The 72,089-nt window shown below is 33.8% G+C and overlaps 6 protein-coding genes across 6 annotated transcripts; 3 read left to right on the forward strand and 3 right to left on the reverse strand.

Moving 5' to 3' along the window:
* Nucleotides 1-20,609: 20,609 nt before the first annotated feature.
* Nucleotides 20,610-21,599, reverse strand: LOC139432089 (uncharacterized). The gene has a single exon (XM_071200428.1). It carries the CDS (start codon nt 21,597-21,599, stop codon nt 20,610-20,612), a length of 990 nt encoding a protein of 329 aa, XP_071056529.1.
* A 10,633-nt stretch (nt 21,600-32,232) lies between these two features.
* On the forward strand, nt 32,233-33,465 carry LOC139432090 (uncharacterized). The gene has a single exon (XM_071200429.1). It carries the CDS (start codon nt 32,233-32,235, stop codon nt 33,463-33,465), a length of 1,233 nt encoding a protein of 410 aa, XP_071056530.1.
* Nucleotides 33,466-34,323: 858 nt separating this feature from the next.
* On the forward strand, nt 34,324-36,385 carry LOC111422198 (macrophage metalloelastase-like). Its single transcript, XM_071200430.1, has one exon. The coding sequence runs from the start codon at nt 34,324-34,326 to the stop codon at nt 35,800-35,802; it is 1,479 nt and encodes a 492-aa protein (XP_071056531.1). The 3' UTR covers nt 35,803-36,385.
* Nucleotides 36,386-40,559: 4,174 nt separating this feature from the next.
* On the reverse strand, nt 40,560-44,531 carry LOC139432091 (uncharacterized). The gene has a single exon (XM_071200431.1). It carries the CDS (start codon nt 44,529-44,531, stop codon nt 40,560-40,562), a length of 3,972 nt encoding a protein of 1,323 aa, XP_071056532.1.
* Nucleotides 44,532-44,946: 415 nt separating this feature from the next.
* Nucleotides 44,947-46,554, reverse strand: LOC139432092 (matrix metalloproteinase-16-like). The gene has a single exon (XM_071200432.1). The coding sequence runs from the start codon at nt 46,552-46,554 to the stop codon at nt 44,947-44,949; it is 1,608 nt and encodes a 535-aa protein (XP_071056533.1).
* Nucleotides 46,555-50,046: 3,492 nt separating this feature from the next.
* On the forward strand, nt 50,047-56,331 carry LOC111419130 (uncharacterized). Its single transcript, XM_071200433.1, has 2 exons — nt 50,047-50,274; nt 52,558-56,331. The coding sequence occupies exons 1-2, from the start codon at nt 50,047-50,049 to the stop codon at nt 56,329-56,331; spliced, it is 4,002 nt and encodes a 1,333-aa protein (XP_071056534.1).
* Nucleotides 56,332-72,089: the final 15,758 nt, after the last annotated feature.

A 72,089-nucleotide genomic window follows, 5' to 3' on the forward strand; every position in this document is an offset into this window, starting at 1 on the left:
GCAAACTTTTCCAACTCGACGTTAGTTAACGCACGACGAGGTATTCGAACTAGTTTTTTGAACTAGTGGTTACAACATCGCAACCTTTTTTATAGGGTTTATTGAAGTAACCTGTGCCGGCAACATTATTCCCCTTTCCTTCAATAAACAAACCGCAACCTTTCTTATATGGTTTTATATAAAATCCGCTACCTACGACCTTTGCTTCCATAGCCTTGTTATGTCTTCGTTCTTCATCTAATTGCTCTCTAGCTGTTTTGGCGTTGTTTATAGTTCTTGCAATAGCGGCAGCACCACCGCCGATACTACCTAGGGCACCTAAAGCTGCAAACAGGGGAATTAAAGGTAAAAAACCTCCGGTTTTCGGAATTCGAATAATTCGACCTCTAGGTCCGGAAATTCTTTTTCTTATCTTTTTCAAAGCTCCGTACGCCGCTTTAACGTTTGTCAACAAATTCTTAGTACCTGATCTCGATATTGCGTTGCGAGCGAACCGAAGTGCATCTACAAAAGATATAGCTCCACCACGCTTCACACGCATTCGAACTTTTTTTAAAGGTCGTCGACCCGTACGATTTCTTTTTCTACCTACGCCCATACTGACCGCTACTTTTGCTTTCATTAAGGCGGCAACTGCGGACGATGCCACTTTTTCTCCAAGAGTAGACTCCTTATTTCGTATTCGTTCTTTCGCTGCTTTATATAATGCTCTATCTGCGTCGTGTCTAAATTTTAAATCTGAACTGACCGTGTATGCTATGTCGTGTTTCTTACACGCTTCGTCTAATGGATTCACGCCTCGATCTCCTCTCGATAATCTCTTTTCCAACTTGGTACCCGGTCCACGAAAATTATATCCTGGCAAATGAAGTTCTATCGGAAGTTTATCTATCAACTTGTTAAAAAATCCGTGACCAATTCGTTTGCCTGTCAAACGATAACTGTTACGATTAGGTTCTAACAAATTCATTTTATAATTACACTCCTTCTTCCTTTTCTTCACAGTTAAAAACTAGAAATGAAGCTCTGCTGTTGTGCTTTAAGCTTTTATTCTTTTTAAATAGTTTACAAAAAACAGTTCTGCTCTTAATTTATACTTAAATCTATTATTATTATTATTATTCAGCTACACTTAAATCTACTAATATCTTAAAAATTAATTGTTACTCAGTTAAAAACATTTCGATTACTCTACAATGCTAAAACGTTCTTGATATATATTTAATCTATAATCTACGTCTAAATATTTCTATAATAACTTATTTACGTTTCTTATTCTAGTCTTAAATCTAATTGCGTCCAACATCTTTTCTTCCCAGTCACTTATCCTTGATTGTCTGTAAGCAAACGTCCAAGTGTGCATTCGGTACACTCTATTTTTCGATTCGCAAAACGTCACTTTTCTTTCCATTTTGTTCACGTCACATCTTCATTAATGCGTGCAAATCTAAATCCAGTAATACCTTATCCATACCGTATACGAGCAGTTCTTTAGTTACGCACAAATGTTCACTTGGTGCACCGTTTGAAGCAACCAATATATTCGATTTTATATCACCTTGCATTGTTGATACCCAATCGATCACGCTATCGTAATAATTTTTATATTCCATACACTTTAATACTTCCACCCTACTCGCAACTAAATCGCTCCACAATCCACAATTCGTGTAACGAGTCGTAAGCCAAGTAAAATATTTCTGAGCCCCTTTCCATTTTCAACACTTTTCGTACATTTTCTATCCATTGGCTGCTGCAGGTCATGCCGCTTACAACGAAATGTGGTGGTGTTGATAAATCACCAATAAAACTATTCATAATCAATTGTTTGCTATTAATCACATTTTTCCATTCGTCTTCGGTAAAAGTTATGCATTGCCCTTTTCCCATTAATCTTATAACCGGATCAAAATATAGACTGGCAGACATGCCAACCGATATCCATTTCGTTCGACTTTTATTTAAATAATACGTACTCTCTGAGTATAATGGCGCTTGATTACCTTTTTGGAGATTATTTTTCACTGCTTCATTTAATACTACGTTACTTGTGAAAGGTAACTTTCCACAATTTTCTACATAATGTTGTTGATTGCTAGGAAATACGTACTCCGCTAAGTCGGAAGCCAACAAATTGATTCCATCGAATACCACATCCTTTTTTCTTTGATTATCACTTCCTAGCGACACATTTGAAGCTGATGTTTCATTACAATTACCTTCCATTTTGATGTTTCGGGCAGGTTTTTTATTTTCACCCTTTTCAAATGAATTTACAGCAGCTCTCTTAGTTGGACATTTGGGGTTCGGTCTGGTTGCCACTAAACATCAATATTATTGTTTACATTAGTACATTATCTACTTATATTACATTTGAATTACTTACTCGTTACGTTAAAAATCCTCTGTACTAAATGCACCAAAAATCTACACGATATTTTTAATATGTACACAAAAACCTTACTCTGAAGCACAACACTCTGCGGTACAACTTCGACCAACGTTTGTATTTATAGCAATACATAAGGTTGTTGGTGGGGGGAGTGATGTTTCACATCATTACCAAATATATCTATTATACATGTTCTAACACGACATTATATCGTGAGACATCAGACAGAACGCATGACAAATTTATTAAGAAGCTCTTAAAAAAATATCTCGCAGGTAGATCATGCCTCTACTAACAAGTTAGTCGACCTCCTCCTCAGAGAGTTGATCTCCTCCTCGAACCTATCTCCCCAAAAAAATTGCCGATTCAAGAACCTCCTCGCATATTTTTAAATACCCGTATACCTTTACATAACAAATTTAAAAAAAAAATATCTCGCAGGTAAGTCATGACTCCCTTATTTGTATACCTACATGTCTCAAAACCGTATACCTTTGTGTATAATAAATTAAGAGGTATATCGAAGACATTAACAGTTCATTGAGAAGCGTCGAAGGATAAACATAGTAATTTTCATCTAGGTAAGCAGGTTGAAATTTTTAATAACTTTCTCAAAATAACATGACTTAAATAAATAAATAAAGATAAATTTTTAATAATTTCGTCAAAATAACATGACCTTCTCAAGTTAATGACCTCCTCCTCTCCTCATCGAATCTCCTCCGACCCCTAAAAGAATCGCCGATTCAAGAACCTCCTCTTCTCATCGAACCTCCTATGACCCCCAAAAAATTTGCCGATTCAAGAACCTCCTCCTAGAACGCAGGTTCGAGGAGGAGGTTCTAGAATCGGCGAATCTATACTACTTTGGATCCTAACTTTAACTATTCATTGGGGTTGATTGGACTGTACACATATAACAGCATACCCAACGTTGAAGAGGGAGTTATAAATTTCACTTTACCATAGTAAATCCCATCAATAAATAGCGGGGCCTAAGAAAATTTCAAAAGAGGTACTTGGGATTCCTACGGGCGCATACGAAATTTCAGACATTGAAAAATATTTGCAAAAGGAGATTCTACGGCTGGCCGGATTGGATAAGATAGATAGACCTGAGGGTCTATTGTCGCTCGAGGCCTATAAGTAGATTAATAGTGACTACTTGGAGATTGATTTCATAGGATCCGATTCGATTGCTTCGATTTTAGGATTCTCCCAACGTACACTGAAACCCGGACAATTACACCGATCCGATCTCCCAGTAAATATAATACGCGTGACGTCAGTTCGTGTGGAGTGCAATATAATTTCGGGGTCATATTACAACAATAAGCTGTCACATACGTTATATGGATTTGCACCGGCCGGTCGATCCTGGCTTCAGTATAAATATAGAACCTAGGAACCCAATTTATTTTTCAGTCGACACCGATCGACCGATAACGAACATTACACTTAGACTTCTGGATCAGCGCGGTAGATTAGTAAACTTTCGAGGAGAGAAAATTGTAATTAGGTAAGAGCTGAAACGTGTGGCATAGTGGGATTTATGTTTGAAACACCTGTTGGTGGAACCTATCGCACACCGCCGCCTACCTTGAAAAAGGGTAAACGATATAAATGTAAACCTAAGAGAACGTCTAGATCAGTCTGCGGAAAGACTTTATTGCGACCGGACAACGTTCGTTTCCTTCAAGATTTGGGGTACCATGTCAACAAAAAAATTAAACATATATTGAGATCCTATCGTCAATAATTTTATCGCTAGGGAAGAGGTGCGTAGTCGGTGTGTTCACTATTGAACTGAACCAAGAAGATGTTTTATTTTCCTTTTTCGGGAGCTATATACGAATTGAGAGTAACTATGTTAAAAGTTTAAAGGATGCTGCAGATAGCGTAAGTTTAACACAGAATTTACCGGCATTTCTATTTGAATACAACGCATTCGAACATAATGGTGTTGAAATAGAGCGATTTCGCGAACCAGGGCTCACATCGCTAATTAGAACCCTTCTACATCATAACGATGTGGAGTGCAAATCATTGGAAATTGCCGGGTTAAAATGGCCTCCAGAAGGAGCCTTACCCACTGTGGACGGCGCAAACGATAACTTTGTATTTCAAATTCCACTTGTGCACATCTTTGGACTATTTAGAGACTACAATCAGGTTATGAGAAGCCGTTTCAAGTTTAGGTTTGTTAGAAACCGTACAGATTCAAACTGTTTTAAATCTATATCGATAAAGATTAAGCTTTTGGATGGGTTAAATAAAAATTCGAATATAGCTGTACCATTTCTTAAATGGACGTTTTATGAATTGCCATCTATGAGGCGGGGTACTAAAGAGATTTGGCCTGTCACATCAACCACTAACAGAGGTAGACCACAATATGTTATACTGGCATTCCAAACCAATCGAAAGGATCAGCCGAATTCTGATTGTACACTGTTTGACCATTATTAATTTAATCAATTTCGATTACACGTCATAGTCTGAGTTATGGAGTTACGTAGAGCGGTAGTTGATATTCAAGGGTTTTATATTGACTCTGAATTAATAATTAAAGAATTCACACTTCTGGACCTGATAACCGACTATGCCGTACATCTCCACTTCAAGGCTGACAGTCCCTTTCGATGCTTATCGGTTCAAGATCAACGTTCCGCCAGGTATTTAGAGCGAAATCGCCACAAACTGTCGTACAGTGGAGGATGGATGGATCTGTCGATGGGGTTAAATTTACCGGACGATACAGTATCGTTCTATGATGAGGTATATGTGAAGGGTAGCCAGAAGAAAGAGTTTTTGGAAAGCAGACCCTGTTATCGGTACCGGTGTCATCGGAATTTAATGGTTAGGGACATTACCTCGGAGTTTTCTGAGAAGGAGGTTGAAGATGAGACTAAATTGTCGGCAACTTCCAATCCATGTTGGTTCCACAACGACGCTCCCGCGGTTTGCTCGCAAAATAACGCCATAATTTTAAAGAATTTTTTATGTAATTTGTATAGACGTGCTATATAAGAAGTTGTTACATTTTTTAATATATCTATATTTAGAATTTTTTGTATTTATTTTTGAATCCTTATACATCCTTCGAATGCTTGAAGTGCCTAACCTCCGTCACGCAAACATGTACATTGCGAGAGTTATTTTAACATATACGCTCTGGATGTTTCCAACCCAAATCATAATGGAAGTTTATGAATGGACGTTCATAAAGAACGTAGGGCAATGTGCGGTAGTACATTCAAAAATGGAATTTTAGCTCATGCTTACTACCCCTATATTAATGGACGTACAGTTGAAATCCACATATATGCAGATTTGGAGTTTGATTTATCCAACTCTACAGTAGAAGGGAAATATAACCTATTTTTGGTAATGGTGCATGAAATTTGGCATTCCTTGGGTTTAACGCATCGAGTAGAACTCGATTCAATCATGCATCCCAACAATGGTCACATGAGAATTGAGGATTTCAAGTTGAATAGCAGAGATATTGCGGCAATTCAAGGTATATATGGTAGACCCAAACTGTATACATCATCCACGATTTCAACAGTTACGTCGTACAGGAGCACGACGAGTCGGCCTACGACAAAACCTGCTGTTCAACCCTCAATATTTAGAGACGTTTGTGATGTGGAAAGAAGTTTTCGGGTTTTTTGATTCACTATCAAACCATGTACGTGTTTTACAAACAATGGGTTTGGCTAATGGATTTAAAGTCTAAACGACCTAAACAACCCAATCCTATAGACATAAATAATTGGCTGCCGACTTTGAGGAATGTTTTTCGTGTTGTAGACTATAGCTATAAGGGGTCTATCTCACCTAATATTCGAACTTAAGTCTAAGTATTCGCCGAACATGTCATTTAGATGGACATCGACTTTCAGGCTGTATATGTAACTTGAAAAATTTAGTTGCCATTTAATAGCGGTACTCATGAGCACATCTTTTCTACTTGTACAAATATTTAGATACGATTTCGCTTGTTTATGTTTTGCTTCATTGTGCATAGTCCACGGTCCTTTTAGTGCTCCTAGTTTTCGAATTACATTAGAGTAATGAATAATAAAATGATGTTTTGGAGTCAAATCTTTTTCAAATAGTCTGATATAGGTTTCATGGTGTTGTTTCATCTTATCTTGTAAGTCATTTAACGTTGCCTCATTATGTGAAGGCTGTAAACAGAAATTTGTCATTTTGATAAGTAAAATCAAAAATTTCCAAATTATATTATCATCTGGAATGAAATCTCTAATTAACAATGGTAGGTAATGCAAAAAACTCTGAATTTCACTAGCCGACATTTGCAATTTCATATTATTTAAATTCTTTTCGTTTGTTGCAAATGAACGTGCATATCCTAACATAGTACCGTCGTTTGGGGTGAGATTGATCATAAACAAAGGTTTTTTTACGTGAATTTTCTCTCTGTGTAAAAAATATTTTTTGTTGATAAGTTGTTTCAATAAATGTTAATGTCAGGAACAATATCCAATGATCTAAAATATAAAACAAATTAATTAAAGGTTGTAAAGGGGAAACAAGTCGTGAACAATCTCAGACTATAAGTGAAGTGTGATTGATCACAAGAAATTTAATCCATAGAATAAGCAGGGAGTTCCATACAAATTGATCAATCTGGCCCTAGTCTGTTTCGAAATTACTGTTTAAAAGTTATACAAGATTTCATTGTTTGGGGTGAGATTGTTGACTGCGGGTGAGATTGATCCAGGGCAAATTAATGATGCAACAACAAAATACTAGTAGTATAGACTTTCAAAATAAACCGTTATTTTCTGGTTCAAGTACAAAAAACGAAATGAAATATTGTATTCTAAAATATTACAGTAAGCGGAGGATTGTTACATTTCGTAAACATCGATTTCCTTTTCGAATAAATAAGTAACTTTATCGTTATTGTTATTAATAGTAGGAGTTGGTAAAATGGCTATCACGTCTTCTATATCTGCTAGAAATTCATCATCGGGTTGTGGAACAAATAATTTTCGTGTCCTATCAGAAGATTTCATCCCTAAGAGTTGAATCTCTTGGTTTCCTTCCTCAGAAACTACTCCCTATATTATTGCCGTGTTGCGGTAAGCCATCTTCTTTCTAGATTCTCCACGGACCTTTACTAGTATAAATTTTCCAGCTTCAATATCTCCAAATCGTGGTTCAAAGTATTCGCTTTCTTCTCGCACAACCTCTTGAACGTCTTGAAAAGGTTCATCATCTGAATTGTCGTTAATTAGTTGTTCATGGACGTCTGAATCGCTAGAAGTATCATTGTTTGCAGTAACACTTTGCCAGGCTGCACAATAAGTTTCTTGCGTTTGACATTTCTTCTTGTTGGTGCTGCTGAGAATCGTTGTTGTTGTAAATAGTTTAATAGTGTATCGTTAACATCGGCAACAGTATATACCACTATCATTAACTGAAATTTTCGTGGCATAATTTATTTACTAAAAAAATTTACCCTTTAGTACCGAGTATAGATCCAATACCGTTGAGCCAATAATCCATGAAGGGTGCGGTGTTCACCGGGATGTAAATACTCACGATGAATTGAAGACGTTAGAGTAACAACGGTACATGCCACACAACTAACTTTTTGAGAAAATCAACATTTTAATTTGTAATTAAATCGTGAAATAATAAGAAGTAAGATAAAAATTCTATAACATTTACTATTTGAAGCTTGCTTATTTCTCTTCGATGAAAACTGAAGATTTTTTTTGAAAAACAGCGCTTTCAATGACAAAATTTAATTTATGTCAAAATAGTGTGGCTTAGACCCTTATTACACGAAAATGTATTCAAAAATGATAAGTCGAGAAGGTAGTCCAGTAGCTATTACCTAAGACATCAAATTCATAATGGCAACACTAAAGAGTCTGAAATAAGTGAAAATTTGAAATAAAAATAACTAGATAAGAACAAAAACACATTTAATTCATGAAATAGTCACAACAAACAAAAAAACAAAAAATAACACACAATAAACATTATTAAATTTTCTAATAAATTAAGATGAATTTTATTTTACTTTTCGTCGTCAATGTCGCTGAAGTTGTCTAAATGTTCTATGTCATCATCTATAGTCGGTGCACTATTTACATTATTATTTTCACCAACACCAATCTCCCTATAAAAATTTTGATAAATCGGAGGTATATACATTAGAAGTGCGAAAAGATTGGATAGTTTCTTTTGGTTTAATTGAATGGGAGCATCATATTTTTTTTTAAATCTTTTATTAACATATTTACAGATCTTCTTATACCTCTTTTACCTATATTTACTGTTTTATATTCTTCGTTCCAAATGTGTTTAAAGAACATTACATTTGGATTGTCTTGTACAAATTTAAAAGCACAGATTTTACTGAAATTCAGCTTATCCTTATTATCAGCCGCAGTTTTTTTTGTTATTTTCATCTGTAGGTCTTTAAAAGATAAAATGTCTTCTTGTTCAAGTATAATAACATTGAAAGGATTCTTCCTTTTTGCTTTTAAAACAGCTTGGTACCAGTCCGCAGGACAATATACTTGTTTTAAATAGTTGCGCTTGTATTTTTCTATAACTGCAAAATCACGATCAGATGGAAGATGCGTGTGACCGACTACTAAAAATCTGTGCTCTATGCTCTTAAAAAAATTTTCTCGTATTAGTTGTTGCCATAAACAAACAATGGTCCAATTTTTATTTTGACCTGCGCAATTATCGCTATATACAATAAGCTTTGTATACTGATCATTGCAATTTTTCTTAAAATGTTTGTATAAAATGCTAGCAATTTCATCGCTGCCTCGCTTGGCTACATTTTCAGGCCACATGTACATATATCCTCTATCCTCTATACAGTCATGTATTCCTAAGTTGTAAGTCCACGCTTTTCTTAGATAAAAAGCAGGTCCAACCGTTAAATTTGGTACTGGTAGAGCCTGCTGTAAATCGAAACTTAAGACGAGGGTATCTCGTGTGTTTTTAGCTTTTTCTATTTCTTCTTTGAGACTTGTTTGTAGCTCTTCTGCCCTACAATGATGTAGTTCAAGTTCAGTCTTAAAGATGTCTGCTAATTCGCCTTTACTCAAAGCGTGTTTTATTTGTATGTTGAGAAAGTCACACGTTTTGCAAGTGTCGGTTTTAGGGAGTTTGAATCCAATATTGAACTCATTACAAAACACGTTTCTGTAGTAACTTTCTTTTACGGCATGTAAACCTTTGTCTTCACACCATTCAAGGTACTAATCATGGTACAGAGCAGAAATGGATAAGTCTTGATCTATGTACCCCTTATCAGGATTTTTTTGTCTACTGTAGTGACTGGTGTATTTAGGAATTGAATTGATGTGTGCCTTCACATTATCACGATCAGCATCACTAATCTTATTTGCCCTGTTCTGGTGTTTACCACGTTGGTCACTTTTTGGGGTAGTAGCTCCTTTGCTAATTTGTTCATACAAAAGCTGAATTCTTTTTTTTGATTTTTGTAAGCCATGCACTGCAAGAAATTCTTGCTTGCACACCTTGACATCAACGCCATTAACTTTTACAAAGTATTGTATAGTAACTTTGCGTGACGATACTTCTTTTTTTGTTTTCTTAGGGTATAACCTTTTTTTCGGTACAGATTTCATTTGCGAAAAAAGGTAAATATTTTGTTTGTTGTAATCCGCTAAGTCCCAAAAAGTGTTGAAAATGTGCATCTCTTTTCCTTCTAAAGCATTTCGACATTTTCGGCGACAGTCGCACGAAGGTCCAAGTTCTCGTTCAGCTACTTGCTTTTGTCGTTTATTCACATATTTGTGACCCAAATTTCGTTTAATCTTTCTTTTATTTCTAACCTGCCTTGCAAAGTTTGCCTTGCGCTTTCTTGAAGGAATAGCTTTAGGTGGCGTGTGAAAACAAATTCTTTTATTTAAAGAACGCGGACCTTCAAGATTAGTAAAACCATTTTCCTAAAAATGTACGTAAAAATGTAAGTACTAAGTAGTTTCAGATATTTTCGAAGGCATAAAGGGATAAGTCACAATATTATTACTAAATTATTATTCTTAAAATTTCTTAAAATTATTACTAATATATTATGTATCTATAGGGTGATTCTCTATCGATGCGACAAACTTCAGCAGATGATTCTCTGTCGAAAATTAAGGCCAGTTTTTATTATGAACCATAAGCGCCTTCTGCTCCTCTGAGGACCTACGGTCCCCCAAAGAAAATTTGGTTTTTAGATTTTCTCGGAAACCATAAGCATCTAAGAATGATTTTTTTGTACCAGTTCAGCTTCTAGTAGGCCGCGTTTTGACCCATTTTCTGCTTTTGATCTGGTCCTCAAGTTACCAAACGTAACTACAACCGCCGAAGTTAAGTGAAGGTGGTAGTCAAGTTTGGTAACTTGAGGGCAAGATTAAAAGCTAAAAATGGCTCAAAACGTGGCCTATTAGGAGCTGAACTTCTACCCCAAATTTCAGTCCTAAGGTACTTATGGTTTCCGAGCAAAAATTAAAACCAAATTAGAGGGGCGTAGCTCCTCAGGGGTGCCGAAGGCGCATATGGTTCATAATAGAAACTGACATTAATTTTCGCCAGAGAATCATCTGCCGAACTTTGTCGCATCGGTAGGGAATCACCCTGTATAATTTTTAAAGCATTTTGAACCAAAGAATAGGAAAATGTAACATTTTTGCATTATGAAAATATAACATCGTAATTTAAATATAAAAAAAAATAAAATAAAATAAGTCACATTAATTTAACTGAAGAAGGGAATAAGCCACATATTTTAAAACTTACCTGTCTATATTCGTCTGAAGAGGTTTCATTTGCACTATCGTCAGACCCAAGGTCTAAGTCACTATCACTTTCTGAGTTTTCGTTGTGAAACGTTTTTTTTTTGAGTCGGAAAACTGTTTGACGCCGCCATAATTTAATTTAATAACGCTTAATACGGCTTGTACCCTTTTTACATTAAAAAAACTGTATTTTAAGTTTAATGTAAAAACGATTTTCTCTATTTACGAACCTGTCAACGTATTTTTATCGGAAGTTTTAGTTTTTTAAGTAAAAGTCATAGCCTACTGATATAAAAAAATTAAATAACTCACTTTTTTTAAAAATGTGGCTTGTTGTTGCCGTAAGGTCTTCAATTGTTTCAATTATTAATTCACTTAGTCTTGAATCACACGGCATTAATAAAGGATGTTAGTAGGGGAAGAATGAGGGTTCTGCAGCGGAAGTATTCCATCATTCCATCGTGATGTCACATGCGCATGAATTATTGGTTGCCTACCTCCTGCGACGCCACCTAGCGGTGGGTGGTGGAACTAAAAGGGTGTAGTTTGCCTGATAAACGATATATGGCGGTCGTGACGTCTTCTGGTGTCGGATAGTGAAATTGTGAAACGGAATCTACGAGCTGAGCTATTAAAATGGCCACGTATAAACTTTTGAAAGCTGGAGGGCGTGTTGAAATTATAAAATTTAAATTGAAAAAAAATGAAAAATTAAGTGAAGGGGTAAATTATTGAATTGAATAATTAAGAAATAAAAAATTTTTAGAAGGGTGGGAGTTGAACTCTAAGATGAATAAACCATACACTGAGCTACTGAAACACTTTGCTAATTTTACCGTTAAAGTTAGTATAATAAGGGAAAAAAATAATAAAAAACAATGCAAGTTATTTTACTTTTTTATTATTTTAATATATTAATACATATATTAAAATAATAATAATATAAAGGACTTAATAGGATATAAATTCGAAATTCATCATTGGATTAGCCTTTCCAATGTCCATATAACCGTTCAATCTTAACCCAACGCCATGCAATCGTTAGCCCAATTTACAAGTTCAATAAATTCATCATCCACCATGTTAAGGTAGCGTTTCGGTAGAAATACAATATTTTCTTCCAGCTCTACCAGCAGTGCAAGAAATTTCGCATTTTCTAATTTACTTAAAGAAACTATCGAATAAAATTTTCCTACCTCCAATTCACTACACGGAAATTTGGGCTTATTAACGAAGTTACACTTAAATCCCTTCGTTTGCACTGACTTCTTTTCAATAGCCGATAACGAAGCCGAAGAGCTTGTTGTTGTTGTAGAATTACCATCATCGACTACTTCTCCTTCTTCTTCTTCTCGTTTTTTTAGAGGTTTTACATTGAAAAGGTTTCTTGTGGTTGGTTCACGTCTTTTTTTAGGGGTTAAAGAGTGGTGTGATGATGATGATGTTAAAATTTTCTTGTATTGCACTAGGCATGATGAATATTATTATTTTATATGTGTTCCTACCGGAATAGAAAATGAAATTAGTTAAATTTATTTTTATTGTATTTTCAATCTTATTATAATTGTTAATATTTTTAATGAAAAATCAAAATAACCTCTTACTTGCTTTTATTAATATGCTTCGATACTAGCTTCGAGGTATTACCTCATCTTCAGTTGAAACTACAAACTTATTTAATTAGAAAAAACAATTTAAAAGAAAAATAAAACTTACTGTCAAAGTTAAAGATGCTCACAAGCGAGAAAATTAATAAAAAATATGTTAAATTTGAACATGTTGAAATAAAATGTTTTAGATGCGCAGTAAAATTATTTGAAGGTCAAAAGGGTTACAATGGTTGAAGACCAAAAAAGTTTCTAGAGGTTAAATCTAAAATAAAACTAATTAATATTAAATAACAAAACTAGATAAAAACATACAAATAAGTTGAAGACAAGGTGTTAAAAATTTCATTTTTATTTTTATTATGTTTGTAATTTTCGTTTATGTTTTTTGGTTTTTCGTCTTCGTTGTCGACCGTCTCGATCCTTAAACTTGTATGTATGTGTGTGTGACACTTCACCTTGTCTTCTTGTAGAAATAAATTCATTCGTGTACCAGTTTTCGTATTGTTTCATTGAGCTGTGCCAAAAGTTTCTATTGTCAAAAGTTTTTACTTAATTTATAAAGATAAGTGCAAGTGCTTTTCCGAAAGAAAAACGTAAGACAGTTTAAGTGTCGTTTTCTTTATTTTTCTTTAATTTCTTTATTTTTTTTTAATAATTCGAACATTTGGTCCTTCGAGCCGGATCTACGGCCGGTTTTTTCTATCCACGCGCGGAATTTACGCCGGGTTCTTACGCACGTACGAATAGTTACGCGCTGATTCTATTTTCGATTTTTTTTGATTTGATTAACTCTCAGTAGTATTCTCTTTTTTCTTTCGTTTATTATTTCGTTCGCGGTACGAAGTGACTTTTTCGTTACGTTTATTCTTAATAAAAACTTTCATGACGTTCAAAATGGCTACGAGCAAAGAAAATCTCGATTTAAATCCACTTTTCGAACAACACAACGATCTTTATAGTATAATTTCTCGTGTTGTGGACAATATTAAAAAAGTTGGTAAAGCTAACTGGACAACTAGTAACCTTAAAAGTCGTCTAGAGCGACTAGAAATGAGTTGGAACGAATTTTATGCCATTCATAAAAAGTTAATTTCATTTAAAGGCGTGTACTCTGATACGGTTTATTTTTCGGATGATTTATTTGCTGCTTGCGAAGAAACTTACATTACTGCAAAAATTTTTCTTCTTGAATCCTTGCGCCCGTTAAAAGGATCAACTTCATCAGGTTCGGTGCGCAGCAAGACGTTTCTTGCGTTTGACATTTCTTCTTGTTGGTGCTGCTGAGAATCGTTGTTGTTGTAAATAGTTTAAACTTCCTTAAACTTCCGACCTTTGATGGCAATTATGGCAACTGGCATTTCGCGATTTATTCTACTCAATGGTCACCTCTAACGAGGAAATTTCAAATGTTGAAAAGTTTCAATATTTAAAGTTAAGTGTCATTAACGAGCCTGCTCAACTTATTAAAAAAGTAGGTATAAAACAAGGCTATCTCTGACGTCAGAGGTTGCATAATAAGGAACTGTTGCGGTTACGCCAATGATAATAATAATCTACAAAGAATTTCCGATCGTTTGTTCGGATGCGACGTCATTAAACGAGTAAGTGAGAACCCAAAATTCATTGGAGAGTAATATGCGCATGCTTGAACAAGGAGAAGGATTTTTGTTTGCAGGATATTCATTAAATAAAGAAAGAAAGAATTAGTTTTAATTAATATAATATACTGATAAAATGAAAAACAAATTACGAGTTAAAATACATATTCTCATTATTTTTAAAATGTTCCCATGGTCGCGTAACTATGGAGGAATCGGGGGATATGTAGCGCTTATCATCATTACTGTTTAATGCAATTTTATTCACATTAATAGAATATAATTTATGATTTTTAGTTCGAATTGTATTAAAATTAGCTAATTTTACTTTATCATTAAAAAGTACATCTACAAAATCATTAAAAGTCAAAGTATTCGAATTAATTGCTCTGGTTTGAGATTGGATACAAGCTCATTTAATGAGGCTGCCATAAATCTATAACTATCTAGAAATATAAATTTAATTTGATTGATTTTAACCGATAAAGAAATGTATGTCTCATGATTGATCGGAATGATGCTGACATCATACTTTTCAACAAGATCTAAAACGAAGAGATGTATATCGTAACCACTAAAATTATGAAAAAAAGTCGGTATACTATAATCCAGTTTAATTTGTAAGTTGCAGTTCATATAAAGAGGACAAATAAAATTTCCTGTGAAATGATCATGATGTCGAACTTTAGGATTTGCAACGGAAAATTCGCAATGGCATACAGGACAGTTATATGTGGAATGATATATAGATATTTAAGTTGGAGTCAGTTCCTTTATGATATTTGTAGTACTAGCTTTTAAAATTAAATGAAGTTCTCGGCTAAGTTGCTCTAATTGATTTAATAACCATGTTTGAGGATTTTTTCCCCGATACAATTTAAAGCTATTGTAGCTATTATTATATGAACAAACGATATTAAATGCTACACTGCAAGCTTCATGTAATTGATAATTCAACGTATATGATTTTGTATCTGTATTAGGACAACCATCAATTTTTTGAGTAATGATTCAAAATCTGCGTATATTACGAATGGCTTTCTGATTAGTGCCTTAAAATTTTGAAATTGTAAAATACGTTTCTCAGGGAGAGTAATCTTGACAGCTTTATGATTCATACAATTTAAGGAATGTTTTTCCAATAGAATTTGTTTATTAAAATGATTAAGACAACGATCACATATATATAGTTTAGTCTTATCTTTAGTAATTTTTTTATATAATAGAGCAGATAAATCATGTATTAAACAATAATGATGTAAGCTGTTACTTTCTAGAATTAATAAATTAAAATGATTTTCTTTTACCTGTTTTGTATGAAAATAGGGGCCTATTAAATCTAGTTCATCATTGAATCCAAAAACGTTAACAGAAATTGTTGGATTTAGTTTTTCGAACTTAGAAATATCTGTTAATGTAATCGGAAATTCAATTCCGTTTAGATTAAACATTTTTTTGATATTAAAATTCGAATAAGAATTCATTTCGCATGAATACATTTTATACAAACCCGCCAGTATACAATATATGAAGCATAGATTATCATTATTACGTATATTGAGAATGACGCCTTTTTTCCGTGTTGATAATTTCGGAGGTAGTGGAATATAGGTTCCTGCTAGTAACGGAGAATATTTATTGATGCATACCAATAAATAGTTAATTGAAACGAATGACCATCCGGAATTGCGTTCAGCGAACTCCCTCATCTAAATAATTACAAAAAAGAAATAAATAAAAAATAAATAGATGAATGTTTAGAAATGTAAAAAGTACTTGCCTGATTACATATTTCCTCATTAAAACCCTTCAATATAGTAGTAATGGAAGAAGACTGCAATACTACAGCGTTGGATGTATTAAAATATTTAACATCTTCTTCTCCGCTTGTAGGAATGATGAAATTAGCGGAAAGTTCTAAGTTCATCTTTATCCCGGACATTTCACGTTTTAATACATTTTGCACTCTCGATTTTATAAGAAATATGCAATCATCTAAAAATGTTTTGGGCTCTTTGTGCACTAAATTGATGATAGCTCCAGTTCGAACACGAGATTGAAAAGCGGAAGTTATGTCTTACCATCTAATCCGATCGCTGCGTTTCTTATGTAATCCTTTCCCATATTTAACCCCTTTCACTACTTTTAAACTATTTACAATTTTTAAGTGTATTTGTTGTAGATCGCATAAGATTGATTGATAATGCCTCTTAATTTATTTAATTTTTGTAATCTTTTAAATTCATCCTCAGATCTACAGAGATTCAATAACTTTCTAGTTGTTTTAACAGTTTCAATTGTTACAATTTCCATTATAATCTAACTATATCTAAGTGTAAACTCTATTAATCTATTCTAATTTAAGCATCTAAATATACCTAATTAAAAAACAAAATTTTTAACTTTTATGAATTCAAATTCATGTAAAAGCATGTCTTTACCTACAAATTTATGATTGCCTAACGTCAAACCAATTTGAGGATGTTCCCCCGAATTAACCATCTCAACAAACTGATTGCTGACTTGATATAAATACCTTTCCGGAAGAAAGACAATGTTCTCGTTCAGCTCCGCCAATAGAATCGGATATTTTGCATTAAACAATTACTTTAAAGTAACTATTAGATGTATTTCCCCAATCTTGAATTCCATACACGATATTTTCGGCTTCCTTTCGTAAACTGATACGTTAGCAGCTTTTAATTCTGCATCAAATATGTTATCTCTAGTTGAAGAGGAGCTTGAACTGCTGTCGCAGATAGCCAATTCTTGTTCGGCTTCCTTATCGCTTCCCGAAAGGGGATGCCCGGTTTTACACTTTTTAACTGTTTTAGTAGGAAAAGATGTAGGAACTAACGAAGTTTTTTTTTTTTAATTTAGGCATTGTGAATAATATTTGTAATGTGAACTCGTGTAGTGATATTCGACAAATGATAAATCCTCTAGGCTGCAGCGTTTATATAGGAAATTATTTGGATTAGATAGTTCTAATTTAAAAAAATTCATTTTGCGACTCAAAATCCGTTGGACCGCACACGCAAAAAAAAATTTGCTGGGATAATTAAATTAAAACGGAAGAGTGTGGCAAGAAAAAATGATAGCAACTATCAAAGATTTTGTAAACTTGCATGACACCGCAGAAGAGGAAGTTTGTATTGTTTTAAAAAAATCCGTTGGACCACATATAACAAAATTTTCTCGAATTAATTAGAAATTAATCTTTTTGTAAAATAGGAAATTTCTATCGTTTTAAAAATCTGTTGAACCGCACGGTTGTTGGAAAAAAACATTTTTCGTTTGTGTAATTATGTTAAAGCGGAAAACCGTGGCGAGGAAAAACGATTGCACCTATCTAAGATTTTGTAAACATGCAAGACACCACAAAAGTGGAAGTTTCAATCGTTTTTAAAAAAATCGTTGAACCACATATGCGATAGATACGTAAGAAATATTTTCCTCTTACGTAATGCCAGCAACTATCAAGGATTTTGTGAACCTACATGACACCGCAGAAGAGGAAATGTCTATCGTTTTGCTAAAAAAATATGTTGAACCACAGACGCGATGGTTGCAAATTTTCCTCATGCGGTGAAGAAAAAAATTATTTGAAAAAAACCGTTGCACCTCAAATGATATGAACTTCATATAAATACGCCTGATCGTTTACCGTTTCTCATAGTTTGTTCTCTTACCGTGTTGTGCTACCGTAACGATTCAAAATGCCAAAATATATTCTTTATATTAATGAACGCGATGATGGAGCAACGGAAATCGAAATTTTCGGTTCCGATTGCAAGGTGGTGGACGGTAAGTAGTACACATGTAAATTTTTATTTATTTTTAAAATTTCATATGAGTTTATTATTGTTTTACTATTACTGTCTCATAATTAGATGCGAAATGCGATGTTAAGTGGTGTGAGATCATAGAAATGGTACGGAGACGGGAGAAATCCCGTTCTCCTACGGAAGAACATGTTGGGGATGTGAAGAAAGAAGTCGGCGATGGCTTTGAAAGTAATTAATTTATTCTTATTTAATTCCTTCCTTTTTACTTATTTTTTGTGGTGGAAAACGAGAACCTCAAGTCGCTCTCACCTCACTCGAAAGATGTAGCGAAAGAATCCAGCGATGCTTTTGAAAGTAAGTACTTAATTTTTTCTTTTTTAATTCTTATCTCTTTAATACATTATATTTTCTGCTTTTTGCTCATAGCAGCTTGGCAGGAGAGTGATAGTCCTAGGTCACCCTCACCTCGCTCGAAAGGTGAGGTAATGGATGATGAGGAGCTCTTCGCAATTAATGGTCATGATGAGGACTATGCGCGGGGCATATCGGATTTACAACAAGCATGGGAACATTCCCATCGATACGAAAGAGTGGCATCGCCTCCAACACTAATCCCGTTGGAAACACCTAGATCTACCCGACAAGCATGGGGACATTCCCATCGATACGAAAGAGTGGCACCCCCTCCAACACTAATCCCGTTGGAAACACCCAGATCTTCCCGTTATTATGCCCCTAGAGGATTGGAAAAAGCCCCCCAAAAATCGTTATCGGAAAATAAGACGATAATCAATATTTTAAAAAAAATCGTTGATTTAAACGAAAAAATGTATAGAATTTTAGAGAAAAAATAAAAAAAAGTTAATTTTTATTGTTTTTTATTATATTTACTTACATGTACACTTTAACATTTCTTCTTAGTTTAATTTATTCAAACCTAATTTTAAACATTTTGAAATTAACTTTACATTTTCAATTGCGCAATTACTAAATGAATTATTATGATATATACAACTATTTTGCGATGTTGAAAGTAATGGACAATTTAAATTATCCTGTAAATTAATAATTACAGTTTTTGTCTCTGGTAGTAAATCCCGTAACACCGTTTCCTTTTGCGAACCCTTTACAAATATCACCTCCGCTTCACATGTATGCTCGAGCAGAATTTGTCTAAGTCGATTGTAGGCTACATATCCATCGTCATAGTTTAAATGATGTAAGTTGTTTTGTTTCCAAGCAATCTGTCGTCGTTCGCGTTTATTAAGCTTTTCATGAGCTACGTCGGCTTGAAAAAGGAAACGGGAAATCGAGTAACCATCACTTATAGCTAATTCTTTTACCCGAAACCCCGATAATAGAGTAAAGCCCTGCATATCAATGATTTTTATTGGATTTCGTGATGCCATAATTTTCAAACGATGTGAATGTTTTAGAATTGGAGATATCAATTCCTCTCTTTCTTTAATTCGCTTCAAAAATCTTGCTCTATCTCTGGCTGCTTGTTCCCAGCTAGGAATCTCGATATCAACTAATTCGATTTCATGAACGGTTACACTTCGACAAAACTTGACCTTCCTACTCATTTCCCTCCTTCTCTTAAAATTATTGAATTACATGTATTTAATTTAGATTTTAGCCTTCTTGTTTCTTGTTCGCATGAAGAACAGTGCCAACTACATTCAGGGCTAATTGTAGATATCGCATTCGCTGCAACCTGAAGTTGCTGTTTAGGCAACACTTCTTGTTCACACTTACTAACCCACATAGATATTTCCAACCGTAAACCTGAATTTTGAGCCATACAATTTGCCAAATCTTGTCTTATTTCAATAATTTCCTGCAACTTTTCATCGAGCGCTTCTTTTAATGTTGCTATTTTAGGAATTGAATCCAAATTTTTTACAGTCTCACGACATTCTTCTAAATCTGTAAGATCTCTATGAGCCATTAACGATAATCTTACATATCTCGCATCCAGGTCCTTATTCCATGATTTACAATCTTTTAAATCATTCGTGCAGTTCACGCTTTCATTAGCATCCGTTTTATGGGATATTGCAGTTGCAGAAGGTTTTAAACCTGTTAGCGTTGTTTTGTAAGGTTTTAAAGTTAATGGAAATATTGTCGTTATCGGTGTTTCCGTAGGCTTTAAAGTTATTGAAGTTAATGAATTATTCTTATCGATGTTGACAGGATTTTTTTTCTTTTTTTTTACCGTTTTTAAATTAAGCATTTCACTGGAAAATGGTACTACTTCCAGTTGAATCTGACTGTTGCGGTTTCGAACATTATGAGTAAGCGAACTAGATCCATTTTTAAAGTAAGTTAGATTAAAATGTTCAGCGTGAATGTAGCACCAGTAGCAGCAGATACATAATAAAAATTTAATAATCATTTTTCTAAATAATTTTTTGTACTAAACCTGTTAACGGTCTATACTGTATAATAGTATCATGAATTATGAGACAGAACGCAGAAATATTATCATTAAATGCAACATCGCTCTCCAAATCTAGTTTAATATCAACTGTAGATGAGTTTATACTTTCCAGTTGTTTGGAGCAATCTATAACGAAAAGCGGTATATCATGAAATTGATTAAAATCCAGTAGTTGTTCTCCAATTTTATTTCCCCCATAATAGCTTTTTCTGAAGCTTGTATACATATTGTAGGCGTTTCCATAACGTTTTTGAATCATGGATAAATTCAAATTATCGTATGGATAATGAGAAGAGTTTAGGTGTAATTTAATATTATTCATGTTGGCATGCTGAAAATCGGATGAATCAAAAGTAGCATCGTCTTTTGTTTTAGATTGAAATGCAATTATAACATATCGAGGTCTTTCCAAGCTAGTACTAAATTTTACAGACCAAATATCTTTCTTTGTAGGACGTAGAGAAGGTAATTCAAACAATTCCCATTTTCGGAACGGTAACAATATAGGCATATCCTTATTAAGAGCATTTAATAATTGTAAACGATGTTTATCATTTACAGTTATATGTCGTGTTCTCCAATCGACATTGGTGAGGTATATTTTCATTTCTTTCGTACCATTTTTTAAACTATTTTTATAGCAATTATCATCATTTCGAACTCTTAATAATATTAGCTCCTGTCTAGCATTAATAATGATTTTTTTATAATCTTCAGCAAATTCTAAGATAAAGTTTAAAGGTATGCAAGCAGTGAAATGAGGAGTAATAAACGTTGGTTGTTTATTTTGCGGTTTAGGAATCCATCCTGCTGATTGCAGCGCTTTACTTTCATTATCGCTATAGGAAATGTATCCCTTTATCATTGATGTAATTCCTGGTTTTATGTTTCTATCTATTTCAACACCATTTATCTCGTATCGTATTTCATCGAAGAAATAAAAAAGCATTGTTAACTAGTTGAACATCTCCAGTTCCTCCAACAGCAGGCGTTTCTTCTATTTTCCCCTGAATAAAAATATAACTATCGTGGGGATATGTGTATATATTTTGATGGTTTATTGGTATTCTAATTTCATCACTCGCATTGAATGATTGTATGCGAGGTAGATATGTATGATATTCTTCACTCGATAAACTATCATCAAATATTGCTGCATCGTACACATTTAAAATTTCGGCACTCATTTTTGGGCTTTAATTTTAAATCCAAGCGATTTTAAAAACAATTTATTTTCGTTGGTTAAACGTTGATGTCGTTTGGTGGACAACCCGGCACCAATTATAGTTCCACCATGTTTTATCACGTTTTTATATCCGCAAGATGATGAATTGAATACTAATCCCATTTTCTTTTTCATAAAATTCGCTTCAATTCAAGTCTAACAACTATTTCCTCACCGCGAAAATTCACAGGTTTACCGTTTTGATCGATAATAGACAAGGTTATGTTGCTGATCGTTCTACGACTGCTTATAGGTAAATAAACAATGTTTTTTGGTTCTATATCTATAGCATAACCTGGAGCAACTTGAGGTGAAAATTCGAACAAGGAGTGCGATCTCTCGTTATCGTAAAAAGCACTCGTTATGATATTGCACTCGAGGCGTATACTTGATACTCTGATTATTTGTATTGGTTGATCAGACTCGCTCATTACTCCCGGTTTTATTATTTTACTGCTAAAGCCCAACATTGATCCAATGCTATCTGATTTAGTAAAATCTATTTCCGTTTTAGAAATAATTACACACTTCAACGTATTATGGTTCGGTTTAATGCTAATAAAAGGATCTTCATCCGTATCCTGTTTATTAGTCTTTTTAAGTAATTGTTCTCGCACGTAATCATTTATGTTTTTTATTTCATATGAACCTGTAGGTATTTCGATAAATTCTCCTTTACCTCCATAGTATATTTTATTACATCCCGCCTCGATATTTGGAATACTATTGTACGTAAATAGACCTATCAAGCCTAGTAGTATAAAAATGAGAGTTCTGGAGCGGAAGTTAATCCCCCAATCCCCCTGTGACGTCTGCGCATGCGCGCGCAGGAAGTGACGTCACAGCGCGGAAATTCAAAATTCAAAATGCACGTGGCGTCATCTGGTGGTGTGTAGTGAAACTAAAAGCATGTCATGTTGGTTGCCTGGCTCGTGGGGCACCACCTAACGGTGGGTGGTGGAACTAACGCTATGTTGGTTGCCTACTTCATGGCGTCCCATAGAACCCCACCTAACGGTGGATGGTGGAAGTAGCGTCATGGGGCGGTGGAAGTAGCGTCATGGGGCGGTGGAAGTAGCGTCATGGGGCGGTGGAACTCGCATGGTGGATAGACGACGCGCGCCCACCTAGCGGTGGCCTGATGGGCGATAAATGGCGCGCGTAAATTTAAAAAATGCATGTGACGTTAAAGAATTAAGATACAATTATTTTGGTAGTATTAAAATACATGTAGCTTTAAAATTTATGGGCGTTCTAAATCAAAATCCCATAAGGTTTAACATCCAAAAGTACTTTTTATCCCCACCACTACCTCCTTCTGACCACGCACACTTTTTAAATTCATCTGATGAGCGATAGATGGTTTGCGTATAGTTATAGGCGTTCTGGACCAAAATCCCATAAGATTTAACATAGGGGGGTCCGAAATCACATTTTATCCCCACCTCTCCTTCTGGCCACGCCCACATTTTAAATTCAACCAATCAGCGCAGCATTCTCCCGTCGATACATGTGAACGCAAAACGTTAATTACATACAATTTAGACACCTCTAATTCAGATATGTTTTTCTTAAAAAAATTAATTTAGATATGTTCTTCAATAAATTTTATTAAGGTTTTTTTTACAAAATCGATAAAAAAATTTTATTAACATTTTTACTTTATAAGGTTTTTTTACATTTATTTACTTTCTATGTTTTTTACATTTATTTACTTTCTATAATGTTTTTTACATTTATTTACTTTCTAAGGTTATTTCACATTTATTTACCTTCTAACGTTTTTTACATTCATTTATTTTCTAACGTTTTTACAAAGTCGATGAGATGAGCTGGATTTCCTTTTCCAACATCTTTTACTCCTTTGAATATTAAGCTCATGCCAACTAGCTCAGTAATTTCACCATCCGTAATCACCTCCGCGATGCGTTTAGGTAGAAATACGGAGAATCCATCCTCCAAGTCTACGACAACTGATGGCCATGCGCATGATGTAATCCGCTTCGCAGACTTAATCACATACATTTTATTTACCTCTAATTCGGATATGTTCTTCTTCGGGGAAAATTGATACTGACCTAATTGACTTAACCGCGACATACTAATAGATTTTATAACGTGAGCGACTGATGTGAGTAGTAAGAGAAGGTAGTAACTGAGTTCCATATGAAAATTTTAACCGTTTATATACCATCGAGAAAAACCTTGAAAACTTTTAGAATGTGAGTTGCGCGGAGATCAACAACTTAAACGTTTATACGCAATTAAACAAGTATAAAATTTAATAATCGGTAAAATTAACAACTATAGTAGTTGCATTACGATACACATGCCAGTAGTTATAATTGTAATAACAATCGTTAATATATTCAAAATCGGTTAAATTAATATCACCATCAATAATTAATTTAGCTGATTCGCTATCGGGAAAGTATCCATTATCTTTTAAGAAATCTTTAAATTTTTTATGATTTTCAAAGTCATCATCACTACCAACATACAGAATATCACCCTTTCGATAAACTCTCCATATATTATTGTCAAATTTACAAAACTGTACAAATTGCGAGTCGTTCATTTTATCACCGTCCAAGTCTTCTATTCCTAGAAGTACGAAATCGAGCTGGACAATTTCCTCTGGGAAATTTGTGTTTAAGCACTGCTTCAAATGAAGACGGAAGTCGGACCAAGACATTATGATGTGAACACTTCAATTTTTAATAGTCAACTGAAGTAAATATGATTTACATTTACAATTAAATAATAAACTGAGCCACAAAAGATTTAAAACACATTTTAGTGGTTTTACCAGGTTATTTACATATTTTAAAGTTAGCGTTAACGTAATATAAAATAAAGTTGTTATTTAATATAAATAATATATTATGTATTTTATTTTCTTGAATTTACATCACACTTCAATTTATGTAGTCGTTTATGTACGTTAGCGCTATATTATTAACCATAAACCATTATAATTTACGTTTTAATTTGATTTTCGTGACTCTACGTCACACATTGATTTATGTATATACATTAAATAGAAATTTAAAATGTATTTTTGTTACAAAGTTATTAGCATATTTTAAAGTTGTTTATGTAAGTTTGCGTTTTAATTTGATCCTCCTGAATCTTCGTCACACATTGATTTTTTACGTTTTAACATAAGTATATATAACTGAGTAAATATGTATTTCAACGTTTAGTTACATTACAATGGCTTTATTCAATCCATCTTCCTTGGCGGATTTAGCTATTGATAAAATTAATTTAAATATAAAAATCTCTGTAGATATACTAAAATTATATCGAGTAATACCATGGGATTTAGTTTTAAAGTTATGGGACACGTGGTTTGATATGAATTGGTGGGAATTGGGCGGACATGAAGAGTGTGTTGATAACGAAAATCTATTGTGCATTGAATTGGAAACATTTAAGTTTAGGTTACCTCACAGAATTCACTGTGTCCTATTCAGGGATCCAGTATTGTACAGGTAAATTAAAAAACATTAAATAAAGTGTGATGTAATTTTTATAAAACCTTAGGGATGATTTATTCTTCCAATCGTTTGGTTATACAGGTGGGGTATTGTGTGTATGGGTTACGTACATCGAAACAGAACGTGGTCGTGTATGTGAAGAGTGTTTCGAGGATTATAATGATCTTGTTATACGGGAACGACGCTTTTTTGAAAATACAGAATTTAAAGAAATGGAAAAAGATGTAAGACTACATCATACAAGAATTGTTAAATCTGAATTTATAGATTTAATAGAACGGGTTGATATGTGGTGCTCGTTTTGTATGAATCATCCACATTTTACATTTTTGTTAAAAAGATATTGTTCAGAAGAACTGCATGAGATATTAATTGAATCACCTATATTTTAAATTTAAGTTAGCTTATAGGAAAAAAACATATATATTAAACAATAAAATAATAATAATATAAAATATATTTATAATTAATATTTAATTTATAAAATATTTACTTATTACTACTTAACTAAAAAATAATACTTATAACTTAATACTAATAAAATATATCTATTGAGGTGTAACTAAAAAATAATTTAATTATGATTAACATTCGGAGCTATGTATAAATAACTTACAGGCGGCAGTAAAATGGCTCGCAAAGCCGATTTCACGGATAATTTTTAAGTGACCGCCGGGGATCGGTCCACAATAGAGGACATCACCCCCCTCATGAATGGTGATGTCCTCTAAATCCGCAGCCGTCGTTATGAATACGCAGGGCTGTAATTTGAAAGGATACTGTATTATTACAATTCGGAAAGAATAATAATAAATAAAATATTACTTACATTATTAGATGCCCACGAACAAATTGTTGCTATTATTTCAATAACGTCGAGCGGTATTGGCAATAGCGATGCCATTTTTAAAATAAAAGTGCATTTTTATCCTCTTTATATAGTATGGGATACCGTTTATGTAAACAGTTTTTTTAATTAATATCGATTGTAAGAAGAGTGGGAGTTTTCCGTATATAACAGAAACGGAAAATATTAAACAATAAAATAATAGAAAAATACATATTTAATAAATTAAAATTACAATAAATTTAGACGTAAATTAGACGTTTATTGAGGGGTAACTAAAAAAATAATTTAATTGTGATATGTGTAATATTCAGAACTATATGATATCCAACTGCATTTTTTCCTCTTTATATATTATGGGATACTGTTTATGTAAGCATGCTTTTAATTTTTATTTATTGCAAGACGTGTAGAAGTTTTCCTTATGGTAATATATGGGATACGATTTATTTACAACAGCATAAACACAACAATTTTATTTACAAAATGAACCTTTATTTACAACAACATAAACACAACAATTTTATTTACAAAATAACAATGTAAAATTTAAACAATATTATCTCTAAAAATCCAGCTATTATGCGATGAATCGAATCCTAACCATTTGACGTACACTTCATTCTTTCTCCTCTTCAACACTTTTTCAACAAGATATACATCAGGTTGTTTGGATTTTTGGAGTTCAAATTCATAAAAAGCTCCTTTAATAGGTTGACCATTCATATCCTCTAATAAATAAGAAATTGGATTCGTAATTTGTCTTTTAACTATTTTAAATAGCTCGGTGGTCCAGTTGGGTAAATATCCTTTATCGAAAACGTGTTTATGCTTGCTAATGCGAACTACATCTCCAACTTTAAAGTTTCCCTTACCAGCAATTTTAATATGATTGTACACCGTATTGAGAAGTTTATTTTCTACAGATTTTGAATTTATTTGAGATGGTTTCATTTTTGTGGTCGAATGCTTTGAATTGTTATATTGAGTTGTGATAGTATCTAATAAGTGTAACCATTTATGATTTCCGTAAAGACTAAACATTTTATACAACTTTTGTTTTACCGTTCTAATTACGCGTTCAGCCATTGAAGCCTTCATTACACTATAGGTTGAATAATGATTAATTTTAAATTCCATCATCAACTTTTTGAAGTGAGTATTGTAAAATTCTTTTCCTGGATCTGTTTTTAGATTTTTAGGTAGACGACCTTCAGAGAGAACTGAACGTAATGCGTGTGTTACATCCGTTGAAGATTTATTTTTTAACGGACGCATCCAGAGATACTTCGAAAAACAATCGATAACCACTAATATGTACTTATGTCCGACATTGAATTTACTAAATTCAATCATTTCAATAAGATCAGCTTGCCATAAATCATCAATCCCCTTCAATATAGTTCTTCGTCTGGAAAATAAACGTCTAGCAGGCCGATGAAGTTCTTCAACTATAGTTTGTTTCGCTTTCGATACCTGCATTCTTACGCTTATGGATTAGGTATAACTTTTTTCTCTAATGCGTCGGGAATTTATACTGTTTTCTATATCATGCATACGATTTGCAACATCCTGTATTCCATTCTGTAGATTGGTTGTGAGTATATCAATTGTATTTAAATTAGAAATGAATGAACTTTTTAGAGCTGAAGTTTGCTGTTCGTTTAATAGGATTCCCGCGTTAATTTTTGTAATGTCTTCTTTAAGTTTTTGCTCGATTCTTTTGTAAGATCCTTGTAGAGACGATATATCCGATTGATTTAATCTAACTTCCGCTATTATGACGTTAATTTCGTTTAAGATTGTAGCTTTCAATTTTTCACAAATTTCGTCTACGTAAATTTTTATCGCACAATCGTTTTCATCCGTCGGTTGTTGAACGTTAGATAGTTTACGTCCCTGAATATCATAATCACCATCTATGGTTAAAGGTATTCCAATACTTCGTTGAAATGTGGTTATATTCTCATCACTCAATGGTCTATTCCGTGAAGAACGAAATGTGGGACCAAACTTATCAATGCTCGCACCACTAACGCTTGACCCACTGTTCATTAGTACACATAAATTGCTATTTTTTATTATGATATAACACCGCTCTTTTTCAGTTCTTCTATAATGGATGTAATTTCATTGATATGGGAATTATTTCCTGCCGCATGTGATGCGTACAATAATCTCAATCGATCTACTAACTCATTAACATCATCCCAGTATTTATACTCAACGATTTTAGAGTTCACTTCAAGATGTCTTCCGGATATTAATCCACCTCCTGATTTATGAGATGTAAATAAAGGTTTAATAATTTTAGTATACTTGTACGATTTATTCCCAACTATTTGACCCGTAAAATTCCGCTTATGTGCACCCGCATACTCTAGAATAGATTTGTAGCGTTGTAGATCTTCTTCAGTATAATTTGTAGGTCGTTTTAACTGTATAAGTTCATATAAACACGGAGTGTTTTGAATACGTTTTTCCCCTCCAAGGATAATATGGGAAGGTTTAAATTGAACAGTCTTCGATCCAATCATCCAATCGTTTTCATCAGGATCATAACGTATACCCATTCTCTCATCAATTTCCCCTCTTTTACCAAACGTATAATATAAATCCCGAATTTGTAACGGTAGATTTTCTATAGGTAAATCCTCCACCTTCAATTTTTGTTTTACATCCGGCGTTTTATGTTCATCATCGCTTTCAGGAAATGTTAATTTTTTCCTAAATCCTGGAGTTTTAAAATCAGTTTCATCAAATTTTTTTTTACACCCACAGCAGTATCATCAGAATGCGGATAATGGTGGTGATAATGTACAGAAGAAGAGGAAGATTTCGCGTCACTTAATTTATTAGTTATATCTTTCAATGAATCGCTTAAAGGCTGATGGAGTTTAGCGATAAGACGATCATCGTTTTCTCGACCGAGTTTAAGCGCCAAATATTTTTTCTTAATAGTATTTGTTATGTTAATTATAGCTTTATCTCTTTCACGAATGGAACGCTTAGCCATTTCATCACCATGTGACATGTTTACTTTCGCAAATACTAGATAACAATGTAATGATTTAGTCTGGGTAAATAAATTTATCCATTCCTATACGATACCTTCCATCTTTTAATTCAAAATCTTTCATAATAATCAGAGGGTTATATTTATCATGATTCCAACACCGCTTACAAGCTTCCTTGAAAACATCAAACTTCATATCAGTGTTAACGTGTTCATCATACACATGTTTTAAATTAACCTCATCCTGTTTGAATAGAATTAGGACCTTTGCATTATCTCGAATTAGGTGTTTAGGTATTCGTGTATAGATTTGCGTGAGGTAGAACGAATCAATATTTTTATGTCGCCCCATACAGAAAAATGATCGAATCTTATCCTGTTTATCACATGCTACATCATCAAATATGAAAATTGAGTTTTGTTTAGCTTTAGATGGATCTATAACCGCATCATTATCCGTAAATCGATAAAATCCTAGTTCAGGTAATTGTTTCATAATCATCTCTAAAAATTTACATTTCGGTTGATGTAAGGATTTTGAGTATAGATAAATATTTTCAAAAGTTAAACCATTTTTATCGAAAATGAGATTTAACATCAAATTGGTTTTCCCACATCCACTCGGCCCGCACACTATTGCTCGTATACTGTTCGGTATGAGGTCACCATGTCTACGTGTTGTTATCATCTTCGTCGTCATCATCAACCGATCGAGATCGGTTAATGACATTGTGAGAGATGGATGTTGCACTACACGCATTATGATAGTAAAATGAGTTTTAATCTTCATGTACAGATGCTATATAATAGATGTGAAAACGTGAACTATACTTAGTTGAGTATGCCGTTCATTCGAGATAGTACATCTACGACAGTGGGAGGAAGCGGAATACTTAACACACTTATCAATAAACTACCTGTTGAGTTACACGTTCCAGGCTATCAATTTTGCGGACCCGGAACAAAATTAAAGAAGCGTTTGGCTAGAGGTGATAAAGGAATAAATCCATTAGATCGGGCTTGTAGAGAACACGATATAGCGTACTCAGAAAATACATCTTTAAAACAACGTCACGAGGCTGATAGACGTTTGGAGGATAACGCTTGGGAAAGAGTGAAAGCGAAAGATTCGACAATTGGGGAAAAAACTTCAGCTTGGTTAGTTACAAACGCTATGAAAGTTAAACGGAAATTAGGGATGGGTCATGAGGGACAAAAAAGAATTAAAAAAGGTGGTAAATTAAAAGATAAAAAAAAATAAATCGATAGCATTTAAAAGCGTGTTGGTAAAGCAAATCGCTAAAGATTTACCTAAAACAACAGATAATTTACGAGAAGCGGCTCGACTAGCTTTGAAACACGCACGTATAGCCGTTAAATCTGTGGGTGGAAAGAGAAAAGTTAAAATTCCACGTACAATCTCATTACCTATTATAAGAGGAGGTATACTACCGATACTACCAGCTATATTCGCCGGTCTTTCAGCTCTCGGAGCGTTATCGGGCAGCGCGGCCGGCGTGTATCGTGCAGTAAAGAGCGGTCAAGAAGCTAAAGAAAAATTACAAGAAGCTGAACGTCATAATAAGGCGATGGAATCTATCGCGGTTAGTAAAACCGGAAGCGGACTTTATATTAAAAAGTATAAAAAAGGATTGGGTTTATATTTAAGTAAAAAGCAACAAAAAAACTTTTAACTAGGCTACCTAATAGACCTCTTACAAATCTCGATATAATAAAATACGCTAAAACACTCAAAATTCCAAATTTCCGTGGAGTGTATATGCGAAACGAACTTCCCATAGCAGGTCCTAAACATTATGAATCAGCTGTTGTAAACTTAGATAATCAACGAGGTAGCGGAACCCATTGGGTAGCCTATAAAAAATTTGGTAATAGAGTATTATATTTCGATAGTTACGGAGATCTAAAACCACCTAAGGAACTTTTAAAATACTTTAAAAATTGTCAAATTGAGTATAACCATGATGATTTTCAAAAGGATAACTCGTATAACTGCGGTCACTTATGTATAAATTTCCTACTAAAGACAAGAAATAGCTCATTTGAGTGAAAATGTCTCAGACGTTCACACTGGTTAGTACAAAGAGCGAAATTTCTGAAGACTATTATCCGCCTATAGAATTAGATCCTAACTCAAGTTACTCACTGGGTCTTATTGGATTCTATACGTATAACAGTATACCAAACATTGAACGAGGAGTTAATGATAAATTTTACTTTACCGAAAAATTTGCTATAAACAAAGGGCGACAATCGGTTATATCGACGGGATCGGTAATGTAGGAAGAAATCAAAATTCCTACTGGCGCATATGAAATAACGGACATTGAACTTTTTTTACAAAAACAGATTTTACACCGCATCGGATTGAATACGGTTGATGATCCTCAAAAATTTTTTTCACTCAAGGCTAACAATAACACCTTACAGTGTGAAATAAAAAGCGATTATTTTGAGATAGATTTCACCCAACCAAATACTATAGCTTCTATATTGGGTTTTTCCAATCGTAAACAAAAACATAAATCAGATCTTCCGGTAAATATAATACGTGTAACATCCGTTCGAGTAGAATGTAATATAATTTCTGGCTCGTATTACAATAATAAATTATCGCACACCTTATATGAATTCGCTCCAACCGTAGATCCAGGTTTCAGTATAAATATAGAACCAAGGAACCCCATTTATTTACCAGTCGACACCGATCGTCCGATAACAAACATTACACTCAAATTACTCGATCAGCGTGGTAAATTGGTTAACTTTCGTGGAGAAGAAATAGTTATTAGATTAGAACTAAAACGAACTTCATAATGGGACTGTTGTTCCGATTAAAAGCCCATCCTCAATCATCATCTATAAAAAGAAAACATTATAACTCAGCTGGAAAGAGAACGTATAGATCAGTTAACAGAAAGACTTCATTGCGAGCGGACAACAGACGTTTCCTCAAGCAATTAGGTTATCATGTCCACACAAAAGTTAAATATATACCGCGAACCCATCGTGGATAATTCTATCGCTCGAGAAGAAGTGCATAGTTATCATCCATCCACAAATTCTTTTCAAAACAATGATATATTCACCATTGAACTAAACCAAGAAGATGTTCTATTTTCATTCTTCGAAAGTTATATACGTATTGAGGGGGATTATAAAGAAAAATTAAACGATCCAACTGATACCAGCCAACTAACACACAACTTACCGACATTTCTATTTGAGTATATCGCATTTGAGCATAATGGTACTGAAATCGAGCGAGTACGTGAACCGGGTTTAACATCCCTCATTCGAACTCTACTTCAGCAAAACGAAGTGGAATGTAAATCTTTAGAAATAGCTGGTTTAAAATGGCCATCCGAAGGAAATTTGCCCACAGTGAGTGTAAACAAAGATTTCATGTTTCAAATCCCTTTAAGTCATATTTTCGGATTATTTAGAGACTATAATCACGTTATAAGAGGTCGCTTCAAATTTAGATTTGTTAGAAGTCGTACTGACTCCAATTGTTGTAAATCAATATCTAAAGCTGATCCTAGCATCGCAGAGTTTACCGTAAAAACGGTTACATTGTTAGCGAAACATGTGTACCCCAGTCCATCAATAAAGATGAAGCTATTATATGGTTTAAATAAAAATTCAAACGTTCCCGTACCGTTTCGAAAATGGTCTTTTTATGAACTACCTTCAATGAGAAAGGGAAATAAGGAGATTTGGTCGGTCACGTCAACAACTAACAGAGGTAGACCTCAATATGTTATAGTCGCATTCCAAACCAATCGAAAGGATCAACCGACTTCTGATTGTACACTTTTCGATCACTTGAACATTATAGATCTTAAAGTATATCTAGACTCATACTGCTATCCATTTGAGTCGATGAATTTGGAGTTTGCAAAAGAAAATTATGTTGAACTATATAAAATGTTTACTGAATTTCAACCGTATATTTGGGAAACATCTCGAAAACAACCGATTATGGATTTCGCAAGCTTTAAAAAGAGACCTTTATTCGTGGTGGATACCACTAAGAATAACGATGAAGAAGCCGCTCCATCCGCATCATGTGAGGTGCGTATCGAAATACAAAGCAGTAAAGATTTTCTACCTGATACACAAGCGTACTATATACTACTTCAAGAATCCATGTACACATACAAACCTTTGAGTGGTGGGGTATCTATAATTATAAATTAAATTCCAACACGAGTTTGAGTGGGGAGGTATTTATAAATTCCAACATGAGTTCATATACATATTAGATTTCAATATGAAGTTCAGAAGTGCGGTTGTAGACGTTCAAGGGTTTTACGTCAACTCTAAATTCGAAGTTAAGGAATTTACTCTTCTGGACATCACCACCACCGACTACATTATACATTTACACCTTAAGCCTAGTATACCATTCCAACGATTAAATGTTCAAGATCGGAAGACAGTAAGATATTTGGAACACAACCATCACAGGTTGTTATATAACGATGGGTGGATAAATCAATCTGAAGGCCTAAATGTAATTGATCACTTAATTTCTTCCTACGATCAAATTTTTGTTAAGGGGAATCAAAAGAAGCAGTTTTTGGAAACACATAACCATAATAAATCAATAATAACGGATATTGCATTAGAATTTAAGGAAGAGGATGAGACTAAATTAAATTCAACCTTCAATCAGTGTTGGTTTCATATCGGCTCTTCAGCAGTATGTTCACAGAACAATGTTTTAATGTTAAAAAAATTTTTATGTAAACAAAATTAAGTTATTTAATCCCCCATTCTTATTTAATATAAAATAGTAAATAAATAAATTTTTATAAAGTTGGTTGTCGTTTTATAATAATCAACACCTAATTCACATTTAATCATTTAGTTGTAAACTATCATACAGTGTAGACGTAAATTCACGAATCATGAAAGCAATAACTATCTTTCTCTGGACTTGTATGCGGACAGATACATTGGGAACGATAAGTGAACGTGATGAAGAAATTTATATGCTTCTCGATAAATATGGGTATATCGAACGAGAAACTAATGCGAGTCAAAGTGATTTAAATGCGGACCAACAGCTTATTGAATGAAGGTATATCTCGGTTTCAAAAATCATTTAATCTTCCAGTGACCGGTAAAATAGACTTTAGAACCGTAGATTTACTTGGTAAGCCTAGATGTGGTAATGAGGATTCTTTCGACTTTCTGAAATCAGATACTCAAAACCGAAAATGGAGTTCATTAAATATTAAATGGGGTATATACGGCGACCATCATCCAAACGGTCTTACCGCGATTGTGCAAAAAGCGTTTAACGTTTGGTCTAAACACGTAAATTTACATTTTAGGAGAGTAATATCAGACCCTAACATTTTGATCGCTTTTAAATCGGGGAAACATGAACTTATTAGAAATGATAAAGCATCATGTTTAGGTTGCTTCGATGGTATGGGAGGAATTCTTGGGCATGCCGATTATCCTGACATTAACAAAAACGCAGTTGAAATTCATTTAGATAAAGATGAAGATTGGGATTTAACTACTACCACATTGTCAGGCAAAACTAATCTATTCCTAGTTTTGGTACATGAAATAGGGCACGCATTAGGATTAGATCATAATAATGAGTTTGATTCTATCATGTTTCCCAGTTATGGATTCCTTCATATTGAAAATTTTACATTAAGTCAGAATGACATTCATGCAATACAGAAAATTTATGGGAATTCAACTTACACACATAAAGTATCTACTACTACGTCAAAACCTACACCCAAAATTGAAACCACAACGTTAAAATCTACGTCTAAAATTGAAACTACATCCCATGAAACTATAGCTCCCTTCGCCTTATCTCACATCTGTGATATTGATGACAAGTTTTCAGGATTATTAATATATAAAAAAATAATGTATATACTTTATAAACAATGGGTTTGGTCAATTGATTTAAAATCTAAAATGCCAGTTCGTTCTACACCTATAAACATAATTGATTGGTTAAAACCTTTGAGAGGTGTTTTAGAAGCTACGAATTATAATTATAAGGTTTCTTTTGGTTCTAATGATAACCTTATAGTTATTATAAATCATTCAATTTATATCATTGAACTTAGGAGTATGTCGATACGTCACAAATGGGATTTTGAAGCAACTGGTTTGGGATTTAACAATCATACTAATATTACAGGAGTTGTGACAAGTAATTACGGATCACCTTTTATATTCTTCGATGGTGTCTATGCTGTTCAAGTGGATTATCAATATGTTAAAACACGACAACTTATAACGTCAGTTGCTGATGAGTTTCCAGGGATACCGAGTCATTTTGATGGTGTTTATAAATCTTCAGATGGTTTATTGAATTTTTTTGTTGGTAATAAAATAGTTCGATATAATGAATATTTAAGAGAGACTGTGGATACCGTAGATAAAAGTCTATCAATATTAGGTATATCTTGTCCCTATACATCTATAATAGATCAACTAAAATTTCTATTATCAAAAATAAGTTCATCATCTAAAATATCTGTACCTTGGTAAAGTTGTAAAATCCCCCATTCTTATTTAATATTAGATATAGGGTACATGTTTATGTGTAAATTTCATTTTAACTAGTATATAACATCCTCTGAAACATGAGTGTCGACGGTGTAAGTTTAGATTTTTGGGAATTAATTGACAAACTGTGGATAAAATTCAAAGAGGATCTAAAGAAAGAAATTAAACTTATTGATGAAAGTGTATTTTCTGTAGGTGAATTTAACAGTAAAGTTGGTATTAGTGTTATTAGAGGCTTTATACCATGTGTAGAGTTAATTTTTAAATCATGGAATGACGAGTTAAACAAAATTTGTCTTCACCATGAAGATTGGGATCATTTAATTTATATATTCAAACAATTTTATTTCGACAAGGAGGTGATTTCAAGTTACACAATACCTTTAGCAGAAGGAATTTTAAATATTACCCGCGTGAGTGAGAACGTACTATGTATTAGATGTGAAGACTTCGATGTTGATGGAAATTTGATACCTATTGTAATTGTTATGTCGGAAGTTCATTATATTTTATATTTAGATTGTTTAATTTCATATAGATTAAGTATATTAAATAAATATTATGTTAAAAATCTCATTTAAATAAATTTATTTTAAAAGTTACTTACGTAAGCAACTTTGTGGTGACTTTGCTTTGATAATAAATATTTAAAACGTAAATTCATGACTTTCAATTCACTTTAATAATAATAAATAATAATAATAGTTTATTGGCATAACAATACAATATAGGTAATACATTAAAATAACTAAGTATAGAGTTTGCCAAAGGGTATTTCCATCAGTAAGCCAAATTATGGCGTCCTGGTCTTCCTGGAAATCCCATACACAAAAAAAAAGAAATATATAAAAAAAACAAAATAAAGTAATAACAAATCAAAATTAATTTCAACCTGAAAACAATTATCGTGGCCGATAAGTAAAAAACGAAAAAAATATAAAAAATGAAGAGCCTAAACAAATAAAAATTAATAAATGTCCCCAACAAACTAAAAAGAAAAAAAATATATATATATACACTAATTCGAGTTGAAGGTAGAACGACGCGCTAGTCATTAAGCAATTTAAGACGCAAAGACTCTTTAAAAGTGCGAAACGATGGTTGAGCAAAAAGCAGACTGTACTTATTCAAAATACATGCCGCGTTATAACTAAAAGACCTCTGAACAATTGGGTACGGTGACGAGGAATGTCAATGAGGTCCTTACGCCGTACATTAATATTATGAATGTCCGTTCTGTAAGTAATTTTGTTGGTGAGGTAAGGTGGTAGCTTACTTGACACAACTTTATAAAGAAAACAACCAAAGTGTAACCGACGACGACTCGACATACTCAGCCACCTCAACTCCCCCAGCTTATACGATACTCTCTGACGTCGGCGTATACCAAATATAAAACGAATACAAGAATTCTGAACTACCTGAATACGCCGCGCATCATCAGTCAACAGGCAGTGGCCGTAAATTGTGTCACAGTATGTAAAGTTGGATAAAATTACAGACTCGCAAAGATTCTTTTTAATATCGGCGTTCAAGACTTGCCTATGAGCAAACAGCATTTTCAATTTTGCGTAAGCACGCCTGATTAGTTCACTTGTGTTACGTGTAAACCTTAAGCTGTCGTCAATGTAAAGACCAAGATCCTTGACACAGACCTTCCTCTCCAATTCAATTCCATCTATAAAGATATGGGCCATATTGCTGACAAGCGCTTTGGATTCCCTACCCCTGAATACCATATAGACCGATTTATTCCCATTTAACAAAAGACCATGTTTCTTAGTAATATTTAAAAATTTATCTAGATCATTGTTTACATCTGCAACAGACTCTAGCACATTATTTGAGCTAAAGCTGTGGTAAAGTTGTGTGTCATCCGCATAGATATGAAATTTTGAGCAAAAGCGGTCAAAAATCAACATTTGAGACGTATAGATAGTGAACAAAAGGGGACCCAATGTAGAGCCCTGCGGCACACCAGACCTCAATACGGCAGGATCCGACACATCATTATCAATAACCACATACTGACTTCTCCCGCACAGATAATTATTAAAAAAATTTAAGGCTGTATTATTGAACCCAATATAATGAAGAATTGCTAAGAGAAGTTGATGATTAATAGTGTCAAACGCTTTAGAGAAGTCAAGTAAAACCAAAACAGTAGCCGCGCCATTGTCCGTTGCAGACATAACATCATCAATAATTGTCGAAAGTGCGGTTGCACAACTATACCCAGGCCTAAATCCTGATTGGATGGAGGGCAGAATATGAAACCGTTTCAAGTGCTCACGTATTTGTTCCGCCACGACCCTTTCCAAAATTCCCGACAAAGTACTTAAGATACTAATTGGCCTCACATCCGAGAAGGAAGAAGCAGTCGATGACTTAGGTATAGGAACAACTTTGGCAGATTTCCATTTCTCAGGAAAGACACCAAACTCTAAACAAAAGTTAATTAGATGCAGGAGGTAGGGAGTTATGTGTGGACAACAGAAAGCCAACATGCTAAGGCTTATACCATCAATCCCCACCACTTGACTCGACATCTTCGTCAAGATAATATTGATCTTAGATTCATTTACTTTTTGGAAAAAGAAATTTTTCACACCAGGTCTGACATTATTAGCATAAAAGTTGTGCACGTCCGGGTCGACCTCCGCAGATCGTCCCGAAATCGAAGAAAAGTACCCATTCAAAGCTTCAACATCTCTCAGACTCGTCGGTAGGCAGGGCTTTTTTTTATTGTAAATATTCAACTTGCGCAGCTCCCTCCACAAATTTTGAGTGCTCCCAGTTCTCATTTGCTCAGTTAAGTAAGCTCTTTTTTCACACTTAATTGCATTAGTCGTATAATTCCGTAATTGCTTATAATAGTCCCAGTGAGCTACATGATTAGTGCGTTTAAATTTATTTAAAGCTTTGTCACGCAACGACATCATCAATTTCACATTATTGGTAATCCACGGACTAGACTGTCTAGGAATAATTGTACAAATTGGCGCATGTATATCGAAAAGATTGGAGATATTACAGCTTAGGAAATCGACCATATCATCCACACTATCCATGTGAAATATTAAATGCCAATCAATGTTGGCTAAATCCCGAGAAAATAATTCATAGTCGAAGAGTCTATACGAACGAAACGACACTGGCTTCCCAAGTTGCACCTCAGCCTTCAATTTTAATTCACAAAACGTCAGGCAGTGATCCGAAAGTTCGTGAACATCAATCACCTGTGAATCCATGATCGAAACGCACTCAGAAACAGCAATGATAGTAGTGTAAGAATGCCGGTTCTAGACCGGATGTTGCTCCTGCTGCTCCTGCGGTGACGTCACGCCTCAATGTATTAGGTATAGGGGGGGATACCAACTAAAGTTTGGGGGAAAAAAAATTAGGTTGGTATTAAAAGTAACTAGAGATCTAGGGATTTTTAGAAAATTAAATAGAAAAATTTGAATACAATGGCGCCACCTATGATTGAGTGGTGTAAGTACTAGATTTAGGAATTTTTTATAAAATTAAACAGAAAAATTTAAATATAATGACGCTAGCTATGATTGAGAATTGAACTGTAAATTAGCGTAACTTGAGCTGAAAACTTAAATGGTGGTGGTGGTGGGAATATAGGATTAAAAATAAAAAAAATCATTACATTTCAAATTAACAATAAATTATATTAGCATAATATATAAAAAAACCAATATATAATATAATCTGTGATTAACTTGAAATGACTACATTTAAGAAATAGATGCCGATGGAATTTCATCATTTGAACCAATATTCTTCTTCTTCTTCTTTATAAATTCAATCTTTTGCACAGTACATGTCTTGTTAAGTTCAAGTTCTCCAAGATATACCAAACACATTTCACGTAGTTCAACAATTTCAGCATCGGAAATCACTTCAGCAATACGTTTAGGTAGAAACACAATAAATCCAGCTTCCAGTTCAACAATTACCATAGGCCAAGCTCGGCTTGGAATACGTTTAGCTGCTACAATTGGATACGGTGTATGTAAATGTAAATCACTCACTTTTTTCTTAGGTAAAAATTCACACTGTCCTAAACGATTTAGATGTTCCATCTTTTCAATAAGCGGTGTATAAACTTCAAGTGAACAGTTTGGAGTGTAAGTTCGGAATGAATAAATTTCGCACCAGGCGATAGAGATAATGTAACCGCAAAAAAAATAATGTGGTTAGACACAGTAACATCTCTCTAGATAAACAAATTTCCAATAACAACTGTTGATAAAATTAAAAAAAATAAAATTATCAAAAGGAAAATTCGAGAAACAATAGATATTACTTACAGTATAAAAAATAAATCGATCCTAAGTGTTCCCAACACATCCCAATGGTTGGTAAACCATGTTCTCCACAATCTCAATATGATTTCGATGGGCAACATCCCGTAAAGCTCAAATACATGAATTCTTTTTTTAGTCTTAAATTCACAAAGAATTGATTGAAGATTTTAAAATTGCAAACGTATCGTCCTTTAAAGTCTCATTTTCATAACGTTTAGGTATATAGACTTTAAAATCCTGCAATTGAATTAAAACAATAAAAAAAATCTCGATGGTGTAAATTAACATACTTACCAATGAGATTTGAACCATAGCTAAAGTGTGATGTAAACAGAAAGTAAAGCGAATAAACAATTAAACCATCGAGAACTTTTCAATAAATTACAATAAATACGAATAAATTAACTTAAAATTAGACTATGTACTATCGTCATTAATACTATAATGACCCCAAGCGAATGTATTAATTCCATTATTACAAATATATCGCTTGGAGTCATTTGGTGATAGAACCAATTTATTTTGTAATGCTGTAAATATGTTATGATTGAAACTTCTAAATAACGTTTGTTTTTTAAATAAAACCGATTTTGAATTTAAACAATCTAAATAATTTTGAAAAGATATGTTATGTTTAACAATAGCTTTCTTAACACCTTTAGATTTCTTTGTAACCCGACCATCAGCGACCCTATTCGCATACACTTTAGACCTCAAACCGATAAATTCAACCATTATGTTTCCGCAATTCTCGTCTTTCATTTTACCCAAAACAGCTTTATTATGTAACGGTATGTCAAACTGATTATCAGGACTGTAGTTCGATGTGTCAAATTTATCTAAATTCAATTTCACGTCTCTATAAACATCATCGGAATCAATTAGTACGGTGAAGCTATCGGTATCCATGTAACATAAGCGAATAGATTCACCGTACTTTGGTTTTAAGAAATCATAATAAAAATTATACATTAACAATTTAGACAATTCTAAAACCGTAAAACCAACATATAGAGGTTTATCGTAAACGACATGGAGACGATCCATTTGAATTGCCGAAAACGTTTCTGTGAATATGCTTATGCTTTTAAAATTCAATTTCGCAATTAAACTCCGAGCTCCTAAACGAGGACGACCGGAAATTTCGCTAGTATGAACATCATCCCAACTGGTCACTAATCTTACATCGACTCGCTTATCTACATTTTCCATGGTTTTACCAAAAACCGCATTATTCATTAACTTGAAAAAATCTTTTTCAAAAGAATTATTAGCGTATTGGCGTAATGCTGTATTCTTATCGATGTAAGATTTCAACCAGATAGACTGTCTGAACGATAAAACTCTATTAATTTTAGAAACTTTAAGACCGTTAGCAACGGCCTGCTTTAAATTTCTATAATGCACAACATAATTTGTTTTATTAAATAAATTTGGAATCAATCTTTTATCGCTTTCACATCTACCGTTAGGTGGTAAAATGTTTTCACATAAAAAAGGTAAATCATTATGCGTATCATGCAAATACTCGGGGTATTCGATATCTACATCTAAAATGTAACCGTAATCTGAAGTATCTGATATATTATTAAAATTAAAATTTAGAATTTGGGTATCATCTAACCACTTGAAACTGGAAACCGGTAAATATTGCGACATCGCCCATCCATACAAATTATTCGCGTCCCAATACATTAAATGCGATGATGGTAAATTGGGGTTATAATTATCCATATATTTATTATTAGCTTTAGCGTACCGTAGGGAGCATTGAGAAATACCTCCACGGATACCTTTCTTAATAAAATGAACTTGATCTATATCCGTCAATAATTCTAATTTAATTTTGGTGAATTTTAACATGGCATCCCAAGATAGCCCCGGTGCCGTATAATAATGCGCGGGATCTAAATCGTAAGTTTTAAAACAAACTTGCCTGAATTTTTCAAATACATCAGTCAATAAAAGAACATCTGTCTTTAAATACAAGTCGGAATATTGTTTCAAATTTTGACAATTAAATTCTTTCCACACACATTGAGCGTGCGAATATTGCTCATCGCTTATGTCTTCTAAATTTAATTTGTTGTAAAACATGCTTTTAGATGGTAGTGATGTATCTTTTAGTTTGTCGAAAGAGGCTATATAATTATATGGAAATACGCCCTTTTTCGTTAACAATTTAAAATGTTCCGGGTGTGGAAAGAATTTACGTATATTGATAAAGTCATTTATTTCGAGGTTACCGGCTAAAGAGTCTAATGAAGATGCCATAAATCTAAACGAATCAACAAATCTTAATTTTAAGAAAATATTTTCCACAGTTTTATCTTCATTGATTAATTTATCGACAAACACTCTTTTACTGAAACTGATATATTTTTCTTTATTGTTCGGCAATACATCAAGTCCATATTCATCAGCATCAGCCATTTCTTTAATAAATAAATGGCAATCATAACCGCTAAAATTATGAAAGAATATTGGAATAGAATTTGGAAGTTTGAAATTTAGATTGCAATTTGCATGGGCGGGTCCCCGGTATTTACCACCAATATGACAATGATCGCGTACCTTAACCTGGTCAGATGTGAAAGGATTTTGACAAATATAACAATTTTCAGCTGAATCGAAATTGCGTTGCTCATCGGTTGTTAAAGGTATCATTGGTTTTACGGTTTTCAAGTATTTATTATAAATAGATTTAACATCATCGATTAATTTTGTGATAAAAACGTGAGATGCATCAAGTCCTGTATACGTTTCAAATTTATTAAAACTACTATCAATCGTGGAAACGATATAATACGCGAAACTGTAGGGTTGATGCATCTCAACTTTTTCGGTAAAAGATTTAGATGAATTGGGCTCACAAAAATCGATGGGTTGTAGAATCGATTCGAAGTCTGCATATATAACGAACGGGACCATCTGTGTGAATTTATAGTTATTAAATGATAAAATATTTTCGGTAGTGTGTAAGCCAAAATAATTAGGTTTTGATTTTAAATTTATCGTGGGAACAATTGTTTTTATATGATTACAATCGTGATTCTGATGTGTAATTAATTTTTCAGCAGATGGAAATCGGGTTAAACATCCATCACAAAGGTGTATAGAATGCTCATGGCGTGAAAACTGACGTGATATAAGCCTGGATAGGTTCTTAATTAATACAAAATGACTTTTCCCGCCGGTTTCATATAAATAGAGTAAATTTATATGAATTTCGCCTCTTTGTTTGGTAAAATAAATTGGTCCTTCCACCGTATACTTATTCGAATTCCTAACTAACTCATACACATTAATGCTTAAATTATTTAACTTTTCCACTTTAACAATGTCTTTAAAAGTAATGGGGAATCTAATACCTTGTAAATTAAGTGTTTCACTATAGTGAGGGTAGCTTGAAGTCCGGTCTTGATGAAGTTTTGCGGGATAAAGAGCTGCCATCAAACACCACGCTAGACATGCATCGTCTTCATAGTTCTTAATATTGATGCATGCCTTTTTCTTTTCGATATCATGAGGTAAACGAATATATGATGACCCGGGTATGGGCTCAAATTTATTGATGTTCAGGAGCAGGTGAGATATAGAGTGGAAAGCCCACCCCGACCCATGCTCCTGAAACTCTTCGCTTTGAGTTAGAATATCCCGAGTCATCTCATCATAAACCTCATTCAACACAGTGGCGGCAGTGATAATTCTAAATTTTGTATTAAAATTTTTCTCCGACATAATAATTTCCTCATTCCCGTCATCATCATCAAATCCGGACTTAATATAATTTGCTAATAACTCATTCTGAGCTTTTACCGAACCATTCCTATTGAGATGTTGTTCAATCAGTCGATTAACTGTTTCACAACATTTCAATAGATATGACGGTATATCATCATCAGGTTGAGCTCCATCAATTCTATAGCAAACTACCCTATTTTTATAGCAAGACTTAAATTTTTTAACATTATCATCGATTATTTCAACATGCTCAGTTCTAAGATGGCATTCAAGCGAGATAAGTGATGGTAGTAAATCGCCACAAACTTGACATACCCTTCCATCGTTTTCGATCATGGACTCTAGACGTGCTGAATATCGATGACGTTTATTACCTAGTGGTGGTGGTGGTGGTGGTGGTGGGGATGTTAATGGTGGTGGTACTACCATCTCCAAATTTGATTGATGTTTAGTAGATGTACCGGGAACTTCCATCTCTAGATTTGATCGATGTGCGATGGTTGATGGTAATGGTGGTGGTGGTGCTTGACGTTTCATAGATGACCTATGAGATCGTTTCAGATGTACGTTCAAGTTATCTCGTCTTGAAAATTTTCCTCCACACACGGTACAATCGAAATTAGTTTTACCATGTTTATCTCGCATATGCCTGTCAAGATTACGTTTCACCGTAAAAGACACTTGACAGAACTCACAAATAAACATGTTTAGAGTTTTTTCTTTTCACTTTTCGGAAATAAAAAAAAAATAACACGGTGTCTACGAGATCAAGAACAAATGCTATTAACTTTTCGGTAACCAGAGCATCCTTTATATATCTATTGTCTTTAAATAATAAAACAAGTTGTAGATAATTGCGGTGAAAAACAGATAGTAGTTTCAAAAAAACAAAAAAAAAAACACAAACGGATGACAGTTGGACGAGATAATAATTAATTCTACTTCGAAAAACAAAAAAACCACAAATGTATAAACAAGTGGAAAAATTTTTATTTACATAGAACCCAAATAAGTTTGTCGTTACATAGATTAAATCACATTTGATACATACATAACATATTTAATTTTCCGCTGGAATTGTGATATTTGATGAAATTATTGTAGACAATATATATTTGAGTTGATCAATTAAAGACTTATAGGGACAAGATATACCCAATAAAGATAGGTTCTTTTCCGAACTACTCACAACCTCTTTTAAATATTCATTGTAACGGATAATTATATCCCCAACAAAGAAATTTAATAAACCATCAGACGTTTTATATACACCACTGAAGTTATTTGGAATTCCCGGAAAGAATTCATCTGCAGACATTATAATCTTTTTTCTTCTGTAAAAGTACTCATCTACCTGAATGATATAATGTTTATCGAAAAAGATGTATGTCAAACCGTAGTTACTGGTAACCACACCTCTAATTTTACTTGCATCAGTTAAACCTAATTCCGTTTCAGAAAATCTATATTTATACCTTACAGTTAAACTCTTAATTTCAATTATATATATTTCATTTTTGATAATAAATGTGAATAGACCATTTGAATCTACTGACACTACATAGTCATAGTCGCTATTGTCTAAAACCCCTCTCAAGGGGTGTATCCAATCTAAAATGTTTACAGCTTCGGATTGAATCGGTTTTTTAGTCTTTAGATCAATTAACCAAACCCACTGCTTAAAGAAAACGTAGACTATTTTATCGTAAATTAAAAATGCTGTGAACTTTTCATCCACATCGCATATATGGGAGACGTTGACAGTTGAAACTGATGTTGACCTTATTGTTGTTGTTGTTGTTGTTGTTGTTGATGGTGATGGCCTTACTGTTGTTGTTCTCGTTGTTGTTCTTGTTGTAGTCGAAGTTTGAGTTCTATTTGTAGTGGGAATTGAGATTGTTGTAGAGATACTAGGTTTATCAAGTGATTTACGTCCATAGATTCTCTGTATATTATCAATGTTATGCCGACTTAAGGTTTCAACTCCACCATAATATGCATACATTACGGAATCATTTCGATTATTATGATCTAACCCTAAAGAGTGTCCAATTTCATGTATAATAACTGGTAATAAATTGACTTCATTTTCGTTATTATTAGTGAAATTCCAATTCTCGTCTATGTCTATATGAATTTCAACTTTATCTTTATGTATACTCGGATACTCTGCGTGAGCTAGCACACCTCCTTTACAGTCAAATTTAGCGGGGCAATTTATAGTAGGATTTTGGATAAGTGTATGATTCACACTTCGAAACCCGATTAAAATGTTAATATCTCGATAAGTTTTTTGAAATTGTAAATTTATATGCTCAGACCAAACGTTAAACGCCTTTCTAAATAGCTCTACGGACTGTAGATGATATGGTTGGAACAAACCCCATTTAATTTTAGTAAAGTTCCACTTACGCGTTATATGTTTATAGTTTAAATTTGTATAAACATCCAAATTACCACATCGGGGTTTTAACAGTAGCTTTAACGTATCGTTATCAGCCTCCCCTGTTATAGGGAGATGATAGTAATTTTGAAAGTGAGATAGACCTTCAGCTAACATTTCCTGACGATCTAAATGTAAATTGGGTTGTTCGTCAAAGTCCACCGCCGAAATATGTCCATACTTAACAAGAAGGTTATAAATATCATCAGTATCGTCGTTTAACATTCCAGATATATATTTCAATATATATATCAACAGGTAAATAGATTTAAAATTAATATGGAGGTACATCTTGACTTGTTGGACGTTAAGGACTGAATGAATGAAAGTTCAATAGTTTACAAAATATATACATTTATTTTTTACAGTACAATACATTTTGATTGGTTTACAGCATAAATTTCGATTGGTTCACATATTTTTTTAATATTAATGCGTTGTTTTGCGAACATACGGCTGGGAACCCGTTATGACACCAACACACATCTAACGAAACATTTAATTTAATCTCTTCGGCTACATTACATTTTTCTAGCGATAGGTCGATAATCTTTAAATTCCTACAACATCGATTTGGATGACATGGACGATTTTTCAAAAAATGTGCCTTCTGGTTCCCCTTCACATAGATGAGATCATAGTTTGAAATGGTATCATCGAGCAGCTTCAAACCCATACCTTGACTGATCCAGCCATCGTTAAAACCCAATCGATGATGATGTCGTTCTAAATATCTACAAGACTTCTGGTCCTTTTCGTTCAGCGCTCGGAATGGTTTGCTTGACTGAAGATGTAGATGTAACGTGTGGGATGTGTCTAAATCTATGAGAGTAACTTCTCTGGCTTCAAATTCTGAATCGACTTGAACACCTTGAATATCTACAACTGCCGTACGTCTGAATGTCATGATGGTAACTAATGTGTGTGCATAGCATGGACGACATATATATATAGTCAATGGTAGTTGTTTTTTCCACGATTAACCACATTTTATCATTGTGGATATCCTGTTTGTCTATAACGTCCTGCACCTGCATCTGCACAGTTGTTTTTCTCTGTGGTTGACCACATTTTTTTATCAATGTGGATATCCTGTTAGTTTATGATTACCGACACCTCACCACTCAATGGTTTATATGTATACATGCAGTCTCGAATTTGTTTTTTCTAAAGGGGTTGTTACTGCTATATATTGCTCTTGAAGCAAAGGTTCAGATGTATGGTTCCTTGTTTTAATGGGGTTTGTTCCAACCATATCCTCCACAGTCCGTAGAGCGTCCCCAGTAACTATAAGAATTCCATCCGCCAACGGTATAATTTGATCAGAAACCAATCTGTTTTACCCATCCAACCGATTTTCAGTTTGAAAAAGTATCGGTGTTACAACCGATAAAAGCGGTTGGTCAGATAAAACAGATCGGTTAAAACCGGCCTGTTAAAATTTATCTGTTAAAACAGTTTATATAACAACCTGCGACAACCCTTAACGTCCCCCAGTAACTATAAGAATTCCATCCGTCAACGGTATAATTTGATCAGAAACCAATCTGTTTTACTCATCCAACCGCTTTTCAGTTTGAAAAAGTATCGGTGTTACAACCGATAAAAGCGGTTGGTCAGATAAAACAGATCGGTTAAAACCGGCCTGTTAAAATTTATCTGCTAAAACAGTTTATATAACAACCTGTGACAATCCTTAACGTCCCCCAGTAATTATAAGAATTCCATCCGTCAACGGTATAATTTGATCAGAAACCAATCTGTTTTACCCATCCAACCGCTTTTCAGTTTGAAAAAGTATCGGTGTTACAACCGATAAAAGCGGTTGGTCAGATAAAACAGATCGGTTAAAACCGGCCTGTTAAAATTTATCTGTACCAATCTGTTTTACCCATCCAACCGCTTTTCAGTTCGAAAAAGTATCGGTGCCGATAAAAGCGGTTGGTCAGATAAAACAGAAGGCTCTATAAATACTTTAGTCTTTACGGGAATCATAAATGGTTACATCGTTTGAATGACGTAGCTAAAATTTATAACACTTTAAAGCATAGGACTACAAAGCTAGCTCCTAGCTACTAATTTAATAAATTCTAAATCTATTGAAAATCAGCTTCTCAATACAGTCTACAATTTCGTAAAAATTACTGATAAATGAAAGTCTAAAGTTGGTGATACGGTACGAATCAGTAGACATAAACATGTTTTCGATAAAGGATACCTACCAAATTGGACTACTGAATTGTTTAAAATTGCTAAAGTTCAGATAACAAACCCTGTAACATATTTGTTGGAGGATATGAATGGTCAACCCATTTCTGGAGCATTTTATGAATTTGAGCTCAGTTTATCTAAACAACCTGACGTTTATCTCGTTGAAAAAGTGATAAGAAGGAGGAAAGGGGATAGATTGTACGTGAAATGGTTAGGTTTTGATTCGTCTCAGAACAGTTGGATTTCTAAAGAAAATGTATTGTAAAGATTAAATATACATTTTATTGGTTTAAATAAATTTTTTCATTTAATACATTGTTTTTTATTTAAAATATAGTTGTTTTTTCACGCGCATATCCGCTTGTGGTTAACAAACTTTCCATAGCAACTGTTGGTAAAAGATAAAAAGATAAAAAATAAAGATTATTGAAAGGAATGTTCGAGAAACAATAGAAATACTCACATTATAAAAAAAATTAAACTTCATTTAAATTTACAAAATTTAAAATATCCATTAGATAGGTAGAACCTTTAAAGATCAATCCGATAGAATTGATTGAAAATGTTAAAATTGTAAACGTATCATCCTTTAATATCTCATCTTCATAACATTTAGGTATATAGACTTTAAAATCCTCCAATTCAATTAAAACTTTGGGATATGTACTACTCGAATTAACATGTCTCTCAATTCCTATTATACGATATACTCTATTACACTCCAAACGAGAGACTCTAACCAAGGTTTTACTGGATCTTGCATATATATTGTTAAGTAAATCAAGTTTACTATTCAATGACGCACCAATTTGATTAAAATTTTCCATTTTTAACGATATTGAACCGATGAAATCAATCTGTGGGACACAACTGATTAAAATGTTATTCTAAGTAAATAGATAATAAAATAAAAAAATAACACGTGCATAATAAAGTAAAACCACAAAAACCGCAATTATCACAACTGAGAAATACATCTGCAAAAAATACAGTGACGAACAAACGAAATACCACGAAAAACAAATTACCACAAAAAAACAGATAAATTTCTTCGGATGACAACATCGGGAAATAGGACAGATAGAAAATTAATATAAAATGTGGTGAAAAAGACATTATAGAATTAGTTCAATCTAAACCAGAACATAAACATCAAATTATAAAAAGATGAGTTATAAATTCGATGTTGCCCATCGAAATCATATTGAGATTGTGGAGAACATGGTTTACCAACCATTGGGATGTGTTGGGAACACTTAGGATCGATTTATTTTTTATACTGTGAGTAATTTCTATTGTTTCTCGAATTTTCCTTTTGATAATTTTATTTTTTTTAATTTTATCAACAGTTGTTATTTGAAATTTGTTTATCTAGAGAGATGTTATTGCGTCTAACCACATTATTTTTTTTTGCGGTTACATTATACCGCCTGGTGCGAAATTTATTCATTCCGAACTTACACTCCAAGCTGTTCACTTAAAGTTTATACACCGCTTATTGAAAAGATGGAACATCTAAATCGTTTAGGACAGTGTGAATTTTTACCTAAGAAAAAAGTGAGTGATTTACATTTACATACACCGTATCCAATTGTAGCAGCTAAACGTATTCCAAGCCGAGCTTGGCCTATGGTAATTGTTGAACTGGAAGCTGGATTTATTGTGTTTCTACCTAAACGTATTGCTGAAGTGATTTCCGATGCTGAAATTGTTGAACTACGTGAAATGTGTTTGGTATATCTTGGAGAACTAACTTAACAAGACATGTACTGTGCAAAAGATTGAATTTATAAAGAAGAAGAAGAAGAATATTGGTTCAAATGATGAAATTCCATCGGCATCTATTTCTTAAATGTAGTCATTTCAAGTTAATCACAGATTATATTATATATTGGTTTTTTTATATATTATGCTAATATAATTTATTGTTAATTTGAAATGTAATGATTTTTTTTTATTTTTAATCCTATATTCCCACCACCACCACCATTTAATTTTTCAGCTCAAGTTACGCTAATTTACAATTCAATTCTCAATCATAGCTAGCGTCATTATATTTAAATTTTTCTGTTTAATTTTATAAAAATCCCTAGATCTCTAGTTACTTTTAATACCAACCTAATTTTTTTTCCCCCAAACTTTAGTTGGTATCCCCCCCTATACCTAATACATTGAGGCGTGACGTCACCGCAGGAGCAGCAGGAGCAACTTCCGGTCTAGAACCGGCATTCTTACACTACTAATGATATCGAGGAGCGTGGAATTATGACCTATTCTTGTCGGTTTATCAACTATTTGAATCATATCATAACTATGTAAAATTGCGTTGAACGCGAGAACATTACTGTCATTTATTAGTAAGTTCAAATTACAATCACCCACCAATATTAAACCATCACCCAATAAAAACATATCCGCTAGAGTTTCATTCAAAGTCGATAGGAACATCCGGGTGTCAGTGTTTGGAGGTCGATAGCATATACCTACCATAAAAGTACCAGAATCAATTCGAATCTGCAACCACAATTGCTCCAAAAAAGTGAAACACTGCGTAGGCAAAACTTTGTGTTTGATATTATCACGAATATAGAACGCCACACCCCCACCCCTGGCGCCACGATCCCTTCGAACAAACTTATAACCGCGTATTTCGATCAACGAGTCTTCAACTGCTGAACTCAACCAGGTTTCGCTTATGCCAAAAATATCAAAACTATTCAATCGCGTTAAAGACAGCACGTCGTCCACCTTATTCGCCAGAGAACGAATATTCAGGTGCGATATTTTAAACATTTAGAAATTTTCCTAAACGGTTACTATCCGTCGACAATCAAAAACAACTCAAAAGAAAAAAAAAAGTTTTTTTTTCTCCTTTTTGTATTATAGAGAGTTATAAGTTGTACATAAACGGAAGCGGAAAAGACAGAAAAAAAAAAAGAGACACATAAAATAAAAGAATATGCATATAACAATAAACTAAATTAAATTAAGCAAGGCAAAAACAATTAATGGTATAAAAGAAACCGGAAACAAAAAAGAAGAAAGATAAACATACGCGTTAATAAATTATTCTCTTCTTTACGCCATTCGATTCCAAAATATAGATTGAACCATCTCGACTCCAAACCGCATTTTTTCCGAGTTCTTCCCTTAGTTTCCTTAGCTGCGAAGCTCGATAACTGGTCAGATCCTCAGCAATGGTAACGCCGGAATTTTTGAATGATTTCTTTTTTAAAAAAATCCTTTGTTTAGTTTTGTAGTTTATAAATTTAACGATTATTGCGCGATTAGTTTTTCCGTTAGTGGGCTTCCCAACTCTGTGACAACGATCTATTTCATTTGGCAATATCTCAAGTCCCATTTTATATTTTATTGTATCAATTATAACAGATTCAGTGTTTTCGGTCTTCGATTCAGTTAAACCAAATACCCGAATATTATTACGCCGACTGTATTGCTCTTGTCGGTCAAGTTTTTCTTGCATCTCCGCCTTCATATCGGTATTTTCGGAGTTGACCTTGAGGATTTCTTGTTCGAGCGATTACTTTGGTTTCCAAATCCCGAATTTTCTGTTGAAAAATCTAAAAAAAAATCTAAACGAATTCATTAAATCATAGTGTTCGTTTGCGAGTTATGTGACGCAAATAACCGTGGTAAATTTCAACCGTATTGACGACAAGATGTAAATTCATGACCTTCAATTCACGTTAGTAATAACTTTAAACAAATCACAGCGCTCGTTTGCGAGTTACTATGTAACGCAAATCCACACCTTTTAAGATGGATGATGTATCGTTGTTATCTTATAGTTTGCAGTAGTTCTTCAACGCGTCAACACACAAAATGTTTATTTGCAAACGCTGTCAGTCATCTTTTTCATTAAAACATAATCTCGACCGTCATACAAGAACAATACATAATAAAACCCAATTTGATTGTTAAATATGCGGGAAATATTTTTCAAGACGTGATAAATTAAACATACATCAACGATCGGTTCATGGATTTCCAATTCAGTCTAAACGTCAAGCACCACCGTCATCAACTAGTGAGCTGCAAGTTCCTGCATCATCATCATCATCATTATCCACTACTACCAAACGCTGTCGAAATTCAACATCACCACCACTTTCAATTAACAAGAAGAAGAATAACAAAGGTACGATATGTAAGGTTTGTGGTGAATTTTTACCATCACTCGCCTTGCTTGAAACCCATCTTCGAGCGAAGCATGTTGAAGTTATTGACAATAATATTGAAAAAATAATGTCTTGCTATAAAAATAGGGTAGTTTGCTATAAAATTAGTGGAGCTCAATCTGATGATGATATACCATCTTTTTTATTGAAATGTTGTGAAACAGTTAACAGACTGATTGAACAGCATCTCAGTGAAGATGGTTTGATTAAAGCTCAGATTGAGTTATTAGCTATTTTTATTAAGTCCGGGTTTGATGAAGATGGTAATGAAGAAGTTATTGCGTCAGAAAAAAATTTTAACACCAAATTTAAAATAATTACTCCATCTACTGCGTTGAATGAGGTATATGATGAGATGACTCATGATATTTTAACCCAAAGCGAGGAATTTCAGGAGCGTGGGTCGGGGTGGGCTTTCTACTCAATATCTCACCTACTCCTTAACATTAACAAATTTCAACCTATACCAGGGTCATCATATATCCGTTTACCCCAAGAAATCGCAAATAAAAAGGCATGCATCAATATTAAAAACTATGAAGATGATGCATGTCTTGCGTGGTGTTTGACGGCAGCTCTTCATCCCGCGGAACATAGTCTAGACCGGACTGCAAGTTACCCTCATTATAGTCAAGCACTAAATTTGCAAGGGATTACATTTCCCATTAGTTTAAAGGATATTATTAAAATAGAAAAATTAAATAATTTAAGTATTAATGTGTATGAATTAGTTAAGAATTTAGATAAGTATGTGGTGGAAGGACCAATTTATTTTACGAAACAAAGACGCGAGATTCATATAAATTTGCTTTATCTATACGAAAACGGTAAGGGTCATTTTGTATTAATTAACAACTTTTCTAGGCTTATATCAAGTCAGTGCACGAACCGTAACGGCTCTATACACCTTTGCGATGGATGTTTAACGCGATTTTCATCAAACGAAAAATTGATTGCGCATCAAAATCATGATTGTAATCATATCAGAACAATTATTCCCACGCAAAATTTAAAATCGAAACTTAATTATTTTGGCTTATATACTCCTGAAAATATTTTAGAATTTAATAATTATAAATTCACTCAGATAGCTCCGTTCGTGATATATGCTGACTTTGAATCGATTTTACAACCCATCAACTTTTGCGAGCCCAATTCATCCAAATCTTTTACCGAAAAAGTTGAGATGCATCAGCCCTACAGTTTCGCTTATTACATCGTTTCCACCGTTGATAGCGATTTCAATAAATTCGAAACGTATACGGGGCTCGATGCGTCTAAAGTTTTTATTTCAAAATTACTCGATGATGTCAAATTTATTTACAAATACTTCAAAACCGTAAAACCAATGCTACCTCTAACGGTCGATGAGCAACGGAATTTCGATTCGGCTGAAAATTGTTTTATTTGTCAAAATCCTTTCACATCTGATCAGGTTAAGGTTCGTGATCATTGTCACATAAGCGGTAAATACCGCGGTCCCGCCCATTCAAATTGTAATCTAAATTTCAAACTCCAAAACATTATTCCAATATTTTTACACAATTTTAGCGGTTATGATTGTCATTTATTTATTAAAGAAATGGCTGATATGGATGAACATGGACTTGATGTATTGCCGAACAATAAAGAAAACTACATCAGTTTTAGTAAAACAGTGTTGGTCGATAAGGTAATGGACGAAGATAGACATGTTGACAAAATTTTTTTAAAATTAAGATTTGTGAATTCATTTAGATTTATGGCATCTTCATTAGATTCTTTAGCTGATAACCTAGAAAAATGTGACTTTATCAATATACGTAAATTCTTTCCACACATTGAACATTTTAAATTGCTAACAAAAAAGGGTATACTTCCATACAATTATATAACCTGTTTCGATAAATTAAATGATATCCAACTACCACCTAAAAGTATGTTTTATAACAAATTAACATTAGAAGATATAAGTGATGAGCAATATTTGCACGCTCAACGTGTGTGGAAAGAATTTAATTGTCAAAACTTAAAAGAATATTCTGACTTATACTTAAAGACCGACGTTCTTTTATTAGCCGATGTTTTCGAGAAATTTAGACGTGTATGTTTTAAAACGTACGGTTTGGATCCAACTCATTATTATACGGCACCGGGACTTTCTTGGGATGCCATGTTAAAATTCACTAAAATTAAATTGCAATTGTTAACGGATATAGATCAAGTTAATTTCGTTAAAAAAGGTATCCGTGGGGGTATTTCCCAATGCTCCCTACGGCATGCTAAAGCTAACAATAAATATATGAAAAATTATGACGTCACTTCACCCTCAAAATTTTTAATGTATTGGGACGCTAATAATTTGTATGGGTGGGCAATGTCTCAATTTATACCCTTTTCCGATTTTAAATGGCTGTCTGAAAATGAAATAGAAAATTTAGATTTTAATAATATATCTGATATTGCCGATTTTGGATTTATTTTAGACGTTGATATTGAATACCCCGAAAATTTACACGATCTACATAATGATCTCCCGTTCCTAGCTGAAAACCTATTACCACCTAACGGTAAATGTGAAAGTGATAAAAGATTAATTCCAAATTTATTTAACAAGAAAAATTATGTTGTACATTATAGAAATTTAAAACAAGCCGTTGCTCACGGTCTTAAAGTTTGTAAAATTAATAGAGTTTTATCGTTTAGACAGTCTGCGTGGTTGAAATCTTACATCGATAAAAATACAGAACTACGTCAATCAGCTAAAAACGCGTTTGAAAAAGACTTTTTTAAATTAATGAATAACGCAGTTTTCGGTAAAACTATGGAAAATGTTGATAAGAGGGTTGATGTAAGATTAGTCACCAGTTGGGAAGACGTTCATGGTCATAGAGCGGGTAGACCAAAATTAGGGGCGCGCAGCTTAATCGCTAAATTAAATTTTAAGAATATTAAAATTTTTACGGAAACATTTTCGGCTATTCAAATGGAACGTCTTCATATCGTTTACGATAAACCTTTATATGTTGGTTTTACGGTTTTAGAGTTGTCGAAATTATTAATGTACAACTTTTTTTATGGTTTTTTAAAACCAAAGTATGGTGAAGGTATTCGGTTATGTTACATGGATACGGATAGCTTCACCGTTCTAATTAATTCCAATGATGTTTATACAGATGTAAAATTATATTTAAATAAATTTGACACGTCTAACTACAGTCCTGATAATCAGTTTGACGTCCTGTTACAAAATAAAGCGGTTTTAGGTCTCATGAAGGATGAGAATTGTGGTGAAATTATGGAAGAATTTGTGGGTTTAAGATCGAAGGTGTATGCTAACAGAGTCGCTGATGGACGGGTTACTAAAAAATCCAAAGGTGTAAAGAAGGCTGTCGTGAAACGTAAAATTACTTTTGAAAATTATATCGAATGTTTAAATTCTAAAGCCGTTTTGTTTAGAAAGCAATTATCTTTTAGGAGTTTTCATCACATAATTTTTACTATGTTACAAAATAAATTGGTTCTTTCACCAAATGATACCAAGCGATGTATTTGTAATGATGGGATTGATACATTAGCTCGGGGTCATCATAGTATTAATAATAGCGTTTAATCACTCTAAAAGTAAAATTATTAAATTATTAAATTTCATTAAATTATTAAATTGCATTGTTACATCATCAACATTTAATGTATAAGGTTGTTTTATCACAGAGTTTAATCACTCCGAAAGTAAAATGTTAATAAATTTTTTTAAAACATTTTAAAACTATACTATTGTTTTTTGATTCTCTTTTCTAGTAATTAAGTCTGCGAAGCAAATATTAATAATTTTTTTTTCTTTTTTTTTGTTTTTTATTTCTTTTTTGTTCTTCTTTTGCGAAGCAAATATTAATAAATTTTTTTCTTTTTTTTGTTTTTATTTCATTTTTGTTCTGTTCAACTGCTAAGCATTAAACTGGAAAGGTTTCGGTGGTTCGGTGGTTTATTGACTTTAAAGTTTCTAGATTTCTCCTTGCAGCTATCAGTTCAATTCCTATAACAAGTAAGTATTATATATATTCCGTTAAGTTACACCACCGAAACCTTGTTTTTATATTAATTGTATCTTAATTCTATAACGTCGCATGAATTTTTTTAAATTTACGCGCGCCATCTATCGCCCATCAGGCCACCGCTAGGTGGGCGCGCGTCGCCTATCCACCATGCGAGTTCCACCGCCCCATGACGCTACTTCCACCATCTACCGCTAGGTGGCGTCCCATGAAGTAGGCAACCAACATAGCGTTAGTTCCGCTATCCGCCGCTAGGTGGTGCCCCACGAGACAGGCAACCAACATGACATGCTTTTAGTTTCACTACACACCACCAGATGGCGCCACGTGCATTTTGAATTTCCGCGCTGTGACGTCACTTCCTGCGCGCGCATGCGTAGATGTCACAGGGGGATTGGCGGATTAACTTCCGCTCCAGAACTCTCATTTTTATACTACTAAGCCTAATGCGTACTCCGATGTTTCCTCCAATTCTAGAGGAGGATAATAATCGGCTGAAAGGATATTCTTCCTGCTTCGCAACGTGAATGTACAGGGTGGGCAAATTTGGGTGTTATTATAGGCTATCTCAGAAACTATAAGAGATACGAAAAAAGTAGGTGCCATGTCCCGGTCTCTTTTTTCGAGACTAGTCCAATCCCGCAAACACAAAACCTCTATCTTCTTTTGTTTTTAAGTTATAGCCAAAAAGTCAAATTTTCGTGATTTCAAAAAATGCTCATATTTCGTTTATTTTTGAAATTAGAGAAATGGGGTTGATACGTTCTTAAGACACTTTTTTAAGTAGAATATACTGCCGCTGAAAAATTTTAAAAATATTTGATGATTTTTGAGATACAACACAAAGTTGTATTTTTTTAAATACAAACTATACTTTATTATGATGTTAATGAAAAGAGCATATTTTTAGCTTTCCAATAATGTATCGCACGCGCGGTGTATTTGCGGAAAATAAGCGTTATTTTTCAATTCTAAAATTGAAAGATTATGGTTCAAAATTTTAATTGTAGTAGGCGAGGAAAACGTTAAATGCCACTTAGTTACTATGGTAACGTCAGTTTACTTGTCATTTCATTCATAAATTTTTCGAAACGAGTTTCCCGATTAAGAAGTTCCGCATTACCTTTAAATAAAACAATAAAATTAGTAAAAGTCTTTAGACTTTTATAATGTTTTTTATTGTTCAAAATGGTTTAGTAAGAGATAATTTAAAAATAGGGAAGAAATTTTACCGCTTGTTAGTTGTCAAAAATTATAATGGTATACTCGGTATACTATAATTTTTTTAATAAGTTAATGGTTTTTCTTTAATACTGTAAAATTTAACGGAGAAAGCTAGTTATGTGATGGAGCTCTTCAAACATTAAACAAAAATTTAACCATCAAAGTAAATCACATCAAATTTTCAAATTGTCCCCCGTTATTTCGGATACATAAATTGCACCTCTTTGCTACACTATTTATGGCATTTAAAATATGTATGTTCGAAAGTGAAGTTAAACATTCTTCAAAATTTTCTCTTAGCTGAACAATATTTCTATTACGTTTTTTGTAAAGTTCGTTTTTGATGTGGCCCCAAAGAAAAAAATCTAACGGGGTCAAATCTGGGGAACGAGGTGGCCATTTTATGGATCCATTTGTGGCAATCACCTTATTCCCAAAATTTATACTTAAAAGCACCGAAACATCTCTAGTGTTGTGAGGTGGAGCTCCATCTTGTTGGAAATAATATTTGTTTGCTTCCATTAATGGGATTTGGTCCATATAATTGTTTATAATATTGTCAGATATGATTTGGTGGTATCTCTGGCCATTTAATTTTCCATCGTAAATTTTATACACTAACATACGATTTCCAAGAAGTGCGCACCAAACGCTGAAGCCAAATCATCCCTGACTCTGAATATCAATAGTTTGATGAGGATTTACATCGGACCAGTAATGATTATTATGACGATTAAAGATACCATTGCTAGATATATAGCATTCATCAGTCCAAATAATTTTTCTTGGGAACGATGGATCTTTTAAACATTGTTGTTCGAACCATATACAAAATTGTAGACGCCTTTGAGAATCCCCTTCTACAAGCTGTTGACGTATCCGTATTAAAAATGGCTTAAATTTATTGTTTTTCAAAATAGTTAGAGCACGGCGTCTGAATTCCTGAATCCGCTTCAATTTGTCGACTGGAGATGGATGGATCTGCAATGACGGCTCCAATTACATCAATTGCGACATTTTCAGCACCTTGAATTTTATACTTTTGTGGTCTTGATTTTTTAAAACATCCATAGTTGATTAAATTTTCTTTCAGGCGGTTAAAAATTGACTTATGTGGTTGTTTTCGTTCTGGGTAGCGATTTAGATATGTTTCACACGCAGCATCAGCGTTGTCATTATTGTGAATAAAACATTCCAACATATCATACTTTTCATAGTTACTGAATTCCATTTTCGAATTGAATGTTATTAGTTTTAAAAAAAACTGAAAACGCTAAGACTACCTATCACAATTTCTGACTTAAGTTTTTTAACTAGATGACAAATAAACACACGTTACTATAGCAACTAGGTAGTATTTACTGTTCGAACCCGCCTACTATAATCAAAATTTTGAATATTAGCCCTTATTATTTTGGAATTGAAAAATAACGCTTATTTTCCGCACATACACCATGCATGCGATACATCATTGGAAAGCTAAAAATATCCTCTTTTCAGTAACATCATAATCAAGTATAGTTTGTATTTAAAAAAATACAACTTTGTGTTGTATCTCAAAAACCAACAAGTATATTTAAAATCTTTCAACGGCAGTGTATTCTACTTAAAAAAGTGTCTTAAGAACGTATCAACCCCATTTCTCCAATTTCAAAAATAAATGAAATATGAACATTTTTTGAAATCGCGAAAATTTGACTTTTTGGCTATAACTTAAAAACAAAAGAAGGTAGAGGTTTGGTCTTTGCGGGATTGGATTAGTCTCGGAAAAAGAGACCGGGACATGGCACCTACTTTTTTCGTATCTCTTATAGTTTCTGAGATAGCCTATAGTAACACCCAAATTTGCCCACCCTGTACAAGACATGACTAATGATCATTCATCACGGTCTTATTTTAAATGTACTTTCTCTAAAAAATCTAAACATAAATGTCCACAGTTGACTGCATTAAATTTTTAATATCTCTTATGATTATAAAATAGTTTTGTATTGGGTCCAAAGTAATTTAGAAGTTCTTTAGGAGGCGTTAGGTTACCAAAACTATCAAAATATTGCACTAAATTATTATTCTTATAATATGCAACCCAATGCGTGCCAGATCCTTAAATTGAATCTAAATTAACTACTGCACATTCCTTTTTAAGCGTTTTTTTAGGTAATGTATCACGCATGTACACTCCTCTAAAATTAAGTATGTTTTCTCGCTCATAACGCATAATAATATCATCCGTTAAGGGCGTCTGCGAGAGTTTCTTGATTTTTTGTTTCCTAAAAATAAACCCAATCCGTTACGATATGGTTTTAGAAAAAGACCTTGACCGGATTTTTGTTTTCCGATTGCTATCGCTTCCATTTCCTTGTTATGCCGTCGGTCTTCGATAAATTTTTCTTTAGCTGCTCTCACATCTTTTACTGCTTTGACGACATTGCTTACACCGGATGCGAGTGCACCGGCGGCCGACAAACCAGCAAATAAAGATATGAGAAATGGTAGAAAACCTCCTGATTTACTAGCGATACCACTACCATTGATGGAGGGAATTGCTATAATACGAGGTGTGCGGATCGTTTTCTTACCACCAACATTTTTTATCGCCTTTTTTGCTATACCCAATGCATATTTCGCATACTTTTTAAATTTTCATTAGGGAAATTTTTCGATTTTAATTTAATTTTGATTGGTTTCAATACGTTTGAATTAAAAGCAACAGAGCCTCCATTTTTATGTAGCCCTCTCCTTCTTCGTTTATACTCCTTCATACCTAATCCTAATTTCCTTTTTGTTTTCATACCGCTAGTTACAAGCCAAGCGCTTATTTTTTCTCCAACACTTAAATTTTTATCTAGTACCCTATTCCACGCTTTCTCTTCTAATATCTTATCGGCTTCGTGTCGTGTATGTAAATCTTTATTCTGAGAATAGGCGATATCGTGTTTTTTGCAAGCTTTATCAAGAGAATTAATTCCGGGATCTCCACGAGTTAATCGCTTGGCGAGTTTTGTACCGGGACCACAATACTGATAACCCGGAATGTGTAATTCTATTGGTAATTTGTTTATAAAGGAATTAAATACACCTCCCCCCTCGATGTCGCTAGTCATTATACTAACATGAAGAACACCGTAATACGCATATATAAATTTCATTTTCTGTTATTCTGCAACTAGTGACTAAGCCCATGTAGCCATATAAAGATGCGCCTTATAAAAGTAAAAAACAAAATTGAAGTACACGACATCGATGATCGAGTAGTAGTAAAAAATTCGTTGTTAGCTAGACGTCACGGAGAACAGTTACCGAACACTATACGAGCGATAATAGCAGGACCTAGTAATTGTGGAAAAACTAATGTAATGCTATCCGTTCTTTTCGATCCTAATGGTTTAAAGTTTGAAAATGTAGACGTTTATTCAAAATCGCGATATCAACCAAAGTATAAGTTTTTGGAACATATTTTAAATGCAGTGAAAGGCGTAAGATACTTTCCCTATAAAGAGAATGATGAAGTAATTGAACAGAATAAGGCGTTACCTAATTCAGTCTTTATTTTCGATGATGTTTCCCTTAGCAACCAGAAAATAATTCAACAGTTCTATTCCATGGGGAGACATAACTCTGTTGATAGTTTTTATTTAGCTCAATCGTATTCCAAGGTACCTAAACAATTAATTCGAGATAATGTTAATTTAATGATTTTATTTAAACAAGACGCCTGCAATCTTAAACATGTTATCACGTTGATCCGGATATGAGATTTGAAGACTTTCATTCCATGTGTAATCTATGCTGGAAAAATAAATACCGATTTCTCGTTATCGATAAAGATAGAGATATAAAAGACGGACGCTATAAATTCAAATTCGATGAGTATATATTGTTATAAATAAAAATAACTCGTGTAGTCATGGAAAAACCTACGAAACGGCTACATCCTAAAAGGACATTAAAAACAAAAAAATCTGATAAATTGAAGTCAGATATAATTCATCTCAGCGATGCTATTCGACGTAAATATTTAGCCATTAAAGTTGGTAAAGAAGGACAAGAAAAAGAATTAGAACGTATCAATAAACCAATAGTTAAACCTCTGGATACGTTAATTGAAACGCTTAAAAAATATCCTAAAACGGAGCAAACTGAAACGAAGGACGTTAAGCCGCTACCACTTAAAACAGAACCATTGAATCAAAATAAAACTCAACCGACAATTTCACCTCTTCAAGCGAGCGATGAAATATTCACGTACGAACCCGAATATTTCTTATCTTCAACAGATGAAAGAAAACAAGAGGAGCCAATGAAAATATCGCATGAATCAACGAATGAATATCTTGAACAATATCATGAACTACCTAGAAAGTATATACACGGTTTATTAACAGGGAAGGAAGACTTTCATGATCCAACATTTGGTATTGTACATGATCCGGTCGTTGAGTCATGCAGCATTGGCAATAGTAATGTTACGTTTGATGCTAATGGCGATATAATTATTGATACCACTAAAAAGAAATACAAAGGAACTGCTGGTCTATATGAATTGCTGTTTAAAAAAGTTCCTATGGAGTATAGCGAAAATGATATGAATAAATACCAAGAGATATTGAATGATACAAATGCTCATAAACGTAATAATGATCCTAATGAGCAAATAAAGGGTAACAAATCATTTAAATATAGAAACATTATTAAGCGGATGATTGATAGTCAAGGAGGAGACAGCACGCCCCGCACTTCTCGTAAAAGAACTAAGTCGACGGCAACAGCAATCAGTTCACGTATTGGATTCGGACATAGCTCCTCATCTTTAAATTTAATAGCTGGAGATACTAGACCCTATCAATACGTATATTTTGATGATATAAATGAACTTGTAGATAGACTGCGATTATTAGTTAGTTCTCAACAAGCTGGTAATACATCGCATAATAACGAAATTGTATCTATAATAGAAGAACTAAAAGAAGCAAACATCATTTATTGAAATGGATAAATTCGGAAACTTTCATGAAAACACTATACAAATTGTATATTACAATGTAGGATTTCATATGGGTATTACGAACGATGGAGATGAAAACGAAGAAAACAAACGTATATGTAATGTATCCAATCCTCTTAACGAGAATGATGTTGCAACAAAAGATTATGTTGATAAACTTGCTCGAAAAGTAAATTATCGTCTTAAAAGCGAGATTTCCCGTTGCAATAACGTATTTCGTATATACGATAATGGTTTTCGTGATTTAAATAAAGCTACTGATTTTCTCAACGAAGAAATGCTGAAAATAAATGAGTTAACAGAAAAACATAATCAATTAAAATTAGATATGGGAAGACTATTTCGAATCTAACGAATACATTGAAGCAGAATTTGAAAGATAGCGAAATCTCTATTCAAGAATATATAAAAGATAAACAGGATGATAAAATGCTTGATGTTATTTCGAAAATATCAGACGTAGCCTATGAACTTAAAAATATTTTAAATACAACGAATGAATTAAAATTACGCATGGAAAAATCTTTTTCACTCATAGCTACCGAACTTAATTTAATAATTTAGATTGATTGAAATATATCCTAATCGAATAAAAAAGGCTGCTTATTTAACAAAATTATCATTATATTAAGTACTTTTATTGTATTAACATGAATGAGATCGACATAAGAAAGCAAATAATCGAAGAGTTACATAAACCATCCAGGAAACGTTTTCCAAGACGACGAACAATTGTTAAAGGATTAGATGATTTATGGCAAGCGGATTTGGCTGACATGTCTGCACATGCTAAGAGCAATAAGAACCATAGATATATATTGATTGTTGTTGATTGTTTTTCAAAATATCTCTGGACTAGAGCTTTAAAGACTAAGACAGGTAAAGATGTGCGAATAGCGTTAAGCAGCATTTTTTCTTAAGATAAAAGGATTCCGAAAAATTTTCAAACTGATGCAGGAAAAGAATTCTATAATGTAGAACTAAAAAAATTGCTTGATAAACATAACGTAAACCATTATTCCACATTTACCACCATGAAAGCAGCAATGGCTGAACGAGTCATTAGAACGCTCAAAGAAAAATTACAGAAAACGTTTCTGTATAGGGGCAACCAAGTTTGGATTAAAATACTTCAAGACGTAGGTCTAGCTCCTTCTAAAGTTAACAGGGAAAACGTAGATCGAGTGTTAAATAGTGCATATACTCAACTAAAGATTGCTGGGGTGGGGAAATTTATTGTAGGTCAGGTGGTTCGTATTAGTAAACATAAATCTTTATTTGAAAAAGGGTATACAGCTAATTGGAGTATGGAATTATTTAAAATAAGAAAAGTTCAAATGACAAATCCTCCTACTTATCTGCTTAATGATATGGAAAATAATCCCATTTTGGGTGCTTTTTATGAACATGAACTTCAAGCTACTAATTTCAAGGACGTGTATCTTATTGAACGAATAATTAAACGATCGAAAAATAAAGCCTACTTAAATGGTTAGGGTTTCCTTCGTCACATAATAGCTGGATTAATAAAAATGATGTTGTGTAATTAAATCAAAAACAATAAAATAAAATATGATAATTTTCATCAAGTTCTTTATTTATCCTACTTTTTATACACAGCTTAATATTATCACACCAAATTGTATACAACTTTCATAAATATTATTAAATAAAAGTATGCAACTATATGTAATTCCTATTAATATTATTATTGAAGCAAATATAACTATCGCAATATTATTATAACATATTGAAATTAAATCAATATCGTATAATACCGAAATCCATTTACTGGTTATAGTACTATTATCTTCCAAAGTGAATTTGGCTTTAAATGTAATAATAGATTCACGCGAACAATTTGGTATAATAGAAAATACATCTTCCTCCATCATCTGCTTCATGGGTAACCACTTTATATCTAGATCTTTTCTTGTGTAATCCGGATCGAAACTAATTGATACCTCTTTTGTAGTTTGAGGTGCTTTGATGAGTAGTGTACTTTGCATTACTGTGTAAAATATGGTGAAATTCATTATTCTTCTCGCGACAACGTTCAAACAATTAATATGTGCATATATCACACTTCTCAACACATACACTACACTTTGTTATAGAGATTGGAGGTCCGTCTATTTCATCACCCCCACCACCAACATTATAATGTTTGTAACAGGGTAAATGATATTTCAATTTTTCTTGCTTCTCTGGTGAAAGTTTACACCAAATGCTCTCCAATTCCTCACATGTTACAAAATTATGTTTCTTATCTATGATATAGACGCAGTCTTCATTTGAAAACATCACCTGCTTTCAAAGCACCTATCGCAGACTTTATTTGATCTGGAATTAGCGTAATTATGTCGAGTGCACACTCTCGACACTCCAATTCCTCAAAAGGAGTTAGTGAGGGAGTAAGACTTGACATTCTTTTTATATAGTCCGCCATACTCTCGCCTTGAAATTGATTGGTTAGGATAGATTGTATTAAATTAGTGTAATATATAGGGAAATTCATCAAATGTAGTCTTTGTAATCGCATAGTAATTATTTCACAAAGTTGCTTAAGATTTTTATAACTTGTTGAATGAAGTACTAATTCCGTTCTACGAGATTGTATCCTTATAATTTTTCTATGATTTTTAAGGTTAGTGTTTTTGCAACCATAAAATATATTTAAGTAAGTGCTTAATTGCACTTCTTTACAATCAGTTTGCTCGATTACATCACTACATGAAGAACACTTTTTTCTTTGAAGTAAATGTTGATCTGCCTTAGATTCATGTATTTCCCAAAATTTATCCCATTCGTACGATGTCAATTTGTTTTGTACTGAAATAAACTTACTTGAGAATGAAAAACTTTTCGAACTGAATGATAAACACCTACTTGAATTAAACTGAACTTTATTTTACTATTTGGAGTTAATTAATAACATTTAAGAAATAATGCTAGAGAAGAAGATTACGAATGAAGTTTTAACACGACTTAGTTTTACAATACAAAATGTTCATCTTTTTCTTTTTAACAAAACCCGAAAATTCGTGAACTTGTACACAAAAAAGAAACTCGTCTAGAGAGGGAACACAATACAAGAAAACTGAATATGAATTACAAAATATAAAGACAGAATAAACAAATCGGGTTTTTTAATAAAGATAGACTTAAAATTAACACAATTGAATGCATTTTCTTTTACTGTTTGCAGCTATTTTCACCACAGGATATCCACTAGACTGATACCCGTACCAATACTCAACGAATGAGGGAGATCATATCGCTTTTCATTTATTAATTCATACTCTTCCGCTATTTGTCGCTCGAAATCCATAAGCAAAAGCTTATAAAATTTGATGATTCCAACGCTTCATGTTCCATTGTACTACCGACGTATTGAACGTTAATCAACAAACTAATTCTTTTTTTTCCTTTATTCAGTGAATATCCTACAAACAAAATCCTTCTTCATGTTCAGGCATGCGTACACTACTCTCCAACGATTTTTTTTGTCTCACTTAATGACACCGCATCCGAACAAACGATCGGAAATTCTTTGTAGATTATTATTATCATTGGCGTAACCGCAACAGTTCCTTATTATGCAATAACACAATCTTTGCGGTCAACGACGTCAGTTGTTTATATTTATACAAACAAAAAATTTAGTATGGCAACCACCCGCCCCGCACCCGCCCAACGGAGGCGCTGGGATGTCCAATTCAATAATGGGATTATATCTTAGTTTATTTACTAGTTAGAAAACTCGATGGAGATACAGCCAAAGATTGGGAAAAATCTATCAGTAGTTATCGAGATCCGTCGACGTTCGAAGAGTTTGAGGAATTTATTATTCGTCGAATATACACTCTCGAAGCAATAGAAAAACTTCCTATCACTAACCACCAAAAGAAAGCTTCACAAACGATTCATAAACCCATCAATTTTAAGTCCCACAACGCCATGACTTCAAGTTCCGGTTGCTATCTGTGCGGTGCTGCACATTACATCGCTTCATGTTCAGACTTTCTTTCACGAAACCCTCAGCAGCGTGTAGAGTTTGTAATTTCCAAGGGACTTTGCTTCAACTGTTTAGGCCTGCACATATTTAAGAAGTGTAGAGTCACAAAACGGTGTCGCTTCTGTCAAAAGGCTCACCATTCTACGCTTCATGGAGCTCCTCCAGAAAAGCGTCCATTCATCACGAAAGACACTCAACCAAAATCATTCACAAACATCAACTCGAGCGTTTCATCGAATCCGATTCCTTCCACAAGTCATTTCGGCCATGCGCATCATTTTCGTGTTTCGGTGCTTCTCGCGACCGCACTGGTGCGAATTGTTTTGCCTCGAGGAGATTCTGTTTTGGTTCGCGCGTTGATTGACCAGGGATCCGAAGTTTCCTTTATCGGAGAAAATTTAGTGCAGCGACTCAAACTTAACCGACGTTCTGCGAACATCCAGTTGTTCATTGCTGGTATTGCATCACATCGCACTTGTATTTCTAACGGTGTAGTATCCGTGCAGTTGTCTTCGCGATAAAATCCATTTATTACCTTTGATGAAGAAGCGTTAGTTTTGCCAAAATTAACTTCATACTTACCTCAGAAAAATTGTATGGACTTGCCTTCCGAATTGAGAGATCTTACTTTAGCAGATCCTGACTACACGTCAGAAAGACAAATCGACTTAATACTTGGCATTCAATTTTATTCAAAAATTATCCAAGACGGCATTAAAAAAAGTAATAACAGTCTCTTGATCGCACAACAAACTTCTCTTGGATGGATCCTTTCTAGTGTATTTTCCAATCAATCATCTGATACTAAAACAAATTCGTACGGATTTCAGTGCTCCATTGATCGCGAGTTTCTTGACGTAATGGAACGATTTTGACGACAAGAAGACGACTCTGTAAATGTGACGCGTCTCTCCGTTGACGAACACGAGTGCGAGGGACATTTTAAACAAACTCATTCTCGAGAATGTAACGGTCGGTTCGTGGTCCGGTTGCCTTTTCGAAAGTCCCCGACTGAGTTGGGGCGTCTCGCTCAGTGGCTGTACAACCTTTCAAACGTATGGAATTGCTTCGCAAAAAATTAAGAATTAAGAACTGAATACAGTTTATGTGCGAATATTTTTCTTTGGGACATATGCAGAGAACCTCTGACAATTTAGACATTCCCAATTATTATTTGCCACACCATGGAGTAATACGAGAGACAAGTTCGACAACTCGTCTGCGCGTTGTTTTTAACGGGTCCCACCAACTTCTTCCGGAATATCACTTAATGATTGCCTTCATATTGGTCCAAAACTACAGACTGAGTTGGTGGATGTTTTAATTCGGTGGAGGCGCCATCCTGTAGTTTTTGCGTGCGATATCGAAAGCGATATCGAAAAGATGTATAGACAGATTAAAATCCACGATGAGGACTTGCCGTTCCAACGCATCGTCTGGCGCGAGAATGATGAACAAAAGCTGCAAACTTATGAACTCTCGACCGTAACATATGGGCTTTCTTGCGCCCCCTTTTTGGCAATTCGTTGCATTCATGAACTCGCGAATGAAAATTCATCTCGTCAACCACTCGGCGCGGCGACACTTTTGCGCGATACGTATGTCGATGATATTCTCTCCAGAGCAGACAATGTCGATGAGGTCCAAGAACTCATATTTCAATTAAATCGAGTGCTTATGGCGGGCGGTTTTAACGCACGTAAGTGGATCTCAAATTATTCGGAAGCCCTTACATATCTTTCTTCTGAGCTTACCGAAAAAACGAACACTGTAGATATCGATGACGATCATTCTCCTCGAGCCTTAGGACTTATTTGGAACAATGTTAATGATCATTTTCTGTTCAGTTTATATAATATTCGATCAAAATTACTAAACGTTCGGTACTTTCATTCATTGCAAGGTTATTTGATCTTCTAGGTTGGTTATCTCCGCTGATCATTACTGCTAAAATTATTATGCAGGACTTGTGGACGCGAAAACTCGATTGGGACGAATCGTTGCCACATGACTTGCAAAGAAAGTGGTTATCATTTATTAACGAATTTCGCGGCGTTCCTACCATTCGGGTACCAAGGTGGCTCGGAATAGATAAAACGGCTACTTCTATTGAATTACACGGTTTCTCAGACGCGTCAAATTCCACGTACGGGGCCGTTACATATTTACGCGTCAGTAAACTCGGGGAAGTTATAGTTTCGATAGTAAATTCTAAAACAAAAGTGGCCCCATTAAAAAGTGTAACCATTCCGCGGTTAGAAGCGCGCTATAAGTGTTTTGGATCTTCAAAACATTTCAGTTCAGCTTTGGGGCGACTCAACTGTGGCGCTTTCAAGGATTTGTAGTCACCCCAGCAAATGGAAAGATTACGTTCGCAACAGAACCATCGAAATTCAAGAATTATCCCAAGCTCGATGGTCATACGTTTCGAGTCAGGACAAAAAAACAAGTTTTCAAATCTCAATAAACTTCTTCGAATAACAGCTTGGTGTTTCCGAATCTTTAGTAAGAATAAAGCTCATTTTGTTGCAGACATTCTTTCACCAGAGGAACTTAATCACGCTCTGATGTTCTGAGTTCGTGAATGTCAACAATTTCATTTTGGTGATGAGCTTCGAACGGGACGAGTGATACAAAAATCCAGTTCACTGTATCGACTTGTTCCATTTCTTGATGGTGAAGGCAGCCTAAGAGTGACTGGTCGATTGCGCTTTGCTTCCCTGGATTGGAATGAAAAACACCCGATGATTTTGCCAAAAGAATCAAGATTAACGACGTTAGTCATCGACAGTTACCATCGCAGCACATTGCACGGAGGGACACAACTGACAGTATCATCCATACGGCGACGTTTTTGGATTTTGGGAGGCCGTGTTCCTGTCAGAGCATTCATCCAACGCTGCATGATCTGTGCTAAACATCGTGTCGAATCAAGCCAACAACTACCTTCTTCGCGCGTAACGCCTTCGAGACCATTCTTCCACACCGGAGTTGATTACGCTGGACCCTTTCAGCTGCGAACCTTTCGAGGTCGTGGCGGTAAGACATATAAAGCTTATTTGGTTTTGTTTGTATGTTTAGCCACCTCAGCGATTCACCTCGAAATCGCCACTGATTATTCGACAGCGGGCTTTTTAGCTGCGTATAAGCGTTTTTCGTATAAGCAATGGAAATTTAATCCTCCGGCTTAGCCACATTTTGGAGGGAAATGGGAGGCTGGAGTACGTTCAGTTAAGATGCATTTGAAAAAGATCGTTGGGACAACTTTACTGACTTATGAAGAATTTTCTACTATACTGGTACAAATTGAAGCTGTCTTGAATTCTAGACTTCTTTGTGTGATTTCTGAAGACCCCAACAACTACAACGTATTAACTCCTGCACATTTCTTGATTGGTTCCGCACTCAATATCGTCCCGGAACCTTCCCTTTTGAACGAAAAGGTTTCTCGTCTTACTCGATGGCAACTTCTGACGAGAATGGTTGAGGGATTTTGGAAGAAATGGGAAAGTTACTATCTTCAATCCATTCAAAACTCGACAAAATGGTTTGAGAAACGTAATGTACCGGAAATCGGAAGTTTGGTGCTTGTAAAGGATGAGCGATTTCCTCCATCAAAGTGGTTAATGGCACAAGTACAAGAGCTCCACCCTGGTTCCGATGGACACGTTCGTGTCGTCACAATAAAAACTCCAACTACGACTTTGGTTCGCCCATTAACAAAAATATGCGTGCTTCCTCTTCAAAGTTAAATTTCACGAATAAAGTTTCATTTTTGTTGTATGGTTTTTCTGAATTTCATAATAACCGATAGATTTGTGTTTTTATTGTATTCAATTCATTTTTTTTATGTTTATTCATTTTTATTAAAATTCCGTTCCGTCTGATACCTTTGCCTTATATTCAATTATATTTTTCTTTTCTTATTTCTCTAGAATATTTTGTGAGTCGATGTGGACATTTCGCTAGAAGGTCGCGATTCATTTTTTACAATATGTTATTTCAATTTCAGGTTCGTTTTCTTATTGCTATGAGCAAGGCGGGCGGAATGTTAAACATTTCATTTCTATATTTATTATGTTTGTAATTTTCGTTTATGTTTTTTTTGTTTTTCGTCTTCGTTGTCGACCGTCTCGATCCTTAAACTTGTATTGTCACTTCACCTTGTCTTCTTGTAGAAATAAATTCATTCGTGTACCAGTTTTCGTGTTGTTTCATTGAGCTGTGCCAAAAGTTTCTATTGTCAAAAGTTTTTCTTTAATTCATAAACATAAGTGCAAGTGCTTTTCCGAAAGAAAAGCGTAAGACAGTTTAAGTTTCGTTTTCTTTATTTTTCTTCAATTTCTTTATTTTTTTTTAATAATTCGAACACAAGGAAATAAGCATAGGCTGCGAGACTTTCAATGTAAAAAAGGCCAAAAAACGTTATTTATATTTTTCAAAATTTTTGAAAAATACGTCAGAAGTGCAGCAGCGATGCGGTAGAGGAACCAGAAGAGAAGAGACTAAAGCGACCACAGCACAGAGTATACAGAGGCCGGACTCCGGCTAATAAAAGTGGCACTCCTATCTATCCTTGTTTAACTTATGAAAACTTCGTATGGTACTTTCTCTCTCACATAAACTGAATCGATGTAGATGGCGGTAGTGTAGTGGATCGATAAATACGAGCGGGAATACTCGTTTGAATATAAATCTCATTACTCTTTAACATTTTTTTTAATTCCAAGTACCAAAATATCAAAAATTTTCATCTCAAAACTTGAACAAGTTGTAAGATGAAAACAGTGATTTTTTGAACTTGTTATTAAAAAAAACTATAAAATATTATTAAATAAAAATGCAAACTTCAGAAGAACAAATCTATGTATATTTATAGACAAATATTTACATTCAATCGTTTTCATGCTCATGGGGGCGTTTTTGTACAATGGTAAAGCATTTGCTTCAAGGCTAGAGGAAAACCCATGAAAAACTCTAACATACCATAAGTCAAATAAATTTCTAGACAAATTTAGGAATACAAATTGCAGTTGCAAACAACAGATTTAAGACAGCCAGAATAAAAA

This window comes from Onthophagus taurus, chromosome 11 (genome assembly GCF_036711975.1).
Source record: "Onthophagus taurus isolate NC chromosome 11, IU_Otau_3.0, whole genome shotgun sequence".
Lineage (NCBI taxonomy): Eukaryota > Metazoa > Arthropoda > Insecta > Coleoptera > Scarabaeidae > Onthophagus > Onthophagus taurus.

Excerpts from the sequence above, each read along its gene's own strand:
- LOC139432092 (XM_071200432.1), bottom strand. The coding sequence starts at position 46,554 with ATGTTAAACGACGATACTGATGATATTTATAACCTTCTTGTTAAGTAT.
- LOC111422198 (XM_071200430.1), top strand. The coding sequence starts at position 34,324 with ATGCGGACCAACAGCTTATTGAATGAAGGTATATCTCGGTTTCAAAAA.
- LOC139432089 (XM_071200428.1), bottom strand. The coding sequence starts at position 21,599 with ATGCTTTTTTATTTCTTCGATGAAATACGATACGAGATAAATGGTGTT.
- LOC111419130 (XM_071200433.1), top strand. The coding sequence starts at position 50,047 with ATGGAACATCTAAATCGTTTAGGACAGTGTGAATTTTTACCTAAGAAA. Across the intron at positions 50,275-52,557 it reads AACTACGTGAAATGTGTTTG|TCTAAACGTCAAGCACCACC; the intron begins GTATATCTTGGA and ends TTTCCAATTCAG.
- LOC139432090 (XM_071200429.1), top strand. The coding sequence starts at position 32,233 with ATGTCCACACAAAAGTTAAATATATACCGCGAACCCATCGTGGATAAT.
- LOC139432091 (XM_071200431.1), bottom strand. The coding sequence starts at position 44,531 with ATGCGAGATAAACATGGTAAAACTAATTTCGATTGTACCGTGTGTGGA.